Genomic DNA, 71,640 nt, shown 5'->3' with positions numbered 1-71,640 from the left:
TTAATTTCGCCTATGGCGAAGTTATCCATAACTTCGCCTTGAACATAACTTCGCCTATTTCAAATTTTTTATAAGTTTATAGACGAACTTACAGATGAAGCGAAGTTGTTCCCAACTTCGCCTCAACTTTAAATTCGCCTGTACATCACAACTTCGCATATGGTACACAACGAACTTGTGAGATGATTATATGGTCTCTAACTTGATTTGTTTTGTGCAGATATGGCTGCTGTTGGAGGTACTGGAGGTGATGATGGTGATGAGCAACGACAATTCTTCCCAGCCCATAACCAATACATCACTTTGGATCCAGACGCACGAGGCGTTGAAGACTATAGGGAGATTATCACATTTCTCCAACGATCACGAGTTTTTCACGCGATCACTAATACACTACCCATATCTCTGCCCAACATTCAAGATTTCTGGCAGACGGTGTATTATGATTGCAGACCTGAGCCTCCAGTGATGCGAGCAACTGTCAATGGTCAAGACATACAGTTTTCCTCGGAGGACATACGGTTGGCTCTGCAGTTCGGTGATGAAACGAGAGACGACCCAACGGAATTCGTAGCTCCTTTCCGTGACGGAGCTTACTTAAGGATGGGTTATTCGGGTCCGCTGGGGGACTCGCAGAGGAGGAAAGGCTTTCTGCTGGATCAATGGCGCTTTTTGATGCATGTGTTGATAGTATGCATGTCCGGCAGAAAGGCAGGAACAGATGGGATGGGTGCGACGATGCAATCGGCTATGATTGCGCTGACTTACAACCGCAGATATTCGTTTAGTCAGCTAATCTTTTACGAGATTGATCGTCAGAGACGGGCGACGGCGCGCGAGCGTTTTATTATGTATCCTCGGTTCCTACAAATGATTATCAATCATGTCGCTCCGTCTGTACCGCAAAGACGCCCTATCAGATACGTTGAGTGCGTAACAAAACGTATCTTTGCTCAGTGCAGAACGTCGAGCACTCGAAGCAACCCTGAGCGGCGTCCCAGGCATACTCCACTTTTCGGGTATCTCATTAACCCGGAGTATGTTCCTGCAGGAGGGGACGAGTTCAGGGATCCGCAACCACATCAGGCGGCAGCACCTCATGCTGTATCAGCTGCGCCTGTTGTATCTTCTGCTGCTGTGCCAGCTACTATATCTCAGGCTGTGTCCACTGCTGAAAACGTTGATCTAGATGCTGCTTTTAGTGGACATGGTTTGTTTGATATGGATGTCTCGGGTCCTCAGTTTATGGATGTTACCAGAGCAGCTACTTCGGTAGCTGACTCTGATCTAGACGAGACGTTTGCTGAGGCAAGAAGACTTATGGTGTCTCGAGAACGGACTACGGGAAAGAGGCCGAGAACTGTGGGGGAGGATGAGGATGAAGTGGATGAAGAGGAGGCAGTACAGATTGTGCTAAGACGCTCAAGAAGAGAACAGAGAGGGATAGGTTCGGGAGCTGGAGAATCTTCAAGACTAGTACGTTTTGCTCCACCTGCCCTATCTGGTATGTCTCTTATTCCTACTACTGCACAGGTTTCAGCGATCGAGACGTCGGCACCAACAATTGTGTCCCTACCACCTCAACCGCTTAATCCACCGGTGGTAGTTGCACGGTTTGTGGAGTCGACAATCACCTCTACTGCAGGGTTACCAAGTGTACCACCTGCGGTCACTTCTGCTGATGTTCCACCAACTCCATTGCCTACTTCAGATACCGAGAGGATTCTTTCGCTAGAGCGGATTGTTGCTGAACAGTCAAAGACTATTGACCGCCTAGTGGAATCCAATCGACTACAAGCTGCCCTCCTGGTAGAACATGGACGAATAATAGATGCCTTCAAGGATTACTTGGCATCTCAGGGGGAGAAGACGTGTAGGGGCGATGAGTTGAGAACGAAAAGACGAGAAGATCATGACGATGATCCCAATGCACCTTCAGGTGCAGGTGATGAGCTGCCAAGAACCTCTCAGGCTCTTGGAGCTTCCACAACTGAGGGGGAGTCTACAAATGCAGATGGTGATGATGTTGTAGTTGTGGATGACGACGCTGATGTTGAAGATGTTATTGATGCGTTGAAGGAGTTGGATGAGGAGGAGGACGATGAGTTGATGGATGATGATGACGTGTTGCCTATGGATGAGATTGAGAGGATTGGAGAACAGATTAATGTGGAAGATGTGTTAGAAGAAGGTGAGATTGTAGATGAGTCAGTGGAACATGAGATTCCAGCTGTTGAGAGATCAGAATTGGGGGATGAGAGTGTGATAGAAGATACAGTATGGGAGGAGCAGCCGAACTGGAAAGAAGGCTGTGCTCAGTGGTTTGTTAAAACCAAGAAGCCTGCAGTGCCAACGATGTTCAGAAAGACTTATAATATAAAGGGCTATGCAGAGTCAAAGAAAGGAATCATATGCTGGTTGTACGACAAAGAGCTGAAACTATTTGTGATCAAACGGTACGACGGCATTCAGTACTTTAAGAGATTGTTGAGATCTCTGAATTCCTTACCAGAATGTGAGGTGAGAGATTTAGCGAGATTGGGGCTGATCAATAGAAGTAATGATGATATGGCAAGAATCATTGGGAAGATCGTCTGGAAAGAAGCCATTAAAGACAAAAAGTTTGAACTCCTAAAGCCTCAAAAAGGAAAGTTGATAGAAGACAAAGATCGTGGAATGAGGGCTGACGGCAAACCTTGGATGGTAATGAAGTATAAACCAGTCCGTCATTTGAAAGAAGTACCGATGAAAGTTATGCCCAAGAACGTCCTAAAAGATTTAAAATGGTGGTACGTGGATTGTGAGACAGCTGAGGCGGTAATGGAAGATGAGGATGAACAAGAAGTACTTCGGGTGTACGACCCGATGCATCTTGTTAATCTATCGAAGGATGATTTGAAAGTGCTCAACGAGAAGAAGATCTTCTACATTCCTGCTTGGAAGGATCAAGCTAGGAAATATCAAAGGGTAGTGTCGGTATGTGTGAGAGAAGGGGCGCACGCGTAGAGGTAAAGATTACAAGACTCAAGATTTGAAGATCAAGATATGAAGCTACTGCCAAGGGGGAGTCTGTTGGTACATGTATGTCAGTAGTTCATAGTCTAGCATTTGTAATCGAGTCTGTAATGTAATTATGTTTTGTTTATGTTTGTTTTGTAATGCGCGAAGTTGTCAACAAGTTCGCTATGGCGAACTTGTTGAATCAGCGAAGTTATTGACAACTTCGCCTGTGGCGAAGTTGTCGTGTTTATATACTGTTTCAGACGAAACAGTTTAAAAGGTTGTTCGTTTAGGGTTTTCGTTTCAGTTTTCAGTAACCGAGTTACGTGTCATAGTCTGTAACGGTGACCTCGGGTCACGTGTTTGTTATCAATATAACGTGGTTGGTTTATTGCTTGTGTGTTCGATCTCTACATACTCTACACTCGTATCTACCTACGCAGGGATTCCGCACCTGCGTTGTTAGAGACATCCCGTGTACGATCCGTCCAGGAACCTACAGCTAGTCGCGCAATACCTCCGGGAAAGATGTCTACCAACTGGGAGGGACCTTATCAAGTCTCGGAAGAATTGGGAAAAGGCGCATACGCTTTGAAAGATTTAAATGGAAAGAAGATCCCGCGCACATGGAACGCAGCACAACTTAGAAAATGTTTCATGTAAAAGTTGTCAAGTTTTTAATCAAGGCTTTGTAAGCCATTATGAATAATGATACGCTCTATTTTAATATGCGTTCTATTACCTTTTGCATACATGTTTTACACTTCCCTTTATTAATTTTGAGCAATATGACAACATTGTATTGACATCAAACTAAAAATAAAACGAAGTAAAACATACATGCGCGAGCTTCAAGCTCAGACGCGTTAACGAGTTTTAACTCTGAAACGTCAGGGCCTTAGCCCAATAATATGAGCCTTAGCTCAAATTACTCATAGCATCCATCCTACGTATTGCGCAGCCGGACCATAAAAATACCTAAGCACAACTAAGGCAAAGCACATGCCAAAGCATAGTTGTTAAGGTCTCAGGTCGGGGCCGCGCATGAGATTATAATGGATATAGACAGAGTAACACATACTGGCACGTAAAGGCTAAAAAACTCATTCATAATTCTCCATAATAAATGCACGATAACATCGCGCAAAAGAGGAATAATGAAATGCCAAGGCACGTGTCAGCATATTCAGAATATCGCAAAAAAAAACTTGAAATATGACAACTGTTAAGGATTAAGTAAAAATAATTTCCTTACAACCTTGTTCAAATTTCAATGTGTAAGCATACCTTATATTCAACAAGCACACACATGCAATATAAAGAGATGAATTGGGAATGCGCAAGATGCGAATAAGGGAAAAACAAAATTTCATTCCAAATATAGAAGTTCACATATTTACAAATGATGAGGTAGAAACTACAAACACAACTAAAAAAAAAACAAGAGGGGCTTTTCAAGTCTCTATGTTAATATCAACCTCTTCATCTTCCTCATCATTATTCCCTCCCTCAGCATCTGGCGCAACCCGCTCCTCATCATCTCCAAACTGACCATAATCAAGCTGTTCGTCTTGAATATAGTCGTCTTCTGTCATGATAGCGTCAGGAGTAGGTCCTTTGGCCACGCCAGAGCCGCTGGCAGAGGTAGCGTTGCCTGCGCCATCATCACTGCCACCAGTCCCTTCACATTCATCAAGTAATTTCTTTAAAGCACCAAGATCGGGCTGGTCAGCAAGCACGGCTATCTGCAAGTCACAAGGAACAGTATAAGTACCAAAGATTATGAAAATAAGTCAAATAAACTCAGTAAGGTTAAAATACCTGCTCAAGGATGGGAATTGGAGTATTCAAGTACTTCTCCCCCACCTCAGCCATGTCAGCGCAGACAGCGTCGAGCTGATAAGGGTAGTCGGATGGATTCTTCTTTAGCATGCCATATTCATAACCATCTTTAAACCCCTCAGCCCGACCCACCAAGCGCGACGCCGCATTACAGTCCATCACAAGGGTCTGAAACTCGTCTGAGTATTTCATGGCATAAGCGCAACGAGTCACACCCTGTGAAATCAGCCATTGACGGTCCTGCGCGAGGGAAGAAACAGACGTCTCAAGAGCAGGGATTTGAGAGTTTAATAACTTAACAGTTTCCTTGACTTGTTCTAGCTCTACTTTGTCAGACGCTGCTGCCGCCAAGGCTTCATTCTTTTCCGCTCGCGCAGTATCGAGCTCTTTTTTCAGGCGCGCAACCTCAGTCTCCAATAAAGATTTTTCAGTATTAACATGCGCAATAGTTTGGTCACGCGCCTCCACTGCTAACTCCAAGTCACGCGCTTGACGCGCGTACTTGGCCGCATCTGCCTCTGCCACTTGCAGTTTCTCCCGCGCAGCTTGCAGCTCAAGCCCGCGCTTCACAAAAGCAGCGTTGGAACTTGCTCGGTTCTCGCTAAGTTCTGCTTGGAGTTTCTCAGCTTTCTCTCGGGCATCAGAAAGATTCCAAGCAGAAACCTTAGCCTCTTGCTTGGCCTCCGCAAGGGCATCACGTACCTTTATATAATCATTGCGAAGCTCTTGGGAGGCAGCAAAAAACGCAGACCCAGCAAAAAGGTGGTCATTAAGCAAATCCACGCGAGCGCGGTCCTCTTGAAACCTCCTTTCAGCTGGAGGAACAGAGTGAGCCCAAAAGTCTTCACATACGCCCAAGGATTGGAATGAGCTTTCTTCAGTGATACTCCAGCTCGGGCGGTATATGTGATCGGCTCCCTACAAACACAAAGCAACGCAAAGAAACGTTTTAGTTATCTAAACACTAACTTGGAAGTCTGCACAGTGGAGCAAAATAAACTTATACCTGAGGGGAACCGGCAGGAAGATTAGTGCCAGCTGATGAGCTCCTGCCTGCCCCATGAGAAGAAGGCTGCGCCACGAAATTGCGTGGCGCGGTAGGGCTTACGCGGCCACCATCAGAATTTTCAAAATCAACCTCCTCATCATCCTCTATAACAGGTCTCTTCTCCTGCGACTTGGAAGAATCAAAAATAGTCTCACGAGGAGGGCTGCGCGCAGGAGGAGGTGAGGGAGGTCTTGACGCTGTTAGAGTAGCGCGAAATATAGTCTCCTGCTCCTTAGTGATCCCATTAAGGGGAGATTCAGTACTTGTTGGAGCAGGAGCAGAACTAACGGCGCCAGCGCTAGCAGTGCCACCAGCAGCTTGTGTGCCAGCTATAATTCCTATGAAAAAACCAACAAGGAGAAATGATTCATGACTTGAACTAAAGGAAAAAATCAGACAATCAAAGCGCAATAAATACCTTGGCGCACCGCAGTCCGCGAATTAAGCATCGCCATGAAGTCCATTTTCCCCCTTTTTGAGGGCAAAACAGAGGACTTCAAAACAACCTTCGGCATAGCCTTGGCACCTTGCTGCGCCTGAGGTTGAACCACCAACGTTGCCGGCTCTACAAACATTTGAGTGAACAAAGCTTCATTAATAACTCTATCGGAATCAAGCTCATAAAACCACAAAATATAAACAAAGTATACCTGTTGGAGAAGACGAAACAGCAGGCGCAGCACCGCTTCCCTTGTCCGCCGCGCGCAGAGATGAGGTGGCAGCACCATACCTCGTGTGGACTGGAGGAGTGCCCACACCTTGAGGCAAAGAAGACGAGGAAAACTTGGAAGTTAAACCTTTGGTTTTCTCAAGTCCCTTCACTTGAGTAGGAGGAAGATTCTGGGCAACAGAGGCATCATCTTTTTTCTGGTTTTTACTGGCCCCTGCGCCAGTTTTGCCTTTAGCCTTGCGCTTGAGTTTTTGCGCTTCAGCTTCTTCCTCCTCCCCTTCCTCTTCCACAGGCTCCAACCCATAATTAGCGAGCGCATCTACAATACGCGCAACAGAAATGTCAAAACCAAATTTGGTATCCTAAGGGCCTAATCAAAAATACAAGGGCTTACCAGGCGCATCGCTGTCAAAGCAAAATTCTAAGTCGACAGGGATGAACATATCATCGAAGCGATCAGGGAAAGCAACTTCCCCAGCGTTCAGGGCGACAGATCCACCTTCTGTATGCTCGTCATAGGCGGCGTGGATGTATTCCTTGCTTTCTGCGTAAAACAAGACAAGTGATATCAACAAAACGAATTATACTCGCGCAAAATTAATGCAATGAACAAACAACCCACCTGAGCCATCACATGGATGACAGGCTCAGTCTCGCTGTAAGTCCACCTCTTGCTCATACCAACCCCCACCAACGCTTCCTCGCAAATATTCTTGGCGGGGGATGGTTCAGCAGTTAATTTTTTAACCCACGTGCCCGTTGGGTTCTTAAGGACATTGTCATCCGCGGGCGCAGAAGTGATCGCGCGCATAGTCATGTGGATTGGAATAACACCAGCTTTGACGTAGAAAAACTTCTCAGTCCAGTCATGAAGGCTCTTAAAAGTGACAGTAGAGCATTTAACCTTCTGACTGCGCGGAGTAAACGAAAACCAAGAATCTTGAACCTTTGGTTTATAGAAATATTGAAAGCGGCGAGGAGTAGGCTCTTCGCGCTGAGCTTTGCACATAAACTCAAAATGAGTCATGCGCACCAACCCAAAAGGGTGAACTTGGGATATGTGAATCCCATAAAATTGAAGGAGCGCACCTATAAACCTTGTCATCGGAAGACGAAGGTTACAGTGAGTAAGAAAATGAGAATATAAAGAGATATAGCAAGCGGGAGGATCCGCCGCCGTCTGCCCGGCTGCCGGGAGCAGACAACCATACTCAGGGAGAAAACCCTGTGAAGCAATGAGACTATCAAGCTCAGGCTGTTTCAACTTGCAGGGGATCTCGTCCCATCTTTTCGCCGTTTTATTCTTTCCCCCGTCCTCCGACGAAGCCTCGGCAACCCAAATACCCTTGCCGGTTTTCTTCAAAGTAGACATAACCACTGATTTTACACGGCCTTTACTAGGGGAAATTGTGGTGTCTGGGTTATCAGACATACAATTGCGAATCGAACAATATGGTTACTTTAAGCACGGAATTCAGGGACGAAGAAGAAAGATCTTAATCGAAATGTAAATGATAAGCAAAAGCTCTGAAAATGACAGTGAAGATGAAGAAAAAACCGTTCAAAAGGTTTGGTTTTATAGGCCCAGGGGAGAGAAAGAGAAACAAGTAATAATCAGATCTACGCTCACGCGCCCCCACTCGCAGGCGTAGGCCAACATAAGCGCGACACGTGTTCCTGACACTGCATGAGGAGACGTGAAAGGCCACTGTACACCTCGAGCACACGAAAGGTCTGACACATAACGTCTCTATCTCTGATGCATGTCAACACCAACCAACCACGTGCATTGACGATTCGTTTTAACCAAATGGATGGAATTTCGCGCAACGCGCGTACAAGAAAAGAAAAAGAAAAAACAAGCCCTATTGAAAAAGCAAACTATTAAGTCTAATATCTATCTTACCTCGCTCGCGCGAGACAAGACACACATTAGACTGGGGGGCTTGAAGGGGTATGCACCCGCCTTAACATCGAGCGGGGCGGGTCAACCCACAAGATATAGACAAGAGGCTTGAAATCAGGATGTCATGAAGACACAAAGCCAAAACCTATGCGCAAGCGCATGAAACATCTGCGCGTGACGCATATCACATAAGCGCAAGCGCATGAAACATCTGTGAGAATAAAGAGAAGACCTTGCGCATCCCCGGGATAGGCGCATAAAGGCCGCGCGTAAGCGACACACAACAAATGAGACAATAGTCTAATCCAAATCAGGATAAGGACAACCATGATTGTACTCATCAGGCAACCTTCCAGAAGGTATCTTTTAAGGAATAAAGAATGTGCTGATGTTGACAGCTGCCAATGAAGGGTGGACAACTCAGCAAAGCCCATGTGCCACCACGTGATGGAACATGGGTCAGGTGAAATGTGACATCTGCCCGATCCGACCCGACCCAGGTACCCGTTTCTCTGACCCGATCTCTTTCTTTTATGATTTAATATTTATTTATACTTATATTTTACTTTTAATAATAATATATATATTTTCCTTCCCGCCTCTTTCTCTCTCTTTTTCTTTCCGCCGTCCCGTCCCTCTCCTTCTCTCTTTCCGCCTTCTTTTCCCTCTTGTCGCCGTCCCGCCCTTACACCTTGTTTCCCTCTTTTTCTCCTAACTCTTTGCTTGTCCTTTGTTCCTTTCCGCCTAAGGTTGTCTGCGCAGCTCCACGCGCCAGACCCCTTACAAGGAATCCTGCGTGAAGACCACCTGTTTCAGCGATACGCGAGATGAACTCTTCTCGCAGCGCGCTAAGAATTGTAATTCTTCTCGCAGCGCGCGAAGGACGGTAGTTCTTCCCGCGACGCGCTAAGGATTTGTAGTTCTCGCGGCACGCTAAGAATCATAGTTCATCCCTCGACGCGCGAAGAATTATAGTTCTTCCCGCGGCGCGCTAGGAATTTTAGTTCCTCCCGCGGCGCGCTAAGAAATGTGATTCTTCCCGCGGCGCGCTTAGAAATGTAGTTCTTTCCGCGACGCGTTAAGGTTAGTTCTGTCTGCCTTCGCGCTCGCGCTCTCTTGACCTTCTGTGTCTGCCTTCGCGCCTTAGCCTTCTCGCGCTGAACCCTTTGAGTTTTCTTCTGTTTAATCTAGCCTTTTGCTTTTGTGTTGTCTTATCTTTTGAGCTGTTGACCTAATCTGCTTTATGTCTGAAAAGTTACTTTCGGCGCAGCATGCGCACCAACCCCATTGGTTGACAGATAAAGTGACTGACATAATCTTTTGAGAATCTGCTTTTGCCATGCTTGACCAGTACTTTATCTGTCCTCTCCCATGCCTTTTTCTGAATCCTGTCAGCCTTTTTCTCTTTTTCCCTGCTACCATATCTTTTGATATCTTTACTTTTCAGAACTTTTTACTGTTGATATCTTTTCTTTTACTTTTGGAGATCTTTTCTAGGGTTTGTGTCCCCTAGGGTTTGCCTATATATAGTACTATTTTCTTAACACTTCACACACTACACTTATTCTCTTCCTCCCTTTTTGCTCTCTGCCGTTGTTCTTCAGCCGCCTCCCTCCTCTCTTGCCTCCGTCTTCCTCCCTGTTCTGCCCTGCTTTTTCGGTAATATATATTATATATAATAATTTACTTATTAATTATGCTAACTTATAATCAAGACTTAAAATAGATCGTTAAAACAACAATCTTATTTATAGGTTAACTTGTGCTTGTTTAAAGTTGGTTCTTGCTTTATCTTACACCGCATCGTTTATCAAGTGAGTAATCTCGTACCTAATCCCTTTTTGCTTTTTAATGTTTTGGGATGTTCATGTGTTCATACAAACTTAGAGTCTTAAACTTGTTTATGAACTTTAGTCGCGCAGTATCCCATGTGTTGAGGACGTAGACTTGGCTGTTTATTTGTATGTGTGGATCATTAACCGTCTTGTCGGTCTATTCCGCAGTTTTCATGGTACCATTAGATGAACACGGGAGAACTATCGTTTATGATTTTCTCTTTTGTTACACTTGCACAGTTAGTCTTGTTTGTGAGCTCAATTGTGAGCACTGGCAGTCTTGTCTCTTAGAGTTGGTCCCGATCTGATTACACCCTTGTTGAAACCCAGACATACACATGTTGCGCGCAGATTTATGGTTATCTATGTATTGTATTAAACTTGATTTCTCACCAACACGCAAGTGTTTGACGTTTATTTTAACACATGTTCAGGTTTGCAGTAGCTGTTTTGGAGCTTGTGGACACGTAGGAAGTTTTCTTTATTTTTGACCTAGATTAAAATGTATCAAGACAAGTTATTGCTGTTCGAATATTATGATTTATAATATATTGATTTATGATAATTTATGTTATCTTATGTTTACCCTGCGCGTGCGCGAATGAATGTATTTATTAAATATTGACACCCAATAGTGTCACGAGTAATGAAACAATATGTGGCGCCCCGATGTATAATCCGCCTTTGGTCGGGGTGTTACATGAAATACCTTGGTCAGAGAATAATCAATGAAAAAGCACCAGGTGTCCTAAGTACACGTGGCGCGAAGCAATAGGAGGAGGCCAAAAAGGCCCTAATTGGGTCTGAGCCCAATCATTGGAAACCCTAATACTATAAATACCACACCACCTCCACAGCTGGAGGCAGGCAGAAAAATATACTCTAAATCCTTTACTCATTTTCACATCTTAATTATCTTCTCCTACAATACCTGATTCTCACACCGGAGGGTTACCCCAAAGAGGACCCCTCTGTCCCTTTCTGAGGGGTAAGCTCATGGTGCTGCTCGTTTTGTAGGTAGAAGAACTCGTATCTCGGAAAACCATCGGTGTTATAGCATACTCGTACCCGAGGAACGTTGATCGTATACAAGTAAGTCGATACACGCTTCTTCAAACACAAAAAACTTGAAGCTTACATAAATCTTCTGAACATAAAGCTGCGGATACAGCACAGCATAACCGTCATAACAATCAACAAACAGAAGCTTCCGTACACCATACTTTCTCAAATTATGAGAAACACATAGCAGAGATACAGCAGCAACAACCGCCTGAGAAATAATAACCTCGAGTTCAAACCGTTTGATTTGGTACTTAGAGTAGTCGGAGTAAACGATTAATATCACCGGTGTTATTATTCCGAGTATGAGGAATGAGATCCAGGAGAGTGTGGTGGTTAGTGGAGTGTGTTGGCAGAAGCCGAAGAGGTTTAAGAAGGATTCGAGTTTGTTTAAGGCTAGTTGTAGTTGTAATTGTAAGTGATCGTCCGTACGGTTGTTGGAGTCGGTTGGTGGTGCTTGAAGAGATGGGTTGGTTTCTGGTTTTGACGGAGGTGTTGCCATCGCGGTGAGGTTGGGGAATGTGAAAAACTGTAAATGAAAGAATGGGGTTGGTAAGATATATATATATATTTTTCTATTTTTTTTCTTTTAGCGACGGTAGCAACTTTATTGTGTGTTAGGTTATGAGAGTCTTGCTGTTTTACTTAGATCAAATTATGTTGTTTTAATTGGACTTAAGCTGGTTTTAGTGTTTGCTTGGGCGTTTTCCCGGGAACCATACTGTCGACTGTTAAACTTAACCGTCGTTATGCCGCCACAAAGCATAACTCTCTGGTGTAACACACGGTGAGACGAAACCCGGGTGGGCTCGAAATTCAAACCGATAATCTCGTAAGGTTTAACTAAAATCTTTCATTGTCAATATCCATCCAAAAGTCACATAAATATGAATCAAACTTTGGTTTTTATCAAAATTAAAAGAGCATACGGATTGGAGTTTTTGGAGGGCCCGGGGAAAAATTGGGAAAACATGAGGCCGGCTGGGAACACCTTTCCACGGTTTGTCCCGACTATTTTTTCACGGGACCCGGGGTGTACAAACCGGTTTATTTGAGTTTTATATTTTAGTGTTTTCGTGTTTTGTTTGAAGAAATCAAGAAAATGATAAAAATGTGAAATCATACTGTGATGTTTGTTGATGTGACATGAGTGATAAAATATGGGAAATAGAAAGAAATGTAAGGAAATTCATATGGTCTTAACTTTTCCTACTTTGTTTTGTTTAACGCAAAATTTTCAAGTTTACGAGGCAGGGCTATTTTAGTCTTTTATTAACGATTACTTCTCCTTCTTGGTTGTAGCTGTCGATGCTTTGATTGAAAAGCCCTAGCCAATAATGAAACCCCGTAAAGAAAGGACCAACTTTTTATTTTTTGAACGGCCAACTAAGTAACGTCGGGTATCCCGTACGCGGCCCCCATTGGCTAAAGGTAGCCCGAGCCGACCACTAGTCCGGACGGACGGAGCCCCTAGCGGTACACCTGTTGAGGGATTCACCGGATAAAACCCGACCCCCACGCCCGCCAAACGGCACGACAGCGAAGAGCCGGTAAAACCAGGTGAGATCAGGACTCGAACCCTGGCAAGCCAGGGTAATCCCTCATATCTCCCATATAAGTTGGTGGTAGTGAGGTTTGATCCCCCTACCTCTTACTTGAAAAGTGAATGCTCTACCATTGAGCCACAACCAACTTATAACTTTTAAGTTGAAAGGTTAGTTAGTATTCATTACTTTTGGTTTTTGGAAAGTATTAAGAAATATTAAAAATTATTTTGTTTAAAAAAATTTTATTTTAGTAATTTAGTTTTAAGTCCTATTTTTTTCAAACAAAGTATGGAATTTTTGTGCCATGTCCATAGGCCATAGCCCGTGCAGAGTCAAAGAAGACTATTTACATAAAGTGAGTTGATTTATTAGAACATGCATAATGAGAATTTCTAGAAAAAATGTTTACTTATCAACCACATCATAAAAGCATCACTCTTTAAAAACATCAAAAGTCTATTCAATAAAAAAAAAATCTTTAACACTTAAAAACATTGTCATATCATCACCACCCTTTACACCCAAAAACACCTCTAGACGTACCACATGCCAAAAGGTAATGTTTTTTTGTTGTTCTTGTAAAAAAACATCTTTGAAAAACATACGCCAAAAACTACACCCACAATATGTAAGAATTGTGATGTTCACAAACACCCAAAAACATCCCACAAAACCCTATTATCGTAGATGGTCTTAGCTGAAGTAACAATTTTCTCTTTAAATTATCCACTTAAAAATGACAATACTAATTTTTTTTACCCTAAACTTTTCTTCTATCTTGATGTTTCAAATGAACTAGAACTCATAATCATTTGATTGAAGGCCATACACATTTACCACTAGATCAAGTTAGTGATTATGACAATACTAATCTCAAATAAATAAGGAAAATTTTAAACCAAAAAAAAAACTAAAATACGAGTAAATGTTATTTTCGTTCTTGTAGTTTGTTCAAATTGATCATTTTAGTCCAAAAATTTGAACCTTGCTATTTCTGTCTCTAGAGTTTCATTTTTAGGTAATTTTCGTCCATCTCATTAAATGTATTTTGAACTAAAATGTCATATTATAACAAACTACGTAACAAAATTACAACGAAATGAAACTCTAAGAACAAAAACCACACTTTACTCTTACAAGATTTAAACAAGTTAAAATTCAACAAATGTAGTGTCTATTTCTTGTTTTTAAAAATAAATTAATATTTCAGAGACTAGTTGTGAGTCAATTTATTTGAAAAAAATGACATATGGCCCACACTGTTGAAAACTGCAATGGTCAATAGATCAACCTAAACGTTCTTTCGTGTTGAAATTATTACAGCTTATATTTCTGTTATGTGTTTTAAAGAAATTAAAGCTAACCAACTCCATTGACTCTACTTTACATGGTCATCATGAAAGAGAAAGAAAATGAGGTTCACAATAATAAATTTTCATTTTTCGTACTCTGTTTAATACTTACTGAGCCCGGGCCTCAAATAAAGTTCATTTAATTATCGAACATGAGCTTGATTCTTGTATGTGAAGCTCGTTTAGACTCATTGACCCATGATATTTTTAAGCTTTTCCTCTTTTGAACTTCTATGTATTAATTTTACATTATACAACTGAGCTCGAGCAAAGCATTAGCTTGTTTAAGGCACTACACAAGCTCGAGTTGATCTTTGGTTCATAAAAGGTTCTTTTTTTTATTATCAAAATATATATCAAAATAGAAAGCCAATATAAATTCATTAGTAAATTAATAATAAACAAATCAAGCCCAATCACGGGCCGAGCTTGAGCTCTCGTAAGTCAAAATGTGTCAAGCTCAAGTTTGGGCTCGCTTCGATTCATTTACACCTCTACCGAGAGGAAACCATTAGAGAAAACCACCCTGACCAACCACCCCACCAAATTGGTAATATCAAATTGTATTCATGTTTCGTCGAAACCATTTTATCTAGAAATATTAATATTTTTAGGTATTCATAAATAACCTTTTTTTTTTTGGCTATATGTTGAACTATAACTAGCTTTCTATTAATTATCCATATGAGTTGTTCTTTGATACTTGGTATGTTATATAAACTATACTTGATCTATATCCATATATATACTTCATGTTTTTTTCTTAAATGTTTAAACACCACCCTATGGCTATGATAGAAGAATGAAAATATAAAAATCTTGTAAAACAATAAATAATTATGAAGACTTCATGTTACAGTTTTTTTTAGAACAGCACATGTTACATAGTTATGCCAAATTTAAACCCATAAATGTGTATCAATGCTCAAGTACATGACTAGGAAATTTTATGTAAGCATTATACACAAGTATGTATTTCCCGTTGTTGCGTTGCATAGTCGTATACTTCTCTTGGGTTTTAGAGCTTCTTAGCACCTACTAAATATTTCAAGTTTCTTAAATCTCAATCAAGATTTCACGCTTCGATGCATGTGTGATGATCGTTGTAGGTGTCAAGATTGTAGATTATTACTTACTGTTCAGATTTGTATGTAGGTTCTTTCATAATGTTTGTCTATTTCAATCCTTTTTCTTTCCTGTTCCATTATTTCATAGTTGATATCGTTTCTTGCGCACATTGATGAAACAAAGCCTTACAAGGATGACTGTTGTGAGTGATTTGTGACTTAGAGTTGAGAATTCTAATGAGTAATCCTGTTGTGTCTTAAGATAGTAATGTATCCATTTGTTTGTCCTGGTGGTTTGTCTTAACTAATTATTTTAACGCGGAGAATTTAGAAAAAAGTAACATAAGGGTGGAAGATCATAGATGTGTATTGTTTGTGGTGAGGGTGAAGACTCGGTCAACCATTTATTCACCGGCTGTGTAATCGCTGCTATGGTGTGGCAAAGTGTGAGTTTATGGTGTAAGATCGCTCAACTTTTTGCCAAATGCAGTATTTGATGGAAATTCATAATCATAATTATCGGATGTTGGCGATTGTGAAAAGCTAGGAATGAAAAGTTACATGAAAGGTAAGAGATCAAGATGGAAGAGAATATAGGGGATATAAAACTTTGGGTTTTCTTTGGTAGAATAAGTTAGTTGATTGGTCTACTTGGTGCAATTATGCCCTAATGTAATTGTTTTGTTGGTTATGGCTGTGCTCCTCCGGTCTCTGTAGAGGGGTTAGCTTCGTTTTGTTCTTTGTGGCGTTAGCCGTTTATTTGTTTTAATGTTCTCCTTTCAACAAAAAAAAATAAAATTGATTGCTATTGTTGATGGAACTATGGCGAATAAACGCTGCATATATATAAAATTACATAATCAGTAGTACACTAGTACAATATTGTTTGATTACAAGCGGTGAAAAGTATTGTTTGAAGCGGTTTGTAACCGCTTCTAATAAATTTTGACGACTTGATAAAAAGAGCTTTTGTTTGAAAATATGCTTTTAGATCATTGATTAAAGTGTAGTAATTAACTGCATAAAAAAGACCTCTTAGTGTTAATACTTAGTACATCAAACGTAAGGTCTACGTAATTATGAAAATAAGGCCCCAAAACGCGTGATAATAAACAAGTAAGGGTGTTCATAGGTTAAAAATAATTTTATGCCAAAATTAAAAGTTGGCATACCCGTACTGAAAACCAAACTCGAATTTGCTTTGCTTTTCAACTGAAAAACATGATTCCCCTTGAACCCCTGTTTGTTAGAAGTTTCGGCAATTCGGCCCTATCATCATAATGAACCAAAATAAGCGTGCACCCTGCACCTGCTAACGTGTTTAATGTATAATATGATTTACATTGGTTGAAAAGTCAATCCAGTCACATTAATATATCTAACACAATGCAATTCTGGTTCCTCGGTTTTTGAGTCTTCTAGAACCGGAAACAATTTAAATTCGAAGGATTTTCAGTTTAAGTTGTTTCGTATTGGTTTGAAAGTTCGAAACCCAACATTGAACATATTGTGATCAAACGCGTAATTAACTCATAAAGATTAAAAAGAGGAAATATAAAATATAAAATATGATATATGCATATGTTTCTTACTTGTTTTGAAAATTTTGATCTATGAAATTACTGTAATATCAAGTTGTGATTTAAAACAATTTATTGACTTGAAATGTCATTTTATTGACTAGAAATTCAAGTAAAGGACATCAAATGTATTTTATTACATGTACATATTTTGACCATGTCTTGTCTTCTCGTATCTTAAATCACAACACTACTCATATTGTTCACCTCTATTTAAACCTCATACTCTTCATGTTTTTCTTCAACTTATAAATTCTTACAACTTATAATAATTTGTAGCACAATATTAACCATCAATGGCTCCATCATTTTCATCCACCGAAATCGCTCATGACTTCCCACCATTTATACGAGTATACAACGACGCCCGTGTGGAACGCCTTCTCACCATCCCCATCGTCCCACCATCCACCGATCCCCTCACCGGCATTCAATCCAAAGACGTCATCATCTCATCGATCAAATCCCGAATATTCCTCCCAAAAATCAACCCTTTACAAAAACAAAAGCTTCCGCTCATTATCTACGTGCATGGTGGCGCATTTTGCACCGGATCACCACTAAACGTGGCCACACAAAGCTTCCTCACGCCGCTCGTCGCTCAAACTTCCGTTGTGGCCATTGCAATAGGCTACAGACTTGCACCAGAACACCCTCTCCCTGCAGCCTACCATGACTGCTGGGCTGGGTTACAATGGATCGCCTCTCACGTATCTGGGACAGGACCTGACTCATGGATTAACGATTATGTTGACACGAGTCGGGTTTTCTTGGTGGGAGAGAGTGCTGGGGCGAACTTGGTTCATTACCTCGCGGTTCAAGCTGGAGTTAATCATACCGGGTTGGGTGTCCGGGGGTTAATGATACTGCACCCATACTTCTCTCAGAAGGTACCCGAGAAATTTACTCAGTACTAGTACCCGGGTAGTTCTGTTTCAGATGATAACCCGAAGCTCAACCCGATTTCAGACCCGAATCTTGAGAAACTTTGTTGCTCTAGGGTGTTAACCGTTGTTGCGGAAAATGATCCTTTGAAACCAAGAGTGGTGGAGTATTATGAGACATTGAAAAAGAGTAAATGGGCAGGTGAGATTGAGTTTTTGGAGAATGAAGGTGTGGATCATTGCTTTCATTTGATTGATCCATCAACTAAAAAGGCTAAGGATCTAATTCAAACTTTAGTATCTTTTATAAAACACAACTAGAAAATATGAAGAAATTAAGTAAAGCATGTCATGAATATCTAGCTTGTTGTGATCTCTAGCTTGTTATCTGTTATATTATATGTATACTTATAATAATCTTATAAAGGCACATACCAACCATGCAGACATTGTAGTGATACTAATCACCGGGGATACTTATCATTTCCTTAACGAACATATACGAACACAAAATTTCATTTGGTTATGTAGTTGTCAAACGTCCATTTATCCGATAAAATCTTAACGAACGAACACGGAAAAATCTGGTTCAATTCATGCCCTTTACGGCTCTAGTTTTTACGCACTTGATGAATTCTGAACTTAATATATTGTTCGTAAGCCTGCATGAAATGCAAATGCATTAAGACTCGCATATTTGTAAGAAATATTATTATTCATGTTAACCTTAACTACTTAAACTTGAATGTCACGACAATGACCCTGATCAGAATATAGGATGCTAAGACCTGGTGTGGCTTTGAGATATCTTAAGACACGAAGTGCAGCATCCTAATGACTGGTGTATGGTGTAGCCATGAATTGGCTTAGAAAACTGACAATAAAGGAAATATTCGGTCATGTTACAGTTAGATAATTAAGGTTACCAACCAATCGTCTGTATCGTTCAGGATCCTTCGTCGGATCCCCTTCCTTCGGGAGGAGTTTCTTTGTAGGAAGCATTGGGGTGTCAATTGGCTTGCAACCCAATAAGCCACATTCGGTCAACATATCAAGGGCATACTTTCGTTGAGAGAGAATTATTCCTTGTGGAGAACGAGACACCTCTATGCCAAGGAAGTACCTTAGTCGACCTAAGTCGCTAACTTGAAACTGAGGCTGAAGAAACTATTTGAGTTCCATAATCGATTACCTACGATGAGTCGAGGCTAGAAAACTTACCCGAATGTGCTGAGTTGGTTTGAGGATGATTCAATTGGGAGCTAGGCAAGAAACCGTTGAATCAAATCAGACTCCTCTTTGGTAAATGTATACGTGTGTTTTTCGTCTCCCATGGTAGTATACAGAACGACATAGAAATCAGGAACAATCTGGTAATGAACAGTAACTTTTCGGCGATGAACGACTTCCGGCTGATGAACAGTGACTTCCGGCAGGTGAACGGTGACTCAAGTAGATGAGCATACTTATGGGTTTGTTGCTTGCAAATAGATTTGGACAAGAATAGGAAGCAATGGTTGGCTAGACAGGTTTCAAACAAATCTAGAATCAGGTGCTGGGGCAGGAAAACAAGATGAAAACTATGAGCTGGATTCAGCTTTATACCGAGAGCCTTAGCTCTAATACAATGTAAAAGAGATGGTGTTTATTGAATGAGTCGTTTGTACAAAGCAGGAGCCCCTATATATACAACCGGGAAACCCTAAATTGAGCCCATGGGCTTTTAGCAAAAATACTAAACAAAACATGGGCCAAAACCCTAATATAACTAACAATAGCAATAATAATGAACTTTTATAAATTTAGAACCTGCATAATCGACTGTCTCTAGACACGCCAAGCAAACAAGTTATTGAATATTGAAAGTTTACTCCAAATAAACCTTAAAAACAATAATTCAAAAATCTAGTGAATCATAGTTTAGATGAAGCACTAGATAAAGCAAGCTTAACCAACTCCCTTCTCAATATCTTTCCCGCCGGGTTCTTCGGAATCGCGTTTATAAATGCAACTTTTCTAATCTTTTTGTATGGGGATACCTGCAAACATTAAACCACACACGCTTAAAAAAAACCTTTCTAGATGAACAAGGTGTAAATTACTTAGAACTTATGATTGCTTTCAGTGTTAGGTTGTGGAAATAATAAAAGTAACTAAATTTATATCAAGTAATAAATAAGATCATGTATAGATGCAAGTATATACATACCTGTTTTGCAATTATCTCCATGATTTGGGCCCCACTGATTTTGCTTCCGGGTTTTCTCACCACATACGCCATGGGAATCTGCCCTGCTTCTTCATCAGGATATCTGATATAAAAATAAGGATCTTTTCATTATTTTTTGAAAAGTTGGAGAAACTAATAATGCAAAATGTCCATAACGTTTAGGGGTGTGCAGAGTTCGGTTTATGCTAAATCCGAACCAAAATCTGAAACTTAGGTTTTAAAATTTGAGGACCGCTCAGTTTTGGTTTTTGGTTTGGATTCAGTTCTGCTTTGGTTTCGCCATTTAAACTTGAAAATTTTGGGCCGAAGTGCCTAAATCATTTTGTTAATCATTAATAAATTGATTATTATTATACATTTGGGCTGAAAAAATTTACATATTTATTAAATTCATATTAACTATTATTCAAAATAAAAAATAAAAATCTACAAATGCGCTTTGGTTTTTCCGGTTTTAATAATTACAAAACCAAAGCCGAACCGTAAGTTCGTTTTTAACAAAACCATAAAACCAAGCCATCGTCTTTGTTTCTCTTTGGCTTTTATTTTGGTTTCTTGCGCACCCCTAAATCTAATAAGGTATTTGCAGGCCAGCCTGACCCGACCCGTACTAACTTACGGAATCACAGCAGCATCTTCAACTTCTGGGATTGATTGAAGGTAACGCTCTAATTCCGCTGGTGGGACCTACAGTGTTTTCATTATGATCATTAGATGGAAATTTAAAATCTACCTGAGGAAATGACAGATGTAACTTTGCTTTGAAACAATATGTATTTGATTAATTCTTTGAAGCAAGAACATTACCTGATAAGCCTTGTATTTGATTAATTCTTTTAATCGGTCAACAACGAAAAGAAAACCATCATAATCAATATAACATAGGTCACCAGTCTTTAACCACCCCTCAGAGTCCAGAGTTGCAGCAGTTGCTTCGTTGTCTCTAACATAACCTATTATTCAAACGCAACGATCAAATACCAAAAAAAAAAAAAACTTTTTTTAAACTATCAAACAGTTGCATAATAACAATATCCATCAATATCAACATCAACATCATTTTTGTTAATCAAAATTGACTTTCTAAAGAGTCGTGGGTCCATGATAACATCGTTACAAAGAAAAAAAAAGATAAACAAATCATGTTCACTTAACTTACTAGAGGGCCAGCTAAAACAGACATAATGCATATGCTTTCTATTCACAAAAATAACATATATTGGTTTTTATTAATCCAAACTATCGTCTTGTAGTCACTGTCGGTCCCAACTAACGAATTGCCTGCTGACGGTGCTGACGGTCCCCAACTTTTAAGTTTTAACATATTTTTTCTAACGGTCCGCGACTAACAGAATCCTAACGCCGTTAGTTGCAAATCGCCAGAGAAACGTTTTTGGCCGGAAAGACATTTTTTTGCCGAAAAACACTACCTGAACACCGCCACAACCACCAATTGACTCACCGCCAACCAACCACCACCACTTGAGCACCATAAACTGATTCTGACGATGGTTGTAGCCTTGTAGGGGTTCCAATGGCCTCAATAATTGAGGCTTTTACAAGAAAACGGTTCCTAAGTGTCCGATACGAAGTTACCAAATGTTTGGACGAAAATGTTGAGTTTTCGGGAAAAAATGTGAGTTTTACGGCTAAAAACGTTTTTCCGGTGACCTGCAACTAACGATGTTAAGATTTTGTTAGTCGCGGACCGTTAGAAACAAATACGTTAAAAGTTGGGACCGTCAAAAGCCAATTTGTTACTTGGGACCGACAATGACCAAAAGACAATAGTTGGGATTAATAAAAACCAATATACATAAAAATAATAATCTATATATTTTGTGGGAACTATAATAAACATTGCCAACTGTGTAGATCGTTCTCGATGCGAAACAATGATTAAGTATTCGACCATTGTAATTGCCTTCCGTTGTTACTAAACTATATATTTCCATATCAAAAACAACTAAAGAAACAGAACACTATATTTTGCATAATTAACCAGTTAATTGGGGCGAGCGATCACAATTTTTTTATTTGTCAAAGACCGCTTATTATTAGTGAAATCTCCTAGAGATTTTGACATTTCCACAAGAACTATTGTTAAGAAAAACCATACAGATTAACTTTTAAGTGTGTGTTTCGGCTGCTTATTCATTTATTTGTGAGTAATAAGCGGTTTAAAGTTGCATATATGAAAGTATGAAACTGCTGATTTCTAAGGGAATAAAAAAATACAAGCAGAAGATGTATCACCTTTCATGATCATGGGCCCCTCTTAGCCACAGTTCACCTTGTTGCATAGGAGATAAAGCTTCACCGGTTTTAGGATCAACAATTTTAGCCTCCACATTGGGCGATAAACGGCCTGCAGATCCATGGTGCTTACACTCGTCCGGGTCATTCATTCCCGTAACCCCTCCCCCGGTCTCTGTCAGGCCATACCCCTTCAAATTATTAAAACAAATGCTCAGACCATCACCAAATTATTAAACAAGCCTAGTCAGCTGCCACATTTTACAAATACTTCAAAAACATTCATTTACCCGCCAACCCAACAAACAATATCTTTATCTATACTTACAATTCCATATCATTTCCAATTTCTAAATTTATTTTTATTAATCAAATTACTTTTATAATTAATCCATTTCTTATTTGCATAATATTTTTATAATAGAATATACTTAAAAACAAAAATTGTGTTATAAACAGAAAAATAGAAAACGTTTTTTAAATTTTATTTTAATTTTTTTTTTAAATAGTAACATTACATATTTTTGTTATTGTACCCAATTACTAGAACTAAAATAAAAATAAATATGATATACAATTCACTTAAGCATATGATATACACGTCATTGACGCGTCTCAAATAAACTCACAAGATGCACGCGCGTCTGGAAGTGCATTACCCTTAGATGCAGAGCTCTCTAATGGCACTTGGTGGTGATCTGACCCCTCTCAATATAGTTTTAATATTTTTGTTCAGTATTAGAAATAGAAATAGGTTGTTAACTACATGAAAGAGAATTGAAGGCTTTGAAGCTGAAGCATTAATTGCTCCCATTATTAAGTTATGGACTATTTTACACCACATGGGACTGCAAACTAATAATTTGATCTTAAAATTGAAACTTAGACTGAGTGTAGCCCATTAGCACGCCACATCACTAATGAGTGTAGCCCATTAGCACACCAAAACTAACCCATGGAATTTTCTTACAGGGATCGGGAATTTTTTGGTAGGTACTTACTAATTAGCACCCCTAACCCCCCCTGCCACATCACTAGACACCAGGCAGGGCGTTACACACCAAAACTAACCCATGGAATTTTCTTACAGGGGTCGAGAATTTTTTGGTAGGTACTTACTATTGGCATATATATTTTTATCTTTTTTAATTTGGGCATTCGGGTCGGGTCAAATCTATATATTAATTTATTTTTTGGTTCCAATTCTGCCGATGTGGTTGGGTCGGGTCATATAAAAAAAGGCAATCAAACAAAATATCATATAACCCAAAAAAAATAAGTGAAGTGTGATTAGAAATGCAAATTAAAATACAATATACATAGAGTTGTTTATCTACGGTTTTTTCTATTATTGAATTAACCATAAGATTATCTCGTTTGTCATTCCTAAGCAAGTATTTCTCAATGAAAAAAATTCCGCAGAAGTTGTGTCCAAATATCATAAAGGTAGGTTGAGATTTTAACACATATATAATACTAATTTTTTTTTTCTCAATTACGGCCGACCCTCGCCCTATACTAGGGATTTAGTTGTGGGACCAAACTTTTTTAACCAATCAAATTCCTCCCAACTCCCAACTTTTATAAAAAAATAATTGTATCGTTAGTCAAACAAGAGTGCCTACATGAAAATTACATTTTACAGTTTTATTCAGTTTCTAGTTAAAAAGTTAACTATATTTGTACTCAATAGTCTCAGGCTTTTTGCGATATTTATATAATCAAGCCAAACACACTGGTCACACAACTACACAAGTACCACAGGAAAAAGATATCTTTTAATACAAAAAAGGACATTGATTGACAAGTCACAAGAGCTCTAAAACCAAACGCGCTACTAAGGGCGTGGGTGGATAATATTATTAATACCAGTATTTTAAAATGTTCATTAAAAAGAATAGTGTTTATTTTTAGCTCAAAATATTCATTTAAAATAGTAGTAGCATTTTCATACGTCACCATGGATTTTTACAGTCTTATACGAGCTGTATAGAACATACGTTGTTGAAAACCTATCTAGGATAGAGCTAATAACGGGTCGTATAAGTTGATAAAACTATTATTTGGTGTCTCATCTGTACACTTGTTAGCCATGTGTGGCATGTACGGTTCGTATAGGCCTGAACAGTCACCATGGAGGTGGTGTATGAAAGTCACCATTGGCGTAGCCTAGACGGGGCCAAGGGTGGCCCCGGACCCCTCTGATTTTTCGCTCTGGTGGTATAAATTTATCATTTTTCAGTCGACAATGTTTATACATAGTGTAAGTTTACCCGTTTTCTACCGAATTATTTAGCCTAGCCTCCTATGTTTTTCACTCAGTAGGGTAAATTTATCCTTTTTCGGCCGGAAATTTTTTATACATTGTGTAACTTTACATGTTTCCGACCGAAATTTGATCCCGACCCCTCTGTTTTTATGCTCGGTAACGTATTTTACTTTAATAGATCGTGATTTCATAACATTAACACACCTGTATAATCTCGACATTGGGAAACCTCTTCGCGAAGCTACTAGCCACTTCTTTCCCAAGCGGAGCGCCACCACACCCAATAACTATAAGCGAACTCAAGTCATATTTCGGAACAAGGTCTGATTTCGCCATCGCCACCACGAGCGGCGGCGAAACCGGCATGAACGTAACCTTATACCTCTCCACCGCCTTCAACATATTACCAAAATCAAACCTCTCCATTAACACCAACGTGTCCCCAAGCGACGCCGCTCTAATCAGCATAAAAAACCCAAACACATGAAACAAAGGCAACGGAAACAACGCCACAGGGTGAGGGGTAGTTTCGTCACTTTTGTTGTTTACAAATCTGGTGTGTTGTGATATGGCTGTCATGGTTATGAAATTGCGGTGAGTTAATTCGACTCCTTTGATTCGGCCGGTTGTGCCGGAGGAGTATAGAATACCCGCAGTGTTGGACTGATCGACTTTTACATGAGTGTAATTAGGTGTTGAATTATGTAACATGGAGTGAAACTCCGGAGAGTCGATTATTATTGTTGTTAGAGGTAACGAGGATGTAAGTTTATCCGCTACTGAGGAAGTAGCAAACACGATAACTGGATTACTAAGACGGATTAAGTCCGTTAGCTCGGATTTAGTGGAAACCGGATTAACAGGTGAGACGGTTACACCGAGGTGTAAAAGCGAGAAATATATAACTGGAATGTGAATTGACGTTGGGGATATTATTAATGCTACTTGGTTTTTGGTGTGTAGTTGAAATTTATTATTAACGAGTGATGCGGATAGAGAGTGGACTTGACGGATGAACTCGGCGTATGAGAGACGGTGGCTGGTAGCAGAGTCGATGAGAAAATCAGTAGAATATGAGAATGCAGCGTTGGATTGGAGGAGGGAGAGCGTGTACTCGGTGATGGAGAGTGGTTGTGACGGTGGCGGGAGAGGCGCCGGTGGACGGAGGCTGTGGAAGGTTTCGGTGGCTGAACAGAATCCGTTACGGGGATCTACGTCCGCCATAATTAATTGGCGGTGTAGTGTGGATATATGATATGTGATAACTAGTGGAAACACGAGAGTTAGAATGGGAGATTTGATTTGTGCACTCCAACCGGAAACTTTTAGTCGGTCAATATTTTTATATATTTTCTTTAGGTGGGGACGAATTAAATTTAGGGTCCACTATGGACATTTAACATTTAGACACCCCTTATGTGCCCCGTATAGATTATACGAGACGTATTAGATCTTTGTATACGCGCCTCAGGTGTAGTCACGTATATTATACGGGGACCCAATACGTCACGTATAACTTTATACGAGGCGTATAGTGGGGATTTTTAGAAAATGGGTGGGTGTCTATAGAAAACCCCTTATATTTATCATATCGTATACTTGTCTTTTAATCTGAGGGAAATCATCACTTAAGGTTAGCACCCATAAATGTTCATCCGAAGTCACACCAATGTGATGAGATAATCTAATTCAATTCATGGATCAAATTAGAGAACGTCACTTACTCGTCTAATTTTCCATAAGTACTTAGTGCCACCGAATTAATTGAATGAGTACAAGAATAAAATTTGTCACATAAAAGATCAGATTTCTCCATTATCACTCCACCACGAACGCCAAATCTCTCAATTAATATTTGTATATTAAGAGTGTGGAAATATAATATTGGAATATTGCATGTGACAACAACATAGCCACGTGTCACGTGTGCAAAAAGTAGTATTAGTTGAAAATGAAAACTTAGTTTAAAAGTTTTAGTTATTATTTATTAAAATCCAAATTAGAATGACGTGAACCAAACCCCGTGTCGAAACGGTCTACGCATTCCATAGGATAAGACCATCTTTAATGTTAGGTGTGCAAATAATGTTTTCTTAAATACGTTTCATGTTTTTAGAATGGTGTTAAATACGTTTCAATGTTTCATACAATCAACTTATCTCACTCATGCTTTATGACAAACATCATAACGAATTTGGGTGTAAACGACTCTACGCCAATTTGTGTGTTGAATGGGAGAGAATAGAACTTTATGAAACAAACAAATTATAGTTAAAAATGGATGATAGATAAGGGGGGAGAGTGAGAACTAATGTTCACACTAATATGTCAGAGTATTCTTAATTCATTCTTTAAATTATATGAGTAAAGGTGGGCAAATAAACCGGTTAATCGAATCGACTCGAAAATTGAACCGAAACTAAATTGGTTTGAAACCGTTTTTATATAAACTGATTTAGAACCGACTGAAACCGTATGGTTAGGACCGGTTTAATGTTTTAAAGCATGAACATGTTTGTAAACGACAGTTTGAAAATGGTGAGACATAAACTGGTTTGAAACCGGTTTATTTCACCCATGTAATTTTCTACATATTTTCCAGATATAGTTACAGATTTTGGTATATGGCGTTTGATTTTGAAAACTTGAAATCGAATTAATTATATAATAATGTTGTTTGATCTTGAAAAGTTGAAATTGAGTTAATATTTCTAGAAAGTTGAGATTGAATTAATATCTCTTAACCATCAATAATAATAATTGCCAATGAATGAGATTTTATTTGTCAATAAATTTTCTTAATTCAACAAGTGTCACTTTTTAAGTTCAATCCGGTTTAAGACTGATTTATGTATAAACCGGGTTAAACCAAACTGAACCAGTTCCACAGGTTCAAGATTTTAGGCTCTTTAAACCAGGTCTAACCCGAACCGGTTATACCAAAACTCCGATTTGGACACCTCTAGTGAGCGGTTCCCTATTTCTTAAAGATGGTTAAAAATGATTGTGAGAGAGAAAAGAGAAAATGTTACTATTCATGGTCAAATTTGGAGAAACACGATGTTCGCCACTATAGATTTTTTTAATGTTTTTTGAATCGGTTGTAAGTGAATGATAGGGAAAAGGTAAAAATAAAAGTATAAAAATGTATTATTTAATAAAAAATGAGAGAAAATATGATGTTTTTAATGTAATTATAGATATGAAGATAAGAATATACTGAGAATGCTCTTTATATATTAGGTTGAGACACTATATATACTACACATGAGGTGTCTAATTAAAATTACATATGCTAATTAAACAATAAAAATTATTAGAACATTGTTATACCTTGTAATAAAAGAATCAAAAGATGGTGGTGACATAGAGATTCAACGGACACTTAACTATACCCGTTCTATGATCGGTTCATAGTCGTCTGGTCCAGTTTTGAAAACATAGCTCTTGGTAAGTTTAACGAAATTTGACCTACAAAAGAGTGTTTTAACTTTTAACCATCAATTATTGATGAAAATTAACCAAAACTCCAACGCCCTGTTCTTGAGTTTTTTTAAAGGAGTGAATAGAAAGGAAAACTAAGAATAGTTAAAAAATGGGTGTTCTTGAGTTTTGTTTAGGATGGAAAGGAAAGAAGTAAAAGGAGTTAGAAGGGATTAAATTAATGTATTTTCTAAATAAGTTATTCTCCCAAAAATGGGATGATTACTAAGGATAACTATTTTTTAACATAGTTATCATTTCCTTTCCTCTAATTTTCTTCTGTGACAATCGTCAATTCCAGGTTAACTCCGTTAACTCAACTCCGTCAATTCAAACTTAAGATCACTGAATCTATAACGCACACTTCATTACATTTAAACTAGGGTTTAAATGACGCTTAACACTTACTACATGTGTAGTCTTTCGGGATTTGCACCGAAACGCAAATGAGTTGACTCAAACGATTGGTGAATAAACGAAAAACGTCAAAACAGTAATTATGTGATAATTATGTGTTAGACTTATGTGTTGTGTGATAACATGGTTATAAACGTTAACTCAAGATGTAAACTAGTTATTTAAGTTAGAAAAACAACAATTGATAGTGGAGGGACTTGAGTGTAACTTGTTATGTTTATAAATATATCCTTAACAACTAAACCCTAACCTATTCTCTTCAATCCCAACCCCGATCGGAAACCCCATCCCCACCTCACTTGGCTGCCGTCCACTATATACACACATAACACCAAGAAATCAAGCCTTTGATTGAAGAACTATGTGCTAGGAAGGTATAATTGATTATCCTATACATCCTTGTTACTTGATTTTGATGTTTAATGGGTTAATTGAAAACCCTAGCTGCCGATTTTTCATGTATGTATGAAGTTAATATGTTTGTTGTTGATTGATGATGATTTGATAACTAGATTGAATATTGTCGCATGTTGATTGTTGTGTCTTTGATTTGAGTTCAAACAAAAACCCTAATCATGTATGTAATGTGTAATTGATGTGCATGGATGGTGTTTATGGAGTCTAGAATGTTATATGAATGCATGATAGTTCATAGATTGTTAATATGTTGAGTTTGGATGCAAACAGTTTCTGGACAGAATGTGTATTTGATGTTTAAGTGACTGTAACAAAGTGTAAATGTGAAGATTGGTTGAGATTATTGGTACTACAGTAAACTAGGTTGAGTCTAGTTTCTATAGAGTATAAATTTGTAATTTTTGGACAAGTAGAAGTTAACTTTTATGATTTTACAAAAACGTTGTGCAAAGCTGAGCTGTTAGACCTGCTGTTAGGTTGTTTTGTAAATGTTATATCTCATGAACTACGAGACCAATTGGGTTGGTTCCACTTCTGGAAGTTGACTCATTGAGTTAGGAACCTAACCCAAGTGGTCTTGCATTTATTGGATTTTTCGTTTAACGGGAATTGTAAATAACATTCTGTCACGCATGAATTTGACTGTTGTGAGTTCACTGTAATGATTTAATGATTGTGAGAAAACTATGTGGAATAAAAATATAATAAAATATGTTTTGGAAACCTAAGACACATGTGCTTCTATGATGATTTTTGGTAAATTAATTGAGATGCTATGATTGGTGGAATAGTACAATCTTTCAAGTAGAAATTCTGTCTCGGTGAAACTAGCTGCTGAGTTGGGTGAAAATGCATGAAACATGATACTTGCTGCATAATTGTTATGTTTTGACCAAATTACCCTTGCGGGGAATAATAGCTAATTGATTGTAATGATTTGACCAAATTGCCCTCGTGGGGAAAAGTTGTTAGTTAATTGTTGTGAGTTGACCAAATTGCCCTTACGGGGATTAATTGCTAGTGATGTACTTTATGAATGCATGACACGTATATGATTGCTTGCACATGTAATGTAACACAAATACACTTGTTAAAGTCACACACGATTCACAAACGAAACACGAAACATGTTATGTGCATAGGTATTATGTGCCGGGTCTAGAGACTCGATAATATTCCGACACTTAGAAAAATCTCTTTGTTGTTTTAGAACGCTAGAGAGAGTTTTTCTGTGACGCGCATCTTGGTGATTTAATTTGGGAAATTCTTCGCAAACAGTGAGTTTCACTTTCCCCTCTTTAAACTGTTTTCAAACGCTTTTCACTTGGGGGAGATAACATACTCCACAACGCATTTAAGATTTTGTTATAAATTATATATCACTTGTAAAGGCTAAGTGGCAAACGAAACATTTGAAGTCCTACACATCGAACCGGTTAATATTTAGAATAGCGAGTCACTGTTGAGTAGTACTACTGGGTTTGACAAACCCCACCCAACGCTAAACTCGACTGGAGGTCGAGCGGGTGTAATTTTGGCTAACACGTACCATGGTCTGGATGACCTGGTGACAAGGCACTTGATAAACAGTCAGCTTCGGTGTCGAACACTTAGTAATACTTGCTTTATAGGCTAACTACCTATAGATATATAATTGACATAACACTATCTGGTAACGCAAAACGCTGTAACGCAAAACGCTGTAACGCAAAACGCTGAACGCAAACGCTAATCGCTTTATTTTTATTTAAACTTGTGAACTCACCAACCTTGTGTTGACACTTTTAGTATGTTATTCTCAGGTAGCCGAGGCGGGCGCGCGGTTTAGGACATGCATTGCTTGAAAACGCTTTTGTTATGCAAACTTATTTTTAACGGTTATCATTGGTTTTAAGTCGTCCTGCGTGACGCAACTTTTGATTAAAGGTTTTTACGCTTCCGCATTAAATTACTCGTAAACGTTTTTCATGGTTTTGAAACTTTGTTTTATGGTTTGATTATAACTGATGATTCCGATCCTGTTAGTTCACACCCTCTGACGGTAAAACTCCGTTAGTGGATTTTGAGGGTGTGACACATTCCAACTCAGAAACACACCTATTTAAAAAAAATTTAATTTCCTTCCATTCACTTTCTTATCATTCCCTCTGCTTTACTTTTATTTCCTTATTTAAAAAACTCAAAAACAAGACGCAAAAGTACTTTAGAAACAAGTCAAGCCAAAATATGAGGCTAAAAGGTTAGAGAAAATCTTGTTTTAAGCTACTTTTTTTGCCTAAACATACCAAAATGGTGTTTCGGCAACCATCCTATATATAGAAAGTCAATTGGGATAATCAAACCCAATATTAGTTTTAAAACATCATATACGATTAGTTTTAAAGTTGTAGTTTTAAACGGATGAAGTAAAGAATCTTATATCCTATATATAGAAATTCAATTCGGATAATTAAACCCAATATGTATATAAATATAGTTAGCGTGTATGCAACTTAAACTCTTAGAGCATTCTTAATGGGTTCTCCATCTCCATCTTTAAAATTTAACTAAAAACCGCAATTTCTTAAGTTTATACACCATTTTTTAAAAACCTCTCCCAACGCATTCTCCATTTCTATCTTTATATTCTTTTTTTATTATTTATTTTCTTTCTTCCATTTATATCTTAAACTATTAAGGAGAGAGTTGGAAATGAAGTGCTTTGACATTGCTCTAAATTTGGAGATCTCTTGTAGCATTTTGTTAAAATTTGGAGATGGAGTTTGAAGATGGGGAATGGATTGGAGCCATTTTTAGATGTTTTATTTAAATTTTAGAGATAGAGATAGAAATAGGGACCCTAATGGGAATGCTCTTAAAGTAGTGATCTAGAGATTTGATTTGGGCACTATAACCGGAAAGTTTGTACCGGCCAATATGTACGATGGCAGAGGCTGAAATTTTTTTCAATGTGTTCGGGATTTGTCGATACTTGATTTTTTCGATGGTTGAAACCTTGAGGCGAACCGCCAAAAGCGTTGAGGCAATGGTCGTCCGGTCGATAGAAAGAAGTTGATCGGAAGATGCTTTTGTTTTTTTTTAGTTTGTTATTTAGGTATTATGTTTGAGAATGTTAACTGGGTTGGACTTATCGACCCATTGTATGAGTAATTTTGGGCTTTTTAATCTACTATTCTAATAAAATACTACTCCTTTGTGCCACTTGTCACTCTCTTAGCCACCCCTCCCTTAATTTTAACCCATTTTCTTTTTTGGATTCTGCCTGGATCATAACCCGGCCCAAATATTGTATTTTGGATCTATATGTTGCTAAAACTCGATCTGTTTCCCCTAAAATACTAGGCCCTGTTTGGTTGGATGGAATTCAAGGGATTTCAATGGAATTGGAATTGGAATTAATTCAAACCAAATCACCCACTTGATGGAATTCAAATTCCTCCACTCAATGGAAGGATTTCAAGGAAATGTGTGTGAATACCAAAAATAACCCCCCAGCCTCTACCAACTGACCCAAACCGTCACCACCACTAACATACACTCTGCTCGTCACCCGCCACCAACCAACTCAGTAGCTAGGTCACCCGCCACCACCCGTTGTAGCAGCCATTCTCGCCACCCAGTGAACACCGTCGCCATCAAATCTGCTGGCAAACGCCCATTGCAGACGTCACCGACAATTTCTCCGGCATCACCACCACCACCAATGAAATTGCAGCCACCTCTACCAACGAAATTCCGGTGACAATCAATTATGAAAAGAGAGAAGAGAAAGAGATAGGTTGAAGTGAGAGAGGGGTAGGTGCGGGTGGCTGTGGGTGACGGTGGCGGCGGTTGTTGCCGGAGAAGGTGGCTGGCAACTTGAGAGATGAAGAGTGTATTGTGTAACGTTGGTTAGTGTTAAGAATATAACATCGGTTATTTCTATTAATTTAAGGGCAAATGTGTCTTTTTTAGTTATTTTCCCATTCCAATTCCATTAACAAAGTTATAACCAAACACTTTAAGGATTTGCAAAGGGATTCTCTATATTCCAATTCAAATTCCAAATCCTATCAAATTCCAATTCCAAGACAATCCGTGAACCAAACGCCCGCCGATGCTCATCCCCACCGTCACTGTAGATTTAAGCCACTCACTGATTACAAACCCTAGGTCATCGCCATTGTTGTTATTTCCCATCTTCGTTCTCTGATTGCATGTGCGATGTCTTTCATCCACACCATAGCTGCTGGTTTATTCATTTTTGAGCCTGAACAATCATAATCGCTACTTTAATTGCAGAACATGAACCTTCTTCTTCCCAACGCAATTGAAAATCGTCACTCATCTTCGCATGCTGCTTATTATCAGGTAAGCTAACAATTCCTTCCTTTAGATCCTTCGATTTTCATGTTTTATTAATTTGAAATCATTTTGATTTTTGATTAGCTTTTGTTCAGATTTAGATATCTGTGTACTTAATCTGTGTCATATAAATTGACATGTATGCCATACTTAATTTGTATTTTCATAGCCTGCAGATAATTGATGTTAGTCTTAGAAAAAAATCATCTTTCTTTTACTCCTTTTCCAAATTATATATTTTTAATGAACCTTCTATATTTTATTGTTTTATGAGAATTAGCTTTTAAGCCACCTGGTTTTTTTTTTCTATCTAATGTTGATTAGATTTCTTTTTTTAACTCATGAAACTAAATTGGAAGTGGAATAGAGGGAATGACAAAGTACCAAACACATAGCCGATTATCCGAGACTTTTTACTATTTCAACTCATTTACGTATCAATGGGCAACATGAGTGATTAAAACGAGTGTGGCCGATTATCCGAGACTTTTTACTATTTCAACTCATTTACGTATCAATAGGCAACATGAGTGATTAAAACGAGGGTGAATCAATTGTTTTGACTGAAAATATGACACTTTGATTTCATGGGAGCAGAGCCTAAGCAACTTGCATTCTCCACCGTTCTCAGAATTACATTAGGAGGGTTCCCAAGTGTTAGTATTCTCTTTAAAGCACATGTATTAGGGTTGATGTGATTAAACTTTGTGCACTATAATATAACTAGATAACTAAAACTCTTGGTGCATATGTAAGGGCGTTTTAGGTATATTCTTATGATTATCATGGTACTCTGGCAAAGTCTATTATTTTTGCCGGTTTGGGTTTTCGTTTTGACATTGCGAACTCTTGTGAATCATGAAATTAGTTTGACATGATTGTTGATCAACCATTTTATCAAAATTGTTTACAGCTGTTTGGTTAATAAGTAGATTGGTCAAAATGATGAGGACAATTGATTCTACTTTTACGCTTATTTGCAACTTATTTTGGTTATGCCATTTGTAAATTATACTATACAATTATTTAATTGATCTACATGTTTCCCTATGCTTTATAACATTTTTTTTTCTTTTATTTTGTGTATCGTTGATAGGATCCTCAAAATTCAGTGATGGTTATATGTGATGAAAGCTCAAGGAGGCTTTTGGAAGTGAAACCATTCTAGCAATGGATATACCGCAGTTTTTGGTCAACCATCATTTATATAAGCGATGATTGTATTGACTGGTATGTATTTTAGACTTCTATTTTGTGATTTTGTTTGTCTATCCACATTAATATTGTTTTATCAAGACATTATTGATTTAAATGTTAACAGATATGCGGACCCATTTTGATTAAACTATTTTTATACTTTTATTTATCCAGGTTTACAACTAATGACAGCATTCTCAGGCCTATTATATCTTGTGAAGTAACTTGGTACTGACTGTGTTATGTTTGAATTTTTTTAAACGGGTTTTTGTGTTCACATTGTTAGAAATATGTTACATGGCTTTGCAAATCAACTTTGAAGTTTTATTTGTAATGTTGCTAGGCCTTGGCCCATATACGAGCTGATGGTAGTTTCAATGTGGTTGGACTTGATAATCTTTTCAAGCAATAATCTACAAAAAGAGTTGGGAAAAAGGACCAAAGACGAAATGTATGGATCATGCTTTCTTCAAGTTTTTTGTATCTCCACATTATTTTGTTATTGGTATTAAATTTTTATGGTCAACAATTGTTAATGATAATACTTTTTTGTGTTTAAATGGACCAGGAACAGAAGCTTCATCTTCACCAGCTCAATCAGTAAATTTTACAAAATTATAAGTTTCCTTGTATATTATTTTAGCTAAATATTTTTTATGGATGAAATCAAGGGTTTTATATGAGAAACGTACAATCAGGGTTTTTTGGTTAACCTGTGCAATCATGTATCATGTTTACCTAAAATATGTATTCTTTTATTGTTGGATGGCTACAATCACGCTTATTTAGTTTGTTTAAATAATTATAGATATTGAAGTCTACCAAATTAATTCATTATTATTACAACTTCCTAAAGTATTCCCCAATCACACTAGATTAATATTGAAAATTTGAACATAACTTTCATCATAACCATAAACAAAAGCAAAAGCAATCACTATAAAAGGTTGGTTTGTACTTGAAAAAACAGGTGCTCTCACACAAACAACTATACAACCTTATCAAGAATTACAATCAAACATGGACTAGAGATTTTGACTTTTGATAAACAAGGTTTATTGGCGAATACAACTACAAATGTAGTGTATATGGGAATTTTTAGTTATTTGAAAGATACTTGTGTAATGTTTGTTTTGTAATTCCTATAATTTTAATGTATATTGTAATTGTATTAATAATATACAATAATTATGTTGTTGATTGTGTTTTGGTTAATGTTTAAATTTTAAAATATTAATCAATTTCCTGTGTAATACACGGGCCTCAAACTAGTAATCAATATATAGGTTATTATTTTTCTAATATAGAATGTTTCATTGTTTCTTAATATTTTTTATTGTTTTTTTTAAACTTTTTATATTTAAAAAGAATATTCATTACTAAAAAAAATATAACTAAATTTTTCATAATCAATGGGTTCGATTATATATATATTTTTTAAAACGATATTGGGTTCGCTCACTAAAAATAGTGAGTTCGCTCATTAATTCGACAATATAGGCTATATATAAAACCGAAAAAAAGTCGGGTTGGGCCGAACGTGGGGTTGATAATGTGGCTCCGCCACTGAAAATGTATAATCGGTACCCAAATTTTGAGGTTTCATGATCAGCATAGTGCCGGTATTGCCGCCGACTCTTTGCCCATTGGTACCAGTGCGCACTTTTGACGATTTTTGGTACTGGTATCGAGTTCCTCCCTAAATTGTATACATGGAGAGAATTATCATGCAAAAAACATGTCCACGTGTGCAAAATGCACAATTATTTAAACAAAAAAACGTAGTTTAGAACTTCTCATTTCTTACTTTTAAAAGCTCAAATGAACTCGAGTCTAGGTCGTTTGACTTATGAGAGCCTAAACCTTGACTTGTTTTAAGCTTTAATTTTTAAAGTTGAAGCTCGACTTTAGGATTGTTTTTCAAGTTCAAGCTTAGCTAAACTCATTTACACTCCTAATTGCTATTCGCCTATTCTCATTTCCTTGTTGCAATGATTTATAATAGCAACATGTGCAATAAATATACTCACTTATCACCGTATAACTGTGTAAGACTATCTTTAACATTAGTGCTATTACTACTTTTCATACAATCGAGTGATCATCTCCATTTTTACATCAACTTTTATAAATTAATAAATATGTTCTTTAGAAGTTTAATAAGTTTACATTTGTTTTTCCCTTTTATTAACTTGTCACATAAGGTTTTCTTAGTAAAATTTTTGTTTTTCCCTTTTATTAACTTGTCACATAAGGTTTCTTAGTAAAACTTTTTGTTAGGCAACATAAGAGGTCTAAAAGTAACAAGAGAACATACGCTTTACACTTTTCTTTCCCCCTTTAGCTGTTGTTTTGTCTCGGTGAAATTTTTTGTTAACGTTTTTAACAAGTATCTTAAAGCGTATTAAGTTGATAAGCAAGATGTGTTATTATACATATTGTTTTGGTTATCAAAAATTGTATATATAGACTTCAACCTATTACAAAAAATACATATCATGTTTCTTTTCAAATGGTGGTTAAAGTAATAGATTGGTTAGGTTCTTCATCCTATATATATCTTCTTGAATTTCATTGAATTTACTACTTGATCCATAGTTCTTCTCATATCACTTTGTTTTTAGCCTAGTTACATAAACATAATGAACTATAACTAATCATAGTTTAGATGAAGCACCATATAAAGCATGCTTAACCAACTCCCTTCTCAATATCTTTCCTGCCGGGGTCTTCGGAATTGCGTTTATAAATGCAACTTTTCTAATCTTCTTGTATGGTGATACCTGCAAACATTAATCCACACACACTTAATATTTGAAAACTTATGACTAGTTTGAGTGCTTAATTGTGATATATATTCACTGTTTTTTTTTATTTTTTATTCTTCCCGAAAGTTACTATAGAGGTAGGGTATCAAAAAAACCCAAATACCCTTAAGTACCACCCGCGGGTCACAAATAACCTTCTTATAAGTCACCCGCGGAACACATGGATCACCCGCATGTCACGAGTGAGGAAGAACGTCCTCACAACACACGCGGAAGCATCCTGGCATCCTCAAAAGTCATCCGCAGGACAAGACATCTGTCCGCCTAAACAACCGGAAGGAAATGCCAGTAGGACAACTGTCATCACTCAAGTACTCTCTAGAAGAAGGTTTACGATTCTAACTTGGGGAATACGTGACATACTAACCAATGAATAAAGGACACCTGGCCAAGTTGTTATAACCGCGCACATGGCCAGGGTGCGATCCGTCCTATCATTTGATGACACGTGTCCAGGTTGTTATACTCATGCACATGAGACGTATAGCTCAACCTATCACAAGAGGACACATGTCCAGACGGTTATCAGAGATCTTCTAGAAGAGGACAGCTGCCCCAATCATCTTCCTTCATCCTTCGGCTATAAATACCTTGTCAAATGGTATGAGGTATTCATTCACTCACCTATATTCTGACTACACTTAGTCTGTGTACTTCAATACTTTCTTCATTACGAACGATACTGATTCTCACGCCGGAGGGTGGTTACAGGAAGACCCCCCTCTTGTCCTAAACCTGTAACGAGACTCACGGTGTTTATTTTGCAGGTTCCGGTCATTGGACTTTAGGAAGCCTTACTCATATCGTGGTAGTAATTATCGTATTGTACCCTGTGGACTCATTGGATCCAGGACCCATACCCGGGGAACGGATCCGTGTTTCTTCATTGGCGCCATCCGTGATTTGTGTTAGAACAACAAAAGTTTTTGTTGGTTTTTTGGTTCGTTTGATATGAGTAAACTTCCTGAAGGGCCGACGGGAACCCCTGTAACTGAGTCACGTGTAACTAACACAGAAGCACCTCCGGGTCTTAGTGTTTTTGCACGTATTACGACTCCAAGTGGCCGTATTGTTGAGCAAGTCACAGCTCCAGTGTCACGGAACATTGACGTAACACCTGGGGGTTTTACCCTAGAAAACGTCACAGCACCAACCGGTACCACCCCCCAGATATGGGACGGGCCTCGGCACCGGAAGGTTCTAATTTGGGCAACCTTAGACGGATTACCGAAGAAACTCGCCGAAAGCGGTCAGTGTTGGACCTGGAAAATGATTCAGGAGACTCTGACATGGCGAGATCTCATCAACGTAATTCCAGATCTAGAGGAGCCTTAACTCCTGAAGAGTGGCTCCACGTGCAACAACAAAGTTTAGTGGCTGAATACGAACGTAGAAAACGTAACGAACGACTTCACGCCCGCACTTTGGATTATGAGGAATCCCCTAGGGGATATCCTTCTCCTCCACCAACAGTGCAAGGAAGTCAAACCCGTTACAGTCAACAGACGGACCAGAGTTTGGCGAACTTCCAAGGCTACGTCCTCGTCCTCGCATAAATATGCGGATGCCATCTTACTTAGACGAGTCTGGTGGTTACGATTCGTCTCACCACCCGGGAGATTACAGTATGTATACCGGGGACAGTAGGATGAGTTCTCAGGAAAAAAGCAGCCGTCCGCATGACATAGTCCGCCATACCGAATACCATAGCAATGCGGAACGAGACTTTACCAAGCCATATCGCCCCGCGGCTTTCGCCGAAAAATCAAAGTTCATAGCAAGTATCGCCACAGCACCCTTTCCTGTTAATGCTAAGATACCTACATCGGTGGGTAAGTATAATGGTATGACTGATCCTAGTGATCATCTTCAGAACTTTATTGCGGTAGGTGGTGTTAGTGGTTGGACGCTTCCTTATTGGTGTCACATGTTCGCATTGACACTAACAGGGGCAGCAAGAGAGTGGTTTGAAAAGTTACCTAATGGTGAAATTTCTAGTTAGGACGATCTGGTGAAAAATTTTTCCCAACACTTCAGCCAGCAGAAAAAACATACGCGGGACCAATCAGAAATTTTGGATGTTGTCCGCCGCGATAACGAGTCCATAGAAGATTTTATCACTAGGTTCAATGACGAAAGCTTGAACATCGGCGGAATCAGTAAAGACATGCTTCGTGGTGCCTTCCGCAAAAACGTCAAATGTGACGATTTAGTCCGCACACTTACGGGCAGAGATGGAATGCCAAAAGAGTGGGACGACCTTATGACTGCGGCAAAGGTGTGTGCTAACACTGAGAAGACATTGAGGAATGGTAACCCGAAGCAAAAAATTTAAAGTTGAATTTCAGAATCCGAGACCTAATAGACAGGCGAAATGCCCTATCTGGTCAAGGTTTCAACCAAGTGCGGAAGTGTCAAAACCATTTGATGCAAGATCCCTCATAGGCACCAAGAACAAAGCGGGACCCGCAAGCCGAGGTCCCAACAATTGGACTCCTCTTTCAAAGACTCCCGCTGAAATTCTCACTACTGAGAATATAAAGTTTAGAAAGCCACAGCCACTAACAAGAAGATCATTCTTGGATGCTACCAAGCACTGTTCATATCATGACGACATTGGTCATAATACGAACGAATGTAGAACATTGAAAAATGAAATTGAGACGGCTGTGAAATCTGGAAAGCTCAAACACTTGGTAAAAAATGGGAAACCGGACAATGGAAAAACACCTGTTCGGGACATCCAAGGCCCAAGTAAGAAACAAATTAAAGATTTGAATGTTCATATGATACAAGGTGAGTTCCATACAGGGAATAAGAGAAAATAAACTGATGATGAAGAGTGGAAGAATGAACCAGTGATCTTCCCTCGAATTAAAGGTGGCCCGAACAATAAGAATCCCCTGATCATCACTGCTCTCTTCGGGCACTATCGTTCTCATTACGTCTTCTTCGACATGGGTAGCACATCAGATATCATGTATGAACAATGCTTTGATCAGCTTGACGAAGAAGATAAAGAAATATTGAAACCCATTCACGCTCCAGTATCGGGATTTGGAGGAGAAATAATGCATCCGCGAGGTGTAATCTCATTCCCAATTACCCTGAGTGATGGAATTCATTCGAGGACCGAGGAGGTCGAATTTCTGGTTTTGCCAGCAACATCAAGACATGATACTATCCTTGGACGAGAAGCGATTGGTGATTTCAATGCTCATCCGTCCACAGCACCCGGTGCAGTAGGAGTCCCAACTTGCATTGGCATCGCAATAATTCATGTTAATAGGCACTGCTTCGCAATCGAGAGCTCAAAACCTAGCAAGATTCCAAAACAAACTTTGAGAACTGAACCGGAAGAGTAGGTCTTGAACAAAGATTTCCCCGATCAAACTGTAACAATTGGACCTGCTATCTCCGAGATAGTACGGACTTTCCTGAAACAGTTGTTATCAAAGAACATTGACATGTTCGTGTGGCAGCCCGCAGACATGACTGGTGTCCCGCGGAACATTGCGGAACACAAACTAAGGGTAAACCCGTTGTTTACGCCAATTGTTCAAAAACAACGTAAGATGGGTCCGGAACAAACAAAAGCGATGAATGAACAAGTCCAGGACCTCTTGCAAGCAGGGATCATTCGTCCAATCCGTTACCAAACTTGGGTCGCCAACCCAGTTATCGTCCCCAAAAGCAACGGGGCATGGCGGATGTGTATCAATTTCAAGGACTTAAATAAAGCATATCCCCAGGATTGTTATCCTTTACCCGAAATAGACCTCAAGGTTGATGTTGTAGCACCGTTCAAATTTAAATGCTTCTTGGATGCCTACAAAGGCTACCATCAAATCCGCATGGCAGCGGGTGATGAGGACAAAACAGCATTTCGTACCGATCAGGGCACCTTTTTTTACAAAATGATGCCTTTCGGACTGAAAAATGCGGGAGCCACATATCAACGATTGATGGACATAGCATTTAAAAGTCAAATCGGTCGAAATCTAGAGGTGTATATGGATGATCTCGTAATCAAAAGTGTTGAGAAAGATCAAATGTTGAGAGATATCGAAGAGACATTCGACACTTTGAAGAGTATCAACATGAAGTTGAATCCAGCCAAGTGTTCATTTGGAATGGAAGAAGGAAAATTTCTGGGAGTGATTGTCACGGATGCGGGCTTCAAAACTAATCCAGATAAAGTTCAAGCTATAGCACGCATGCCTTCCCCGTCCTCCCTTAAAGAAGTTCAGACACTCAATGGGCGTTTGGTTGCTTTGAATCGATTCTTGGCAAACCATGCAGCCAAATCTCACCCATTTATTTCAACACTAAGAAATTGCTTTAAGAAAACACATTTCAATTGGACTGCGGAAGCAGAACAAGCTTTTGTGGAGGTTAAAAAATGTTTGATGGAACTGCCCACGTTAACAGCGCCTTATGCGGGGGAACCTTTAATGTTATACCTATCAGCTTCAGACATTGCCATCGGGGCCATCCTTCTGACAGATCGAAAGAATGTTCAAACGTCGATCTACTACGTCAGCAGAACATTGTTAGACCCAGAAACAAGATATTCTATGCTAGAAAAACTTGTTTTGGCACTAGTTTATGCTGCAAGACGCCTCCGCAGATACTTTCAAGGACATCCCATCAATGTCCTAACCGGGTATAAGGTCAAAAACGTTCTCAGTAAACCAGAATTGTCTGGGCGATTGGCCAAATAGGCCATTGAGCTAGGTGAACATGCAATAGAGTACAAACCTAAACCAGCAATCAAAGGGCAGGTGTTGGCGGACTACGTAACATAAGTCCCGCATAACAAACAAAAAGAATGTTTAATTGAGTAACAACCCCAAGCACCTCCAGAAGCAGGACAGATTTGGTCTTTATTTACGGACGAAGCTTCCAGTAATGAGGGATGTGGCGCAGGCCTCAGGCTAGTCAATCCCGAGGGCCATGAGCTTACATATGCCATAAAGCTGGACTTCAAAAGCACCAACAACGAGGCAGAATATGAAGCTTTCTTGGCGGGCTTGCGGATAGCCAAAAAGCTTGGGGTTAAATATTTGAAAGCCCGGGTAGATTCCTTTTTGATTGCGGGACAGATAAATGGCACATACGAAGCAAAAAATGATATCATGGCTTCATATGTGTCACATGCAAAGGATTTGATGCTCTAGTTTTCTTCTTGTAAAGTCATTCATATAAAGAGAAGTGAAAACAAATCAGCGGATGCTCTCAGTAAATTGGCTTCAACAAACTTCGAATATTTCGCCAAGGACATCCGCATTGAAGTATTAGATCGCCCGTATGTTCCGTAACATCAGGTTTTAGTGATCCAAACAAAAGTAGAATCCTGGATGACACCCATTATGGCATACTTGTCATCTGGAGCACTTCCGGAAGGAAAAGCAGCGGCCCGGAAGATAAAGCACAAAGCCTTGAACTATCAGATTCTTGATGGTGTTTTGTACCGACGTTCCTTCCTCGGACCACTACTTTGATGTGTGGATGCAGAGGACGCGAATTACTTAATCAGAGAGGTTCATGAAGGCATTTGAGGTCTTCACGCGGGTCCGCGGATGGTTGTTGCAAAGGTAATGAATGCTGGGTATTACTTGCCGGGGATGCATATGGATGTTGTACATGAAATCAGAAAGTGTGATTCATGTCAACGCCATGCTCCTAACACGCTTCGACCAAAAAACGAGTTAGTCCCACTCACTTCAGCTTGGCTGTTCCAGAAATGGGCAGTTGACATAATGGGACCTTTCCCTGAAGCCCCCGGACGTATCAAGTTCCTGATAATAGCCATCGACTACTTTACAAAATGGGTGGAGGCCAAACCAGTTGCTTCTATAACAGCAGCGAGTGTTAAAAAAATTCTTGTAGGAATTCATCATATGCCGTTTTGGCCTCCCTCTAGAGCTCGTTAGTGACAACGGGACACAATTCGCGGAAAGTGGGTTGCAAGAATAGTTAAAAGAGTTACACATTTCTCAAATTTTCACCTCCGTAGCCCACCCGCAAGCGAATGGTCAAGTCGAAAGAACCAATCGGACGATAAAAGAAGGAATCAAAATGAGTTTGGGAACAAAACGAACGGGATGGGTGGACGAATTGCCCCATGTACTATGGGCCTTCCGCACTCAAAGGAATTCCAGTAATTCCAAAACCCCCTTCAGTTTAACACATGACACAGAAACCATGATTCCCGCCGAGATTGGTATCCCATCCGCCAGAGTCCTTATGATTGAAGATAATGATCATGAACTCCGTATGAACCTTGACCTCCTCAAAGAAAGGAGGGAAATGGCATCGATCCGCGAGCATAATTACAAGCGACAGTTGCAAAAATATTATGACTCGCGGGTTCAAAGATTTGAATTCGATGCGGGAGACTATGTCTTCCGCAATAACGAAGCCTCAGGGCAAGTTGGCCCCTACATGGGAAGGACCTTATAGAATCCAGAAAGTTCTGTCTAAAGGTGCCTATAAACTAGAAAGGTTGGATGGGGCAGAAGTCCCAAGAACTTGGAATGGGGCCCAACTGAAGAAATGTTACATTTAGTGGTTTTGTCTTTTGTCCAGCGTGCCTAACTAGATGTTAAAAACTTTGTAATTTCGTTTCTTGTAATTCGGCTTATGCCTCAGTTATGAAAATCTTCAGTTCAGTCATTTGAGACTTGTATTGTCACATAATCCTTTATTTGTACACAAACAAGATCCTCTGAAAACACTTATATTATATAAATATATATATATATATATATAAACAAAGTGTGACGGATGCAACAAAAAAACATTCTTTATTCATACAAAAAGGGATTACAAAAGATGGAGGAGCCTAGTTAAAAAGAAAAAAAGAAAAATCTATCTATAACGCGGCATCTTCATGTTCCGCATTATTGCCTCCCGCATCTTCTTCTTCTTCATCTTCTTCGTCAAGTTCAAGAAGAGTCTTTAGTTGCTGAATGCTATCCTCCTCATCAGCAAGCCCGGATATCTGCTCCGTCAAAGAAAATTTCAAAGAATCAAAGTCCTTTGATTTCTGTTTAAGGATGGCAACAATATTTTGGCCAGCCAAAACATACTCCTCAGGAAGCCTAGAGGTTGAGCCAAACTGATAACCTTCTTGGAAACCCAGTTGGCGACTGGCCTGCTTCGAAGCTTTGAGGAGGATAGCAACACAATTCCCAAATTCATCACTAGCCCGAACATCGGCAATGACCTGATAGAACAGCTACACATAAATAACTCTAAAATACTTGGAACATTTATGAGGAGAGCAAGGCACATACCTTGGGAATAGCTTCCGTCAATAACCATTTTTTGTCCGCCTTAGCCTGGATGATTTCCATCTTGTGTTTAGCACATTCCAAGGCTTGATCACGGTTTTTAGCGTTAAGATCAATCAAGCGCTTGTCATTGGCCGCTGATTCAGCCTACAGGGCTTCCAGTAATTTGGCATGTTCATCTAATCACTTTTGAAGAGTGACCATGGCTTCCTCAGCCGTGGACCGCGCAGCCTTTTCCGCTTCCAGAGCCTGGCCGGCTTCCCTAGCTTCATTTATAGCCTTAAGGGCTTCTCCTTTAGCATCAGAAGCAGAAGCCGCCAGTTCATCCCATTCCTCATTCATCGCTAGCCAGTCTCTGGTTATTTCCTGGCTAGTAGAAAGGGAATTCGCCAAATAGTAAGAATGGGAGTTCACCAATTCTTGGCGAATGCTAAGGCGACGCCTCTCCCTTTCACCGCGCGGAAGACATCTCCCCATGAATTCAAAACATGTGTCCACGTCACGAAATGTCGAATTCTGACGTAAGGACCAGTTAGGTTGATGAGGGGTAGGATCTTCCTCCCCGGGAGATGGAGAAGTTGGGGAAGCATATGGAAATGTGCTCACAGCCCCTTGATCCCTGAAGTGGTAAACATTATGAGAGGGCGACACCTTAGTATGTTCAGTTGTGTCACCCCCCTTCTTCTTCAGTGGGGAGTCGTCCGCCACAACTACCGGATTCTCAATAGTGTTAGGAGACGGTGGTGGCGGACGAACAGGTGAATCCATCAAACCGGAAACACCTTCAGAAAGGTTATCCAGGTTCACTGAAAAAGCATCAACAAGGGGTTAGAAACATTTCAATTCAATACAGATAAAAAATAAAATAAACTTTGTGTACCCAGCGAAGGGTCATCCGCATCAAGTTGTTCCAACCGGTCTTCCAAGGCAGAAGGATTGGTTTTCTTGGACTTCTTCTTCTTAGAGACATTCTTTACTGGATGAATCTTTCGTTTGCCCGTCGCCTTGGAAGCGCCCGCGTCAATAGCTGGACGTTCACCCCCGACAGTAGCATCATCGGGTCCCGGACCCTCAACTTCCGCACTAGCGTCAACATCATCATGGCTCGTTGCCTGATTAGCCGCGGCTCGTTGACGGGTAAGACCTGCAGTTGAGCCCATAGCTTTATTAGCATCAGTTGAATAAACTTCTTCGCAAAATGATGACTCCTCACTAGACGAGAAGAGAACAATCACTCCGCTAGAAGTAAGAGCAGTCACAGGTTTGGGTTTCAAAATGCCCTCACCTTTCTGGATGCATTCTTTAACGTACGCATCACCTTTAGCATACATCGCCTTGGACACTTTGGGTTCCGGGCGGAAAGCTGTGGGGAACACGAAATTAGAACGAGTGCGCTCAAGAAAGGACGCATCCCTTTTATCGATTGGACGACACACCATCATTCCCCCCTTGCGATCCAACAAGGTGCTAAAGGCAGAACCTTCACCTACGCAAAACAAGGAAACAAATTAGAAAATTCTTAATGACAAAACAGAGATAACAACAAACTTACTCTTGTTGGTCTCCTCGTAGTACGGTTCCAGATTTGGAAACGGCCACAGGCGGCTCATCTTGGCACACACCATCGCTCCTTCGTGGATTGGGCGCATGGGAGTCGGTGTGGAGGTCAACGTTTGGTACCCTAGGCTGATCTTCATGGGCGGAAGCCACAACCACTGGCATAGCCTCTTTTGCCTTCCGCTTATGTATCGCGAAAGGAATAACATCCTCTCGGATCCAGAAAAATTTAGGTTTCCAGCCATGGAGACTACAGAGCCATTCCGTGCCTATAACCCTCTTCTCCACAGTCGCGAATCTATACCACCCATCACAGAAGGTCATCTTGTAAAAAACGGAAAACATGCCAACAGAGGGGTCAAAGTTGTAGGTCTGGCAACAGAATTCGAAGTGTCGAATCCTTAACATCCCGAAGGGATGGATCTGGGAAAGATGAACCGTATAGGTTGTTAAGACCGATTGGACAAATTTAGTAATCGGAATCCGGAAGTTCCCCGTGGTAAAGTGGTCTATGTATACAACCATTTTCTTTGGAGGCGGGTTAGTAGCAATAGAACCACTAGCAGGAAGTTCCAGTTCCCACTCCATCGTCAATCCATAAACATTAACGACATCATTATAATCTTCTTCTTTAAGGCTAACGACAACCTCGCTGATAGTGGGGGTACTTTTCTTTTCTTTAGCCATCTGAATAACAGAAAGATGAAGATACCTCAGAAAGACGAAGAAATTTTGGAGAAGATTGAAAGGCCTCAAGTGTTTGAAGAAATATGAAAGTGATAAAGTTTAAATGGAAACCACAAGGGTTGTATTTATACCCATCGCAATTAATGCGATTCATAACTTACCAGAAGAAAGAGAAACCACGGACCGCCAGATAATTGACACGTCAGACAGGAAATTCAAGATAATAAAAACAGTCTGTCAAAGGCGTCATGAACGTCTTGTCAGTTGTCTTCAATAAGTTTCTCTCTCCGCCACGTCATCATCGTTATCCAAAACTTTCAAACACTTCAAAAAATCGAAGATCTCAGAAAAATTTTCTCAAGAGATATTAAAAACAGTATAAGGGCAAAAGAAATATTCTTCATTAATGATCCAAAAAATTACAAGAAGGAAAAGAAAAAATTTACAAGTTATAGAAATGGTAAATCTATCATAAGGGTTTGAGGCGGACGGGTCTTCCGGAGCCTTCATAGACGAATCTTCCGAAGAATCATCCTCAGAGTCTTCCCCAAGATAGGTCTTCAAAAGTTGTAGACCATCATCTGCGGATGCAAACTCCGAAAGCATTTGCTGAAGCGGAAATACTAGGTCGTCATGTTCTTTTACTCGAGTAACTCGGGCTTGCTTGACATCAACTCCATGAAGAGGATGATCTTTGAATGTGCGATTTCTCTGGGCATACTTCATCCCTTCGTGAAAGCCCACAACACGCCCAAGTGAGGAAGAAGCAGCCATCGCATTGGCAAAGCTGTCATTCAGCTCCTTACCTCTTTTGATATGGCGAACAACCTGTTAAGACGAAAATATAAGTTCCTAAGTATCAAAAAGTGAAAGTAAAATAACAAGTAATAAAGAATAACTCACAGCATCAATGCCTCGAGTAAGGAACCATTGGCGGTCTTGTTCCGCACGTTCCGCCCGCGCTCGGAACTCCGTGGCTTCCGCAGTAGCTTCCTCATGGGCTTGAAGGAGAGAATCATAAGCAGTCTGAATTTCAGCAGCACTTTGATCCTTAAGTTTGGCCTGCTCCTTCTGCAACTCTAGCTCTGCTTCAAGATCATGAATCTGTGCACCTTGAAGGGCCACTTGATTTTCTAATGAAGAGTTAGCTTCTTGAGCACGAGCCAATTCATCTCTTTCCCTCTGAGCCTTAGCTCGAGCAGCTTCAAGAATGGAATTTTGCTTTTCGCAAGCTTTCTTCCATCGGCGAGCAGCTTCAGCGTTGCGATCTTGCTCACTCTTAAGAGTAATTTCCGCATCCGATTGTTTCCATTTAGCGGTCTGGGCAGCAACACGATGCTCCTCAGCTTCTTTCTTGGCAACCTCGGCCGCCCGACGAGCTTCTCCCACCTTCCCGCCTAAAGTACGCCACTCACTTAAGATTTCCTGGCTACCAGCCAAGGCATTAGCCAGATGATAAGCAACATTTGTATGAAGGTCATGGCGGGAAAGGTCACGTTGATATGACATCTCAGCAGGTGGTGTACAATGTTCGATAAAATCCATACAAGTCCTAGGATGAGAAAATCGGGACCCATTGGTAATATTCCATTGAGGAACAAACAACTCATGATTATCACCCAGGCCCGTATCCCCGTAGTAACGAGAACCCGAAGGTTTAAGGCGAGCCGGGGTGGAGGAAGACTGTTGTGGAGGAGGTCGACGTGGAAGCTCTTCAGTCTGGATATTCTCTTCATCAATAGCAGGATTATCCGGCTGATCCCTTGTGACACTCCCAGTCTGAAAAAGGTAATCAAAGCGGGTATCACGACCAGACTAGTTGTCATGACCTCCGGTTGAAGTATCAATTGGAGAAGTTGGCATCCCCTCATCTACGGTAACCCCAACCTAGGGGAAAGTTGGCTGGTCCTCCATATCAGCAACATCAAGCGGAGTAGATGGTTTATCCTCCGCCTCTCCCCTTGTCAAAGGGGATGATGGTTTTTCAGTATGAGGAGGGGGTGTTAACCACTTCTCAGATATATCTTCACTAAATATCAGCGGATCTGCATAAAAAGTTGTACTTAGCCAAGCCTTCATAAAAAGAAAGAATACAGTATTAAGAGGTCAACACGTACCTTCTACAGTGTCAATACGATCGGCAAGACTATATTGTGGCTTCTTAGGGCGATGAATTTTCCGTTTCTTCTTTGATGGTCCCGCCTCAGAATCTACAGTCTTCCCGTCCCCCGAACTTGCCTGAGAAGCAAAGAAAGCTCTCTCTTTTCTCCAATTCTGTCAATAAAGATGAGACAGAGGAAAATTCAGGCATATCTTCCTCAGAGTCTCCCACCTCTTCGGAAGCAGAAAAATCAAAAGTATCACCATCATCATCGTCTGATGATATAATGGCGATCATCCCGTCGGGAGTAATGACAGTAAGAGGTGGAGGGTTTAGAACATACGCACTTGTTTCGAAGGTGGCATTCGAAGTTACAGGTTCAGCTCGAACCTTCTTCGGAAACAGAAAATGGGACTTGGTCTTGTCAAGTATAGGTTGGTCCCCCGCCTCGCGGATACTCTTGCGGACACAACCCCTGTTTTCAAAAAGGGCATTGAACATAGAGCTTCGGCCTGAAAAAGATAGAAATCAGATCATCAAAACATTCAAGAAAGAGAAAAGATAAACACAAGACAACGTACGCTCATTCAGATCTACAAAAATGGGCTCCATAAACTACGTTGGCCACAACCGACTCATGCCTGCCCACACTAAGGCTTCTTCCGGCAACGCACACATGGGTGAGGGCTCCAAGTTAAGAACGCGATACCACTCTTGACCCTCATGAGCAACTATGATAACCTCCGGAAGGGCGGAATTCACGGGGCGACGGACCATTGACAAAGGCACAACATCCTCAGATACCCAAAAGAATTTATTACGCCAGTCAGTTGACAACTTTTCAACTTCATACCCAAGGCTCCGGTCGGAAAATCCCTGACACGTATACCAACCGTTCCGGTTGGTATGACGATAAAAAACCGGAAATCGATCAATATGAGGTACCATGTCCCGTGCTATACATACAAATTCATAATGACGAATTCGCATCATAGCACGGGGATGCAGTTGGGATAAATGGATCCCATAGGCGGTTAAAAACCTCTCAAAAAATTTCGTTATGGGTAAGCGGAAATTTCCATGAACAAAATAGTTAGCATACACAGCCATTTTCCCATGCGGTGGGAAACTGGCTATAGATCCAATAGAAGTGAACTCTGGTTCCCACTCGGGTGGAATACCATACGTTTGCAGTAATTTCTCATACTCTGAGTAGTCCCATGCAATTTCTATCTCATCAACTTCAGTCTGTATGTTCGACATTATAATGGATTGAAAGGAAGATATATGAAAAGTTCAGAAAGAATTAAGAAGATAATCAGACGAAAAGAGCGATAAAAATTCAAAAGGAAGGAGCCTCTCCCTATTTATACTCATCGCAATTAATGCGATGAGATATGAACAGTAGAGAGAGAAAAATATCACGCGGGAAATTCGAAAAAGAGAAAAAACTGCACAATCGGGTACAGTGACAGTCGTCAAAAACGTCCCATCATCTGTTCACGCGCCTGCGAGTGGTCAACTTGTCTTTTTTCATGATTATCCATACAACAGAAGATATTTTCTACCTAGCTTCCGAACAGCAAAAATCCCCAACATACATTAAGTCCAGAATTTCACCCGCATAAAGACTTCACACGGAATAAACACTGGACTGGGGGGACTTGTAGAGGTAGGGTACCAAAAAGACCCAAATACCCTTAAGTACCACCAGCGGGTCACAAATAACCTTCTTATAAGTCACCCGCGGAACACATGGATCACCCGCATGTCACGAGTGAGGAAGAACGTCCTCACAACACACGCGGAAGCATCCTGGCATCCTCAAAATTCATCCGCAGGACAAGACATCTGTCCGCCTAAACAACCGGAAGGCAATGCCAGTAGGACAACTGTCATCACTCAAGTACTCTCTAGAAGAAGGTTTACGATTCTAACTTGGGGAATACGTGACATACTAACCAATGAATAAAGGACACCTGGCCAAGTTGTTATAACCGCGCACATGGCCAGGGTGCGATCCGTCCTATCATTTGATGACACGTGTCCAGGTTGTTATACTCATGCACATGAGACGTATAGCTCAACCTATCACAAGAGGACACGTGTCCAGACGGTTATCAGAGATCTTCTAGAAGAGGACAGCTGCCCCAATCATCTTCCTTCATCCTTCGGCTATAAATACCTTGTTAAATGGTATGAGGTATTCATTCACTCACCTATATTCTGACTACACTTAGTCTGTGTACTTAAATACTTTCTTCATTACGAACGATACTGATTCTCACACCGGAGGGTGGTTACAGGAAGACCCCCCCTCTTGTCCTTCCTGTAACGAGACTCACGGTGTTTGTTTTGCAGGTTCCGGTCATTGGACTTTAGGAAGCCTTACTCATATCGTGGTAGTAATTATCGTATTGTACCCTGTGGACTCATTGGATCCAGGACCCATACCCGGGGAACGGATCCGTGTTTCTTCAGTTACAAAATTATCAAGCAAGTAATTAAATAAGATCATGTATAGATGCATGCCTGTTTTGCAATTATCTCCATAATTTGGCCCTCACTGATTTTGCTTCCGGGTTTTCTCACCACATACGCCATCGGAATCTGTCCAACTTCTTCATCAGGATATCTGAAAAAATAAAGATTTTTTTCATATCTTATTTTTTGGAAAAAAATCCGAGGACTTTATATTAATTTCTACAAGTAAAGCCACAGTTATCATGCTAATGTAAGTCCGGGAGTTGTGTATGTTCATATATTTTTTAAGGTTTTTGTAAACCAGCCCGACCTGACTCGGCCCATGTTAACTTACGGAATCACAGCAACATCTACAACTTCTGGGATTGATTGAAGGTAGCGCTCTAACTCAGCTGGTGGGACCTACAATGTTTTCATTGTGATTTTCAGACACAAATGACATTTGTAACCTCAAAGATGCTATGAAACAATAAAATGTGCATGCAAGATCATTACCTGATAAGCCTTATATTTGATTAATTCTTTTAATCGGTCGACAATAAAAAGGAAACCATCATAATCAAAATAACAGAGATCTCCTGTCTTTAACCATCCTTCGGAATCCATAGTTGCAGCATTTGCTTCCTTATCTCCAACATAACCTGTTATTCGACTCCAAAGATCAAATATAAAATAAATTCATTTTTCAAATCATCAAACAAGTACATAATAAGTTAATAAAACTATCTTTCTATCTGTTAACATTATATTCATTTTTGTTTATCAAATTTTCTAACTTTTTAAAACGTTTTGGCTGTTATATAATCATTACACAAGAAAAACAAAAACCAGATTTTTCTACACAAAAATAGACTTATGTAATTGCGACGTAAGTGAAATAAGCTATTACCAGTACAGAGTTTGAAGTTGCTTATTGAAATTGCATATACATTAAAATCAAACAGTTTCAATAAGCAATCTCAAACACCCCCTTGAAAACTATAAGTAGAAGATGTATCACCTTTCATTACCGTGGGCCCTCTTAGCCATAGTTCTCCTTGTTGCATAGGAGATAAAGCCTCACCGGTTTCAGGATTAGCTATTTTAGCCTCCATGTTACACGATAAACGGCCCGCAGACCCATAGTGTTCACACTCGTCCGGACTCCTCATTCCTGTAACCCCTCCTGCAGTCTCTGTCAGACCGAACCCCTGTAAGTCATTTAAAAAAATAAAAGAGAGTCATTCACCGTAATTTAAACAAGTGATCTCTGAAAATTATCAGACATAATAATCTAAAGATCTTGGGTATTATTCAATGAATAGTTATGGATGAACACAAAAGTTACTTCATTAATGATTAGTTTTTTGTTTAATTCATTTGGGAAATAGGCTATTAACAATATTAAAATGTGTCTTGAATGTCACTGCAAGCTCAAAATTTGAAGCTTTAGATATTATGCATCCCGTTCACAAGGCGTGATATTTTGACTAGAAATGCTATCAGATCACATCATATTTTATAATTAACTTAATAAAATTAATAATTGTCACGTCAAAGTTTATTCTTTAAAGGCATATCTTAACTAGAAACGCTAACAAATTACAACAACAACCGTATCCAGTATATCCCACAAATAGCCTAAGCTATCAGTATAGTTTAGAAAGGGTGAGATGTATGCAGACCTGACCTCTATCCCTAAGGATAGAAAAGTTGTTTTCGATGAGACCCCTCAACTCGAAAGTGAGTAGTAAAAAAGTATAAATAAATAAGTAAATAAAATGATATAAAATAGGAAAAATAGCAGTATATAAATAATAAATCAAACCAAATGATATTAGTAAGTTTCAAGTAGCATTTCATTTTAGATAAACTAAAACAAAACCAAGGTAAATTAAGCAAATAATAATAATAATAATAATAATTCTTAGAAAATAAAAATAAAAATAATAATAATAATAATAGTAATAAAGGTTATAACAAGAGATCAACCCCTCCTTCTAAAGGTCATTAACAAATTACATTATATTTTATTCAATCTAGGTAATATACAAGTTTATTCAACTTTATAATGACAAACTTTTTTAGTATAGCATATAACATTATATTTATTTAACCTGTATATATAAAACAGATATATGGAAAAGTTTATTAATTTACAGAATTAAAAGGAGAGTGTTGTGTCAACTATCAAGGTGTAACTTGTAAGCACATAATTGGTTTATTTTCTTGACTTGGTCAAATTAAGAAAATTTTAAACACAAGTGTGACAGAAAATACATATTTTTTAGCACATTGATTGATAAGTAACACCTACACAAGACATACCTGGACAATATCCACATGTGGAAACCTGACCTTGAAGCCCTTGGCCATCTCTTTTCCTAGCGGACCGCCGCCACACCCGACCATTACCAGCGACCTGAGGTCATATTTGGGAACAAGGTCGGATTTCGACATCGCCACCATGAGCGGGGGTGATACCGGCATGTACGTAACCTTATATCTCTCAACCGCTTTCAACATGTTATTGAAATCAAATCTCTCCATGAGAACCAGCGTCTGGCCGAGTGATGCTACCCTGATCAGCATAAACATTCCAAAAACGTGAAATAATGGTATTGGAAACAACGAAACAGTTTGAGGCTCGGGCTCAGGCTCAAGCTCAGGGGTGTTCTCGTCTTTCGTGAATTTGTTATGATATGAAGCGGATGTTATAGCGATGAAGTTGCGGTGAGTTAACTCCACACCCTTGATTCTTCCGGTTGTACCAGAGGAGTATAAAATACCCGCAGTGTTGGACTGATCGACTTTTACATGAGTGTAATTAGGTGTTGAATTATGTAACATGGAGTGAAACTCCGGAGAGTCGATTGTTATTGTTGTTAGAGGTAATGAGGATGGAAGTTTATCCGCTACTGGGGAAGTAGCAAACGCGATGACGGGATTACTAAGACGGATTAAGTCCGTTAGCTCGGATTTAGTGGAAACCGGATTAACAGGTGAGATGGTGACACCAAGGTATAAAAGCGAGAAATATATTACTGGAATGTGGATGGAGGTTGGAGATATTATTAATGCTACTTGGTTTTTGGTGTGTAGATGAAATTTATTGACGAGTGATGCGGATAGAGAGTGGACTTGGCGGATGAATTCCACGTAGGAGAGACGGTTGCCAGTGGCGGAGTCGATGAGGAAATCAGTAGAATACGAGAATGCACCGTTGGATTGGAGGAGTGAGAGTGTGTACTCGGTGATGGAGAGTGGTTGTGACGGTGGCGGGAGAGGCGCCGGTGGGCGGAGGCTGTGAAAGGTTTTGGTGGCTGAACAGAATCCATTTCTGGGATCTACAGAGCTTGAATTTGCCATGGATGATGGTGCAATCTCCAGATATGTAAAAACTGAAAACAGGATAATAAGTCCATTAGAGTGTTATTTTTATATATGTAACAGATAATCTTTTAATTTAATATTAGGAAAGGAAACTTGTAATTGGCGTTTAGGTAGTCTTTCTTGTTTTGGACGGCCGTTTTATTAATAAACAAACCTTTTTTAACCACAATATATATTAAATAAAATATTAAAAGATAATAACATCAGCAAGTTGCTGAGAAAAGTTGAAAACAAACAATAAAACAATTCCATTGATAGCAAAACAAAAGTACCAAGAAAGCAACAAATTTAAGGGTGTTTAGTATTTGAATCGAGCTTGAAATTCGAATTGGTCTTGAACTTAGAATTCAAATCAAATCAACCGAATGTAATTCGAATTCGAATCCATGTTCAAGATATCAAAATTGGAATCTTTCGTTTCAATTTATTCGGATATTCAAATTCGATTATGATCTTGAGGGGTTTATTAGCAATTTAAAGTGTTTAGAACTACTCGGTTTGGTAATTTACTTAATCTTAGGTTAAATTCATGTATATTGCTTATCTTATAGCTTACAACCATCACTAAGGATGATTAAAAACCAATAGAGTTATTGATTTCAAATATGCATATTGTGGTCAAAGATGAGTTTTGGGCTTTTTTATGAATTATGACCTAAAATCCTAATTCAAGAATTTACAAGATATATAGTGCCTAATGTGTAGAAATATCAAAAATTAGTTCTATAAAACATTATAATTCAGTAATCATGATCACATAGCCAAAATCAAAAAGTTTGATCAAATTTGACCTACAATGGAGTTTTAAACAAAAGGGTTCTTTAACCATCAATTATTGATGCAAATTAACCAATGGTAATATCGAAATGAGTTCCAATCAAAATTCGAGACTAAAAGGTTAAGGCGATTAATTTTAGATGAAGTTGTATTAGCATTAGCCGCGAAAGTACCAATTGCAACCTTAGTTGATTAATACTAGTATTAAAAGATCAAACACATTATGACCAAATCTTATTTTGATAAATGATAAACACGTTAATTGTTAAAGGTACACTGAAATTGATGAAATTGAAATAGCCACCAAATATCCGGAGTAAATAAACATATGAAGTGAAGTTGTTGATTATGTCTTTTCTTCCTTTTGTGGCAAGTACCTTTAGAAAGAAAACCAAAGTTATAAGTTATTTGTGTAATGTGAGAATCGATCGAAGACAGTTACTAAAAACATTATAACGGTTATGCAATTAGTATCACAACCCGATCTAGTATTGCTTTAGCTTACCCTTTTCCTTTCGCCCAACGTGAAAGTTGATAGAGTTGAACCGATTCATTTAAAGCATGGCTTCCAAGAAGCATATAGTTTCGGGGTCGCACCATCCATGCAAACCTCATGAACAACGCCGAGTAAACACACAACACTGCATGCATCCAAATGTTAGTTTGATTCAGGTTTGTAAGTTATAACTATTAGTTATTAATAATGTCATTAACAACCTCCAGTCATGTTGCCGGATAACATCTCGGGTGGTTTCTTCATGTCCGCCACCCCCTGCCACATAGTAACACCAACTATTTACAAACTAGTTTTTCACCCGTCTGGTGACTGGGTATTTTAATATCATAATGACATAAGTAGTCTATTTGTTTTATTAATGTTCTATGCGGATTGAAAGTCACTAATCTTTATAAATAAACCGCGATCTCTAAGTTGTCTTACACATAAATTCAAGTTTTTATCGTAATAAAAATATGTGACCATGTTTAATGCATACTTTTTATATATTTTGAAAATAAACAGATAAATATGTGTACGTCAAGGCAATTCATGCTAAAAGAACCACCTTTGACAACTCTAGCAAATAAAGATGTCAACTGAATTACCTGAACCCGATGGGCAATTGGTATTATGTGATACCCGACCCAAATACCCAAAATATATACACTCCAATCATGCCCGTAAATATTTTATTATTATTTTCAATTATGGTAATAAAATAAGATACTAATTCACAAAAACTAGTTTTATTCAACTTTTGTAAGATAATAAATTTATATAAAAGCTAAAATAGCAAAAGAAAATGTATATAAGAATCCCAACGGGTAACTTTTGACAAAATAACAGATGGTGAACAGATACTAGACAGCATATGTGACACGGTGTTACAATATGTGACATAGATTACCAATACGTGTTCTTATCGCTATCTAACAAGAAATAAATGTTTAAAGAAAATACCGCCATAAAGAATCCCAAGTTGGATACAGGACCCCAGAAATGAGTAGTCTTTGGACCAACAGGGCTGTTGAGGATGGCCTTGAAGAACGCCATTAATGATCCTGTAATGATAAATTAAAAAAATCATAATTAATCTTGAAAACAAATATGTTATCCTAATAATGCCAAGGTACGTTGGATTTTATTAGTCTTAACTATCTCTTTTTGGTCGTTGTCGGTCTCAACTAATGAGTTGGCTGCTGATTGTTTCAACTTTTAACGTATTTGTTCCCAACGGTGCGCAACTAACGGAATCCTAACACCGTTAGTTGTAGGTCGCTGGAAAAAACGTATTTGGTCGGAAAAGTCACATTTTCTTCCAAAAAACACCACCCCAACACCACGACCACCACCAATTGACTCACCACCAATCAACCAACACCACTTGAGCACCACCAACCGTTTTCGACGATGGTTCTAGGGTTTCGCGACCTCAATAATTGGAGCTTTTACTAAAAAAAAGGTTCTGACACAAAGTTACAAAGATGTTTGAGACAAAAATGTTAAGTTTTCCGGAAAAAAATGTGTGTTTTCCAGCCAAGAACGTTTTTCCGGCGACCTGTAACTAACGACGTTAGAATTCTGTTAGTCGCGGACCGTTGGGAACAAATACTTTTAAAGTTGGGGCCATCAGCAGCCAATTTATTAGTTGGGACCGACAGCGACCAAAAGGCGATGATTAAGATTAATAAAAACCAATATACCTAATGCAAATTTAGCGATCCCAGTCCAATCTTCAAGTGATCGAACAACCATTAAAATTTAAAACAATATACGGAGTAGAATGATAACTAATTCCTGCAAGTTCAAGCTCCGTTGACTTATAATAGTTTCAAGTTGCACGTTGATGTCTAACTATGGCTGTTTAACATAATAATATGTAGATAAATAAGCATGAATCATGAACTCATGAAGGAGTGATAAATGGTGTAACGGAGAATTATAAATTCTAACCTTTTGTTGAAGATCAAGTTGCAGAAAGAAATAATGAAAGACGAGTTGGGTCGGATATTCCAAGTCCAGTAATATTATGCAACGATGGCAATTATAGTTTATTAGTTGGAGGATTTAATTTCTCACATTTCTTTAACTTGCATACGACAGTTTTGATTCATATGAAAATGGTGTTATATAAAGAACCAAGTCTAGATGTCTACATCAGTTCTTATAGCCAACCAAAGTTTTTTATGATAAAATAATTAGATTATAATGTTAAGCAAACAGCTATTGTAAATTTATTTAGTACATTAGTTGTAGGTATGTTACACCAAATATTAGTTCTTTAAATACTTTTAGGTAAGAAATATAATTATCTTTATCAATGTAAACAACAAAAAGAAATCAACCGATTTGAAATTGAAACGATCAGCTAGGAATATATCATGCATGAAACCGAACTAGTCGTTGGAGAGGGCAACAATAATCACATTTCAGCATCACCTTTGGTTTACACAGCCCGATTAAACATCACCTTTGGCTGGTACCGCGTGGGTGAGACTATGTTCCCTCCGTTATCAGCTTGCCACCTCAACCATGCCCTAATCTGTTGTCACTTTCACACACTCACTCATTAAAATAAAAGTTAAGAGAAACATGTCAGACCTCTAAAAATCCGTAATATCTTTTAAGCAGAGGAAACCTACGTTTTAGGTACCGGTGTCACACAAAACCTGTAAGAATGTATTTGTATATACCTTTTCTATTTAAAATCGGGTGATATGATATATTTTCGGCAATAACTCTTATATAAAAAAGATGGCTGATTGGTTGTGATGATTTTAACAAAATTATGGGTTCAAACTTCAAACACACATCTGTGCATGGGCGGACCCATATTTAGTGGGTAGGGATCCGGGATACCAATAATTTTAAAAAATCTTAGAGTCAGTATGTTAAATTTTTCAGATACTCCATAAGAATGAATATATGAAACATGTACTATCAAAATAATTCTGAAACAGTGGTATTGTGGTAAATCTCTTGTTTTATATTTGATAGGTCACGACCGACCAAAAATACGTACCCCATTAGTGAAAAATCTTTAATCCGCCACTACTCGTGTGCCACTAATCTAAAAAACATCATCCCTCATTCTTTGACTCCCATTATCTCACTTATCCTTGTACTAAGAAAAATATCTCTTCCTCTACATCATATTCTCTACTTAAGATCATATCAAAACTCCTTTTTTAGAGATGATCACTATGTGAGTAAGCAGCCTACCAAATACGAAAGGCTAGGAAACAAAAATTGAGCACGTTTGTATATAAAATTAATATCACCTTTCTTTTTCCGACTCCATTATCATTCAATACACGGATAATTGGATAAATTGTTAACTAATACAATAAATTATATCAATTGGGTAGATTAAATATCTGTTTTTTAATAAAATATATTTAGTTATATAAATAAATCATCTAGATAACTCTTAACAAATAATTTGTTTAAAAAAACCGTGATGTAGGAATTAAGATGGGTAATAAAGACAAAAAGTAATTTGGATTGTAGTTATATTAGGATAAATCAATGAAAACAATATTAAATTGAAATATATCATAATTTTAAAACTATTGCAGAACTAAGAGGTAGGGGATTTACTGATCCTTTGATGGATATGTTTGATAAAGAGGTTTTAGGAGCTTTAAGCTACAAGTTTTTAATAAAAAACTCATATTTATTGAAAAGACTTATTTGGTTCGAGTAACTTTAAGCTTTTTAGGTTAAGAGAAAAAGCTTAAAGCTATAAGTAGAATTTATTAGGTACGCTTGTTTGTATTGTTTAAATTATATTGGACTCTAACCGAAAGTTCATGTTATGCTGCTAATGTAAAATGTTACTTAAATTAACTACAAATCAAATTTACTATTTCACATATTATAAATCATTACCAGATATTATATATTTACCTACAAATTTCATCAAGGTGTACAGTTTTTAATAATTTAATTAATATCAAATCACGTATTTTATAAAATTTCGTGTCATTTGATTTTGGTTTAAAATACTTTCTTCTCTTGATATAACTCGTGCTCAAAATAATTAGTTAATTTAATGCGGGTTAACTTTAATTAAATCTAAATAAAGATTATAGACTCATGTTATCTTGAAGGTAAAGTTAATTAAATGGATCTAATGGTCTTGATAGTCATCTGTTTTGCTTGTGTGTATTTAAGGTTATCCACTAAGGTTTTGGTTTTTGGATAAGACTAAATTATTTTAACATTAATTCTCTGGTATTACGAAATAAACACACACATGCACATGTTAATTAATTACATTGAGATGGGTTGCAAACGCCAAACGAGTCAAAAATATATAAGGCTTAACTCGACGTAGTTAGTTTATGTTGGAACGAACCGATTCAAAAGTTAGCTGACTACTACTTACACCATATAGACAGAAAAAGATGACAATTAGTCAGTTAACGCTCAAACATGAAAAGAGCATAACATGGGCTAAGGTTATAACAATTAACAACAAAACTAAATAAAATTATAAACCTATAAACCTGAATTTAAAGCTTCAATAAAGTAAAACACAAGTCAAAATTGAGAGACAAGATACTAGGTTTATCCCACATCGGTGGTTATATGAGTTTGAAAGTGTATATAAGCAGCCCAACTGCAATTGTTTAAAGGTATGCAGCTATGCAGTGAGCACAAAGCGAACTATTCTTTCGCCTTTTACTAAAGAATACCGTGTGCTCGTTGCGCTAAAATAGCATACGCCTATTTTTGAAGAGTCCAACAAAATCTTAAGCTATTCAATTATAAAATATTTTTCACTGCAATTTATTGCAGAAATGTATTTGATTCGCTTAAGTGACCACTAGACTCAGTAAAGAAGATTAAGGAAACTGTGTCAAGAAAACAATTCTATATGTAAACATGTATCAGTAGTATGATACACATCTTTGTCATGTTGGTGCCAATGAAATATTTGTCCTAAGTCCTAACATGTAATGTTTAGTGCAACCATTAGTTTAAATTCACAAAAAAAAATTCTCTAGTTAAGAGTCAACTTTCAAAGAATTTTCCAACTTTATCTTCAAAGACATTTATTATTGACAAAATAATACCGATGAATACCAGATGTATTTGATTCGAATAAGTGACCACTAGACATTTACATTGATATGAGTCGCTATATCTTGAGTGAAGGAGGAGGAAGACGGGTTTGTCACTTTGTCCAGCATAGGCTGGTTAAAAGAGGTGAAAATGGAGGATCTTTGTAAATGAGAAAGGCATGTGGCTATGCAATGAGCACAGAGCAAACTATTTTTTTGCCTTTTATTAAAGAATATCGTGTGCTCGTTGCTCCTAAATAGCATACGCCTATTTCTAGAGAGTTCCTTTTTTAGAAAAGACTCAAACAAAACAAAATCTTAATTTTTAACAAACAGTTTTGTTTCCTTTCATTAGACTAAATGTAACTTAAAATCTAACATTTTTTTTCAAGTTAACTGGGAAACTATGTTGAACAGTAACCATCAACTTAACTGGGAAACTATGCTGCACACGGTATTTTTTTTTTGTGTTTAAGAGAGTATTTGAAAATGTGTATTGATGCGTAAGGTTCGGTTTTTCCATTTGAAAGAAAAATTATTTGTCTTATCAGAATGAAAAATACTACAAGGGAAGGGGCAATTTAATGTGCTAACTAAACTCTGGAACATGAAATGGAAATGAGACAATAACATAAATGATAATGTGTGAATCTGTATTCTTCATGAATCAATATTTTCAAAGAACTTTCATCTCACCTTAAAAACATTATTTGATCATATTAAACCAGTGAGTACCAAACGGATTTGATTCGATTAAGCAAGAGTGGATTTTTTACATTGCTACACTATATTTGATAAATTGTCGATATGTTCTCCAATTTCGCTAATCTTCTTAGCACGTCATCATGAAGGGTATATGCAGCTTTTGAGTTTTGAGCTCTTTCATCGCGTTATATTTTAAACTACAAATTAAGGATTGTAAGACTATAACAACCAAACTAAACAAAATAATAAACTGGTTAAGAGTCAACTTTCAAAGAATTTTCCAACTTTATCTTCAAAGACATTTATTATTGACAAAATAATACCGATGAATACCAGATGTATTTGATTCGAATAAGTGACCACTAGACATTTACATTGATATGAGTCGCTATATCTTGAGTGAAGGAGGAGGAAGACGGGTTTGTCACTTTGTCCAGCATAGGCTGGTTAAAAGAGGTGAAAATGGAGGATCTTTGTAAATGAGAAAGGCATGTGGCTATGCAATGAGCACAGAGCAAACTATTTTTTTGCCTTTTATTAAAGAATATCGTGTGCTCGTTGCTCCTAAATAGCATACGCCTATTTCTAGAGAGTTCCTTTTTTAGAAAAGACTCAAACAAAACAAAATCTTAATTTTTAACAAACAGTTTTGTTTCCTTTCATTAGACTAAATGTAACTTAAAATCTAACATTTTTTTTCAAGTTAACTGGGAAACTATGTTGAACAGTAACCATCAACTTAACTGGGAAACTATGCTGCACACGGTATTTTTTTTTTGTGTTTAAGAGAGTATTTGAAAATGTGTATTGATGCGTAAGGTTCGGTTTTTCCATTTGAAAGAAAAATTATTTGTCTTATCAGAATGAAAAATACTACAAGGGAAGGGGCAATTTAATGTGCTAACTAAACTCTGGAACATGAAATGGAAATGAGACAATAACATAAATGATAATGTGTGAATCTGTATTCTTCATGAATCAATATTTTCAAAGAACTTTCATCTCACCTTAAAAACATTATTTGATCATATTAAACCAGTGAGTACCAAACGGATTTGATTCGATTAAGCAAGAGTGGATTTTTTACATTGCTACACTATATTTGATAAATTGTCGATATGTTCTCCAATTTCGCTAATCTTCTTAGCACGTCATCATGAAGGGTATATGCAGCTTTTGAGTTTTGAGCTCTTTCATCGCGTTATATTTTAAACTACAAATTAAGGATTGTAAGACTATAACAACCAAACTAAACAAAATAATAAACTTGATTTTAAAGCCTTAAATCCTTAATAGATAAAAGTTTAAAACTAAGGGGGTGTTTGGGATTGCTTATTTTCAACAACTTATAACATATAAACTTTTCGAAAAGTAATAACGTGTTTGGGATTGGTTATATTGTGAGATGAAAAGTTTAACTTAATGAAAAGTTATAAGGAGGTAAAGTAAGGAATCCCAAACACCCCCTAAATACAAGTGAGAACCAGGTTTGTCCCACATCGGCTGGTAAAATTAGTTTGAAAGTGATGAAGTGAGTATATAAGCATCCCAGCTGCAAACGCATAAAAGCATGCAGCTATGCAATGAGCACAAAGTGAACTATTCTTTCGCCTTTTACTAAAGAATACCGTGTGCTTGTTGCACTAAAATAGCATACGCCTATTTTTGGAGAGCTTCTTTCTTTTTGAAAGGACTCCAACAAAGAACAGTTTAAATCTTGACTCTAGTAATGTGTCCTTTAGTAGTGTAGTTAAACGACATGTAAAGGTTTTTTTGAGTAAACAAATGTATGATGAAGTCTTGTATCTGTTAGGCTAACAAGAAATTGTGTTGTGAATGTGAGCTAGCGCCTGGTTGCTCATAATTTAATCTAGTATTCATTCAGGGAACATGAACTTCTTTGTGAATTTCAATTTGGGTTTTTTACGAATCCGTTACACAAAGTACAAACAGACTACATGCAATAAGTTGTACATGATTTAACATGTTATCTCTAACTTGATGTTGTGTGCGCGATTTGTATTTAGCTATTTTCTAGTTTCATTTTTACAGTGTATTGATACAAATATTTCCCAATTACAAAAACAGAAAGATTAAAGAGAAAAAGTGTATTTTCAACCATTTGGAGGCTTGGAGCACACTTCTACAAAGCAATAAACTACCGGAATTAATTTTAGCTCTTTGGATTACCTTTAGCTTCTGTTGGTTGGGGTGTTATAGGTGGAGCATTGATATTATCATGCTGAGTAACTTACACTTATGTGACTTTCAATAAAGAAAATTAAAGAACTTCCCAACTTATTTTAGACGATATTTATTTTTGATAAATTAATACCAGACGACTTTTATTCGACTACGTGACTACTAGACTCGTGTTTGAAGCCGGAAATATAAGCAAAATCGTGGATATTAATCTTTTGGACACATGTCATCATTAAGGGTTTATCTGTAGGTTTGGGGTTCTTTCATTCTGTCATTATTAGTAGTTAACAAGCTTTGCTATTGGTGGGATATACTGAGTATGATGATGATGATGAAAATTAAGGATTAAAACATTATAGTAACAAGATTAAACAAAATAATAAACTTGAATTTAAAACTAAAGTAAAAACACAAGTCGGCACTATAAGAAACAGGACACTTGATAGGAAATGTAGAAAGGGTGAAAAAGAAGCTGCGTTTGTCCCACATCACTTACAAGACGAATTTGAAAACGTGGAAGTGAGTATATTAGCAGCCCAGCTGCAATTATATAAAGCACGCAGCTATGCAATGAGCACAAAGCGAACTATTCTTTCGCCTTTTACTAAAGAATACCGTGTGCTTGTTGCTCTAGTGAAGTACTTCTTCGATGAAATATATATAAGCAAGAGTGAATGTTTTGATAAAGTGACCACTAGACTTGTGATAAAGCTTTGATTCGATAAACTGACCACTAGACTCGTGATAAATCAGAGAATATAAGCAAAAGTGAATATTTTACATTGATACGGACACCGTATTTTGAGTTCTCCTAGATTACTAATCTTCTAACATGCCATGATTAAGGGTATATATACATAGGTTTGGAGTTCTTTCATCCTGTCATTATTAATAATTAACAAAGATAAGGATAAAAGATTATAGCAACAGGATTAAACAAAATAATAAACTTGAATTTAAAACTGAAGTAAAAAAAATACATGTACACAAGTCAGCTGGGTTTGTCCCACATCGGCTGGTTACAGGAACTGGAAAGTAAGTGAGCAAGTATATAAGCACCCCAGCTGCAAACTGGTTAAAGCATGCAGCTATGCAATGAGCACAAAGCAAACTAATCTTTTGCTTTTTACTAAAGAATACCGTGTGTTTGTTGGGCTAAAGTAGCATACGCTTATTTTTGGAGAGCTCCTTCCTTTTTGAAAGGACTCCAACGAAACTAAGTTCAAACTTTTCAACCTTTAAACTTCAGTCCTTGTGCACTCTGCTCCCTGAGTCAAAACTTTAAACACATGCTCTAGAGTGACTAAAAGTTATTCAATCAATCATACCCAATTAAGTTTCACCAACAGCGAAAGTAGGATAGGAGAATGGAGGTGGCTTTCAAAGAGAGCTCTGAAATACATATTTATGATGCAATATAAAGTTATTAGAAAACATTATTAAATTAATAAAATATCACAAGACATCACAAATGAATTCATGATCATAAAGCAATACTAATTTTAACACATCAAAGCCAGCTCATATACAAGATTTACATGTTGTTAGTTTAGATTTTAGAAAACAAGAGTCATATTATTAAACATTATCTTTTTTTTTAATAACGACACTAAATCAATGAAGAATAGTTGGGTTTGATTTAGTTAAGTGACCACTAGACTCATTACAGAAAAATGGTACTCAATTCATTCAAGTATCTTAAATTATAAAAAGCAAGAAAGTTACTAGGAAAAGAAGACGAGTTAGTTGAAGCTGCGGTTTTTTGTCCCACATTGGCTGTCGAAAGAAATTAGAAAGTTATAATATGTGTATATCAGCAGCCCAGCTGCGAATGAGAAAGGCAACCAGCCATGCAATGAGCACATAGCGAACTATTCTTTCGCCTTTTACTAAATAATACCGTGTGCTCGTTGTTTATAATAGCATACTCCAATTTTTTAAGAGTTCTTTCTTTTGAAAGGCTCCAACCAACAATAGTTATAATAAAAGTTTTTTATATTATTATTATTATTACATTTAAATGTTTAATCTATGTTGATTGCAGTTTTAGTCTAGTTTTGTTAGTAGGATGGTTAATTTATTAACTGAACTGTTAAATTTTATTCAAACAATACTGGTATGTTTTAGTCTAGTTCATATATTATGTTACTTGAAAATAAACCATTATATCATTATGGGTTCAAGGGAATATTTGAATATGTATTTTATCGAAAACATTGTATAAATTAGAATCAGTATCAACTTGCGAACAACTAATCGATTTAACTTTTGTAAGTGCGTAGCATAGTTGTAAACAAGGACCCCACCTAGCAAAGGTTTTAATGAAGGACACATGCTCAACGTAAGCTACAATGCGAAGTCCCATAAGTTATTTGCAGGATTAGATTTGCACGGTTAAGAAAACAACTAAGCGATCTAATAAATACGAACGGCTAGAAACCAAAACTGCGGACTTTTTTGTGCATAAACAAACACTACCTTTCTTTGTCTAACTCTATTGTCACATAACACATCAATAGATAGATTGGATGCGCAGTTTAATATAATTAAATATACCAGTTGGGATCGCATTGCTTGTGGTGCGTGCATATAATGCATACATGTGTGAACCCTCGGGTGGGCAAAAGTGAAATTGCACTAATTTTGACGTTATTTTACTAATCTCGTGAAAATAACATTATAAGTGGCGGAAGGTTTTATCGGGCATCATGTGGTGACGTTGATAACCGAAAGACAGGGGTACATGCACCAATCGGCGGTGTCCCACTGGTTAAGTGTTATGTGCCTTATGTCCAAGGCTTGATGCAAAACTACTATCGAGCCGGGGGGGGGGGGGGGGGGTCTCACCGGAAGCAGCCTCTCTATTCCTAAAGTGTAGAGGTAAGGTTGTCTACATCTTACCTTCCTCAGACCCTACCATAGCTTTGTTATTGGTGGGATATACTGAGTACGATGATGATGAAATATACCAGTTGGGCAGTTGGTAGACTAAGTATATACTGTTTAATAAAACATCTACTATTATAATAAACAAAAATGTAGGTTGGACCACAAACCTCTTAGTTGGCCTAATAGTTTGCCAAGTGGCACTCTCATGTATTAACATATAATTTTTAATTAAATTTATTAATTTAAAACTAAAATTGAATTAAGATTTAAAACATTCCTTATTTAGTCTTATTATTATCCCATCTATTCCTTGTCTAGCCTTATACAACTAAGGAGTTTGATTCATATTATAAAATCATGTTCATTGCACCACCCATTTTATTGATTATGATTACCCAAATGACTTATTACTCTTCTCACAAACCTAAAGTATATTGACTCTTGGTTTATATTTTGTTCCAAGTTGCGTGCAATAGATCCCCATTGTCAATGACAAATTTGGATGTTACCATGATAAAAACATGATCAGAAACATTAGCGAGTTGGGTAGAAACCAATTGGTCAGATTATTCTAGGTTATTTTGTACAAAAAACCTTATTTACAAGATCAAAAACATAAACGGGTTGGGTAGAAGGTCAAAGTGACTAATTTTGTATGGACCGGTTGGAACCGGAACACTTCTTGTCCAGTATTTTGATTAGCAATATGGGTGTCACATATAAATACACAAGCCTTATTATTTTGAAATCGAGCTGAAATGAATTTAGCCAATCTTTCTTTCCTATTTTTTCTCTCTCTTTCGATCTATTGATTGATTATGAATGTACAAATCAAACTTAATGAATGAGATACGTGTTGGGTATTAAATCATCGTTGGTTTGGTTATTTTTTGTTGTGAATTGCAGGTAATAGTAGAAACAATAATTGGACATTAGATGGCCTAATCAATGGTTAGGAAAACTAGCAATTAATTCAAATAAAAAAAATTGTATATGATTATACTTTGTTGCTATATAACGTATGGTTTGTTAATTTTTCGGTAAAACTGTAGCAATTTATTTGTATATATATAAAACGTGCAACTTATATGTAATAGGTAGTTTTAATCATATAATGTATTTAAAGATTTATCAATTATACCGTTTTCATTTTTCAACCCATGTAATACACGGGTTCCTAACCTAGTTTAGTTATATATCAAATCATCCAGATCTTGATTAATAAAGAATTTTCAAACATGTAATTTTGTATTGTATTGATAGTCGGATAATTCAATTTAATTTGCTAAATAAACAGAACAGCCTGAAATGAAGGTAAAACTAAAGCATAAAAGATAATAAGTGAATCTGTATACTTCATGAATCAATATACAATAACATTTAGATTTACAGACTACAGTATACCTTAAACAACTACCATAAAGAACCTCAGTAAATGAGGAAAAACAACCACAAATCAAGTTGAGGGTGGCTTATCTTCCTTCAGCTGCAAGTACCTTTCAGGAAGAAAAAAAAAACAATGGTAAGCGCGGTCTATGCAATGCGAGCATCAATGAGTTGACTAATGTATAGCTTACCCTTGACCTTTTGCCCAACGCGACAGTTGATAAAGTTGAACCGTTTCATTCGAAGCATGGCATACAAGAAGTAGATAGTTACGAGGCCGCACCATCCACGCAAATCTCATGCATAGAGCCGAATATAAACACATCACTGCATCCAAAAGTTATGGTTTGTGAATAATAATAATAATAATAATAGTAATAATAATAATAATAATAATAATAATAATAATAATAATAATCAGTGTTGCAAAAATCCCGACTAGGCACCGATTAATCCTAGATTAATCGCTAGTCCTCACTTCACTGATTACTTTGGGCTAGTCGGCTAATTTATCGGTCAACGGTCAAATCTGGAGGTTCCCGACGAGATTCTGACCAAAATCAGCGGTTTCTGACAAGATTCGAGCAAAAACTAGCGGTTTCCATCGAGATTTCAGCCAATTTCCGGCCAAAATATGTTTTTGTATGTATAAAACTGAAAATTAAATATAAACATATTTGCATTATATATGAAACTGCAAAATATACATTAAAGTTCGATCCAATTAATCCCGAATAATTGCTAGTCCCCACCACACCGCCTGACTACCGACTAGCGATTTTTACAACACTAATAATAATAATAATAATAATAATAATAATAATAATAATAATAATAATAATAATAATAATAATAATCTTGCTCGCTATTAATACTTGTATTTAAACACGCATATATGCTATCACTAACCTCCAGTCATGTTGCCAGATAACATTTCTGGAGGTTTCAAAATGTCCGCCATCGCCTGCCATATTTTAGCAAATAATCATAACTTCTAAATATAAGCACTAATGATACTTAAAAGAATAATGGAAAAACATACCGCTGCAACGAATCCCCAATTGGCCACAGGACCCCAGAAATGAGTAGCCTTGGGTCCAACAGGACTGTTTATGAATGTCTTGAAGAACGCCATGTGTGAGCGAAATTGCAGTAAACTATACGCGTCTGCAATTACGACAATTAAGTCACATACGACATAAGATTTGGGGGGGATTATGAAGATCAAAGCAACCGCATGAACATAATAAAGCAAGAAAGAATGCATATTGTTGAAAGGATCAAATCTGTAACTTATGTGTTAATCAGCAATAATCCTGAACTAATCGTTGTTACATATTTAATAGGGGGTGGCGGCGCAGCTTGTTGCCCGCTTACCTGCCTCTTTATTGTAATTGGATCCTTTTATTTGAAATGACAAGCAATTGACAACTTAAAAAAAATAATATTAGTTCAGATAGGCCTGTAAACGAACCGGACGAACACAAACAAGGGCATGTTCGTGTCCGTTCATTTAACTTTAAACGAGCATGAACACTTAATCGAACACATATTTTGTGTTAGTGTTCGTTTATTTAAAAAAATAACATGTTCGTGTTCGTTTATGTTCGTTTGTTTAAATTCTAAACGAACAATTCACGAACATAACTTAACATGTTTGACCCTTCAAGATAATATTTAATTATTTTATATTAATACGTAAACGGACATAAATAAACGGACATAAATGACCATAAATAAACGAACATAAATGAACGTTTACAAACATAAACGAACGTTTACGAACATAAATGAACGAACGAAACATGTGTTCATGTTCATATCGTTTAATTAAACGAACACAAATTTTTTGTTCATTTATTAAACAAACGAACTTTCCACCGAACGGTTCACAAACAGTTCACTGAATGTTTGGTTCGTTTAGAGGCCTAAGTTCAGATAATATCAACCAGAAACTTCAATTTAGGGGTGTGCATGAAATCGAAAAAAACAATCTAAAAACTGAATAAACGAAAGATAAATAAGGTTGTATGTTTTTTTTGTTATAAATTTTCATTTCTTATTTTAAGTAATTGTTAAGAAATTAATAAAAACGTAAAAAAAAATTTATAACAACTCAAATTATTAGTTATTTATATATAATACACCAAACAAGGGCAAATTAAGACACCCATTTTTAAGTAATTTACAACACTTAAAGCATGAGGTACATGTGTTAGTAAGGGTAAACTTGTCTTTTAAGCACAATCTATTCAACTTACAAGTTTGGTCCCTCATCTTTAACCATATTATGTTTTCAATTTAAGTTGTAAACTAACTTCCCACCCATGCTTTTTAAACGACTATAACCTTTTCAAACGTTAATATTTTTATAAAAAAATACACCATAAAAACGAGCATTTTATTCTCTTTAATTTGGATATGATATTGTTATATAATTTTTTTGATTTTAAAATAAATTAATATGTTACTTAGGGGTGTTCAGTGTCGGTTTTGATGGTTTTTAAGTTAAACTTGTGAGCCCAACCGTTAATACTGATTTTTTGTCGTCCAAAACCAAACCCAACCATTAAAAGTTGAAACCGAATCGTTACCAACGGCCTGGTTCCAATTTGGTTTCACAGTTTAAACTTTAATAATAAATTTAGTTTAAAATAATTATTAATTTAAATGTACCATCAATTTTAACTAAACACCAACATAATATGATACTTGAGAGGATTATAAATAATGATTTTTTTTAGCCACGTAAATGGTAAATATTAATGGAAGATTTAAGACGTGAAATAATAACAACAAAGATCACAAAATGAATCATACTGCAATTAGGTTAGTTTGAAGTTGTATAGCCAAGTTATTTGTAATAAAAAGATTATGTTCAATTAAATTTTAACTATATCTAATATATATTACAAAAAATATCTAATAATTAATCATAAAAAACATTAAAATGCATTCAACAATTACAGTCTGGTCTGGTTTCATATGGCCGGTTGCCGGTATAAACCACGAACCAACCGTTCACTACGTTTTGAAAAATTTTGAAACCGACCAACAAACCGAAAGTAAAAAAAGAAAAAGAAAAAAGAAGTCAAACCAATGACCGGTTTAAACGATTTCAAGGTTTTAACCGAACCAAAAACACTTATATTTGTTACGTGATTAACAGGTTCAAACACCCGCTGCATCGCGCGGGCACCCGTCTAGTTAGTTATTTATAAACAAAACGATTCAGGCCAAATTCATTATTTTGGGGGCGGGCGAAATTCTCAAGCTAAAATGACAAAACCGAACCAAACCCAAACCCAAACCGAAAACCGAACCAAAACCGAATATATCTAAATAATCAGCCATCGAGTAATGAGTACATCCAGATGCAT

At 37.8% G+C, this 71,640-nt stretch overlaps 3 protein-coding genes, 7 non-coding genes and 2 pseudogenes across 13 annotated transcripts; 8 read left to right on the top strand and 4 right to left on the bottom strand.

Moving 5' to 3' along the window:
* The first annotated feature begins 17,183 nt into the window (after window positions 1-17,183).
* On the top strand, window positions 17,184-18,224 carry LOC143590754 (2-hydroxyisoflavanone dehydratase pseudogene; annotated as a pseudogene).
* Window positions 18,225-19,285: 1,061 nt separating this feature from the next.
* Window positions 19,286-25,772, bottom strand: LOC143590743 (4-coumarate--CoA ligase-like 9; annotated as a pseudogene). Its single transcript, XR_013145529.1, has 6 exons — window positions 24,753-25,772; window positions 22,280-22,470; window positions 20,831-20,976; window positions 20,643-20,710; window positions 20,003-20,105; window positions 19,286-19,832 (listed from the first exon to the last, which is right to left on the bottom strand). The product of XR_013145529.1 is annotated as a 4-coumarate--CoA ligase-like 9 (transcript).
* A 25,619-nt stretch (window positions 25,773-51,391) lies between these two features.
* LOC143590750 (4-coumarate--CoA ligase-like 9) lies at window positions 51,392-54,742 on the bottom strand. The gene is made up of 5 exons (XM_077071136.1): window positions 53,669-54,742; window positions 52,362-52,551; window positions 51,857-52,002; window positions 51,696-51,763; window positions 51,392-51,512 (listed from the first exon to the last, which is right to left on the bottom strand). The coding sequence occupies exons 1-5, from the start codon at window positions 54,707-54,709 to the stop codon at window positions 51,392-51,394; spliced, it is 1,566 nt and encodes a 521-aa protein (XP_076927251.1). The 5' UTR covers window positions 54,710-54,742.
* Window positions 54,743-55,692: 950 nt separating this feature from the next.
* LOC143590752 (mitochondrial pyruvate carrier 1-like) lies at window positions 55,693-57,075 on the bottom strand. 2 transcript variants are annotated; one of them, XM_077071139.1, is made up of 4 exons: window positions 56,970-57,075; window positions 56,228-56,282; window positions 56,016-56,151; window positions 55,693-55,887 (listed from the first exon to the last, which is right to left on the bottom strand). In XM_077071139.1, the coding sequence occupies exons 1-4, from the start codon at window positions 57,060-57,062 to the stop codon at window positions 55,857-55,859; spliced, it is 315 nt and encodes a 104-aa protein (XP_076927254.1). In that variant the 5' UTR covers window positions 57,063-57,075; the 3' UTR covers window positions 55,693-55,856. The 2 variants fall into 2 exon arrangements, with proteins under 2 accessions (XP_076927254.1, XP_076927255.1); XM_077071140.1 differs by lacking the exon at window positions 55,693-55,887 and having other exon boundaries at window positions 56,012-56,151.
* A 3,580-nt stretch (window positions 57,076-60,655) lies between these two features.
* On the top strand, window positions 60,656-60,773 carry LOC143590765 (U5 spliceosomal RNA). Its single transcript, XR_013145541.1, has one exon. It is a non-coding gene; the product is annotated as a U5 spliceosomal RNA (small nuclear RNA).
* A 487-nt stretch (window positions 60,774-61,260) lies between these two features.
* Window positions 61,261-61,379, top strand: LOC143590760 (U5 spliceosomal RNA). The gene has a single exon (XR_013145536.1). It is a non-coding gene; the product is annotated as a U5 spliceosomal RNA (small nuclear RNA).
* An 897-nt stretch (window positions 61,380-62,276) lies between these two features.
* Window positions 62,277-62,395, top strand: LOC143590759 (U5 spliceosomal RNA). The gene has a single exon (XR_013145535.1). It is a non-coding gene; the product is annotated as a U5 spliceosomal RNA (small nuclear RNA).
* Window positions 62,396-63,356: 961 nt separating this feature from the next.
* LOC143590762 (U5 spliceosomal RNA) lies at window positions 63,357-63,477 on the top strand. The gene has a single exon (XR_013145538.1). It is a non-coding gene; the product is annotated as a U5 spliceosomal RNA (small nuclear RNA).
* A 1,068-nt stretch (window positions 63,478-64,545) lies between these two features.
* LOC143590756 (U5 spliceosomal RNA) lies at window positions 64,546-64,669 on the top strand. The gene has a single exon (XR_013145533.1). It is a non-coding gene; the product is annotated as a U5 spliceosomal RNA (small nuclear RNA).
* A 402-nt stretch (window positions 64,670-65,071) lies between these two features.
* On the top strand, window positions 65,072-65,191 carry LOC143590758 (U5 spliceosomal RNA). The gene has a single exon (XR_013145534.1). It is a non-coding gene; the product is annotated as a U5 spliceosomal RNA (small nuclear RNA).
* Window positions 65,192-65,831: 640 nt separating this feature from the next.
* Window positions 65,832-65,948, top strand: LOC143590755 (U5 spliceosomal RNA). The gene has a single exon (XR_013145532.1). It is a non-coding gene; the product is annotated as a U5 spliceosomal RNA (small nuclear RNA).
* A 2,246-nt stretch (window positions 65,949-68,194) lies between these two features.
* Window positions 68,195-69,398, bottom strand: LOC143590751 (mitochondrial pyruvate carrier 1-like). 2 transcript variants are annotated; one of them, XM_077071137.1, is made up of 4 exons: window positions 69,303-69,398; window positions 69,170-69,224; window positions 68,452-68,587; window positions 68,195-68,370 (listed from the first exon to the last, which is right to left on the bottom strand). In XM_077071137.1, the coding sequence occupies exons 1-4, from the start codon at window positions 69,393-69,395 to the stop codon at window positions 68,331-68,333; spliced, it is 324 nt and encodes a 107-aa protein (XP_076927252.1). In that variant the 5' UTR covers window positions 69,396-69,398; the 3' UTR covers window positions 68,195-68,330. The 2 variants fall into 2 exon arrangements, with proteins under 2 accessions (XP_076927252.1, XP_076927253.1); XM_077071138.1 differs by lacking the exon at window positions 68,195-68,370 and having other exon boundaries at window positions 68,448-68,587.
* Window positions 69,399-71,640: the final 2,242 nt, after the last annotated feature.

The sequence above is a fragment of the Bidens hawaiensis genome, unplaced genomic scaffold, assembly GCF_021521415.1.
Source record: "Bidens hawaiensis isolate Kalapana, Puna unplaced genomic scaffold, B.hawaiensis_p1.1 tig00038986_1, whole genome shotgun sequence".
NCBI lineage: Eukaryota > Viridiplantae > Streptophyta > Magnoliopsida > Asterales > Asteraceae > Bidens > Bidens hawaiensis.
The sequence above is the reverse complement of the archived record's forward strand: the minus strand, read 5'-3'. Positions and strand labels throughout refer to the sequence as shown.

Bases quoted from the DNA above. Each gene is read 5' to 3' on its own strand.
- LOC143590750 (XM_077071136.1), bottom strand. From the start codon at position 54,709: ATGGCAAATTCAAGCTCTGTAGATCCCAGAAATGGATTCTGTTCAGCC. The intron at 52,003-52,361 runs GTGATACATCTT...GTCGAATAACAG, and splicing joins AGGGCCCACGGTAATGAAAG to GTTATGTTGGAGATAAGGAA. The intron at 51,513-51,695 runs GTAAGTTAACAT...TTATTTTTTCAG, and splicing joins GTAGATGTTGCTGTGATTCC to ATATCCTGATGAAGAAGTTG.
- LOC143590752 (XM_077071139.1), bottom strand. From the start codon at position 57,062: ATGGCGTTCTTCAAGGCCATCCTCAACAGCCCTGTTGGTCCAAAGACT. The intron at 56,283-56,969 runs GTATTTTCTTTA...ACTATGTGGCAG, and splicing joins ACTTGGGATTCTTTATGGCG to GGGGTGGCGGACATGAAGAA. The intron at 56,152-56,227 runs GTTGTTAATGAC...GGATGCATGCAG, and splicing joins ATCCGGCAACATGACTGGAG to TGTTGTGTGTTTACTCGGCG.
- LOC143590751 (XM_077071137.1), bottom strand. From the start codon at position 69,395: ATGGCGTTCTTCAAGACATTCATAAACAGTCCTGTTGGACCCAAGGCT. The intron at 69,225-69,302 runs GTATGTTTTTCC...AAAATATGGCAG, and splicing joins ATTGGGGATTCGTTGCAGCG to GCGATGGCGGACATTTTGAA. The intron at 68,371-68,451 runs GTAAGCTATACA...TCTTCCTGAAAG, and splicing joins CGTTGGGCAAAAGGTCAAGG to GTACTTGCAGCTGAAGGAAG.